Below are 70,713 nucleotides of genomic sequence, written 5' to 3'. Positions count from 1 at the left end.
TCTCCCACAGTATTCTTGTCAGCATATTAAAGAAGTATGGGCTGGATGAATGGACTATAAGGTGGGTAGAAAGTTGGCTAGATTGTCGGGCTCAACGGGTAGTGATCAATGGCTACATGTCTAGTTGGCAGCCAGTATCAAGCGGAGTGCCCCAAGGGTCGGTCCTGGGGCCGGTTTTGTTCAATATCTTCATAAATGATCTGGAGGATGGTGTGGATTGCACCCTCAGCAAGTTTGCGGATGATACTAAACTGGGAGGAGTGGTAGATACGCTGGAGGGTAGGGATAGGATACAGAGGGACCTAGACAAATTGGAGGATTGGGCCAAAAGAAATCTGATGAGGTTCAACAAGGACAAGTGCAGAGTCCTGCACTTAGGACGGAAGAATCCAATGCACCGCTACAGACTAGGGACCGAATGGCTCGGCAGCAGTTCTGCAGAAAAGGACCTACAGGTTACAGTGGACAAGAAGCTGGATATGAGTCAACAGTGTGCCGTTGTTGCCAAGAAGGCCAATGGCATTTTGGGATGTATAAGTAGGGGCATTGCCAGGAGATCGAGGGACGTGATCGTTCCCCTCTATTCGACATTGGTGAGGCCTCATCTGGAGTATTGTGTCCAGTTTGGGGCCCCACACTACAAGAAGGATGTGGAAAAATTGGAGAGAGTCCAGCGGAGGGCAACAAAAATGATTAGGGGACTGGAACACATGACTTATGAGGAGAGACGGAGGGAACTGGGATTGTTTAGTCTGCAGAAGAGAAGAATGAGGGGGGATTTGATTGCTGCTTTCAACTACCTGAAATTGGGTTCCAAAGAGGATGGATCTAGACTGTTCTCAGTGGTAGCTGATGACAGAACAAGGAGTAATGGTCTCAGGTTGCAGTGGGGGAGGTTTAGGTTGGATATTAGGAAAAACTTTTTCACTAGGAGGGTGGTGAAACACTGGAATGCGTTACCTCGGGAGGTGGTGGAATCTCCTTCCTTAGAAGTTTTTAAGGTCAGGCTTGACAAAGCCCTGGCTGGGATGATTTAATTGGGGATCGGTCCTGCTTTGAGCAGGCGGTTGGATTAGATGACCTCCTGACATCCCTTCCAACCCTGATATGCTATGATTCTATGATTCCTGGTTTGTGAGCAGCAGGTCAAGAAGAGCTCTGCCCCTAGTTGGTTCCTCCAGCACTTGCACCAGGAAATTGTCCCCTACACTTTCCAAAAACTTCCTGGACTGTCTGTGCACCGCTGTATTTCTCTCGCAGCAGATATCGGGGTGATTGAAGTCTCCCATGAGAACCAGAGCCTGTGATCTAGTAACTTCCATTAGTTTCTGGAAGAAAGCCTCGTCCACCTCATCCCCTTGGTCTGTTGGTCTATAGCAGACTCCCAGCACGACATCACCCTTGTTGCTCACACTTCTAAACTTAATCCAGAGACTCTCAGGTTTTTCTGCAGTTTCATACTGGAGCACTGAGCAGTCATACTGCTCTTTTACATACAATGCAACTCCCCCACCTTTTCTGCCCTGCCTGTCCTTCCTGAACAGTTTATATCCATCCATGACAGTACTCCAGTCATGTGAGTTATCCCACCAAGTCTCCGTTATTCCAATCACATCATAATTGCTTGAGTGTGCCAGGACTTCCAGTTCTCCCTGCTTGTTTCTCAGGCTTCTTGCATTCGTGTATAGGCACTTAAGATAACTCGCTGTTCATTCTGCTTTCTCAGTATGAGGCAGGAGTCCTCCCCTCTTGCGCTCTCCTGCTCGTGCTTCCTCCTGGTATCCCACTTCCCTACTTACCTCAGGGCTTTGGTCTCCTTGCCCCGGTGAACCTAGTTTAAAGCCCTCCTCACTAGGTTAGCCAACCTTCTTGTGAAGATGCTCTTCCCTCTCTTAGTTAGGTGGAGCCCATCTCTGCCAAGCACTCCTTCTTGGAACACCATCCCATAGTCAAAGAATCCAAAGCCTTCTCTCTGACACCACCTACATAGCCATTCACTGACTTCCATGATTCAATGGTCTCTACCTAGGCCTTTTCCTTCCACAGGGAGGATGGACGAGAACACCACTTGTGCCTCAAACTCCTTTATCCTTCTTCCCAGAGCCACGTAGTCTGCAGTGATCCGCTCAAGGTCATTCTTGGCAGTATCATTGGTGCCCACGTGGAGAAGCAGGAAGGGGTAGCGATCTGAGGGCTTAATGAGTCTCGGCAGTCTCTTCATCACATCGTGAATCCTCACTCCTGGCGAGCAGCACACTTCTCGGTTTTCCTGGTCGGGATGGCAAATAGATGACTCAGTCCCCTTGAGGAGGGAGTCCCCGACCACCACCTCCTGCCTTCTCTTGGGAGCAGTGGTCATGGAACCCCCATCCCTAGGACAGTGCATCTCATGCCTTCCAATTGGTGGAGTCTCCTTCTGCTCCCTTGATGTATCATCAGATGTATCATCTAGTCCACTGTCCACATTAGTACCTGTGGAGAGAACATGAAAATGGTTGCTCACCTGTATCTGCATTTCTGGTACATGGATGCTCCTCTTTCTTCTTCTGGAGGTCACATTGCCAAATTTCTTCACCATCCTTCTGTCCCCCTGCGCAGCCTGCTCTGATTCTTAAGAATGTTGTGCCCATAGAAGCATATCCTGACGTCTGTCCAGGAAATCTTCATTTTCTCTTATGCAACGCAGGGTTGATACTTGTTTCTGCAGACCTTGAACCTTCTCTTCCAATATGGAGACCAGCTTGCACTTTGTGCAGACAAAGTCACTTCTGTCCTGTGGAAAAAAGACAAACATGGCACATCCTTCTGCTGGAAAGGAGCTAGTCTCAGCCCCTCCCCTACTTGAAAATACACTGCTTCCCTGTGTTACAAAGTCACAGGAATACTCACCCACAACAGTGGTTTCTGAGATCCCCCAACCCTTCTTTGGGCTCTCCTCTGGGACACATTTCTCTATGCTCCCTAGAGTCGGGTTTATCTCTGGTTCAGCTGCGACCTGCTGCCAGCTAACAACCTGGACAGTTCTCTCCTTGGCAGGCATTACACCCCCTGTGATGTTGCACTCTATATGATTTTATGAAAATATGCTAATGAGTGTTGTAGCCAGACAGCCAGCCCCCCCACCCCAGACCAGCATTGCTGGGAACACACGGGAGCCAAAACAACAGGGCACTTAACATAAATTCCAGCACAGCCTTTAGAAGCACAGGTGTGCTGCTACAATGTGCCTCTGGGAACATATATTAGGCTCACAGCAGACAGAGAAGCTGTGACAGACATGGCTCTTAGCCCCTACTAAATAGCGTGATGCACACACCCCAACATCCTAGGTGGGAAAATATTTACCCTAATAAAAGGAACGTCCAGTAGTCGAAACTTATTGTTTCTCTCCCTTGCAAGTGTAAACTACTTTTGCGAGAGCTGGCGTCGCCCAGACAGACCAGCCCCAATTTGGCATAAGAAAGGAGAAAGAGAATAAAGGAGTACAGAGGTATAAGTATGGGACCTACAGCACCATGATTTTTGAGTGCTTTTCACTATCTATCTGCTGGTCAGATAAGTGACAGCCTCCCAAGGCTTCTGCAGCTAAGAGGGTCCCTAAGCCTTGTCCCTTATTCGTCTTTCCGCGGAATAGAGTGACCGATCCTGGCTTGGCACCGCTGGAATCGAGAGATGCAAGGAGGGTAAGAAGCACCCACACCTGATCTCCTATCTTTAGTGTACACATATTTTGAAATAGAGCTCTATACTTTGTTTTCTTTCTTTGGGATTGTGGCTTCAGTTTTGTAACTTGTTTGTGTGTGTAACATCTCTACATTTAAATAAGTAGGCACTAGCAATTTTGTAACCACATGATTAGAATCTAGTTTAATAAATTTTGGTAACCATTTGTGCATAAGCCTGACTTGTTTCTCTGGTTTACTGTAAAGCAGCCAACACAATTAAAGAACCTCAGCCGTTTTGGCTATAAAGCCTGGCCATTAGGTGAGAGTACTAAGAGCCTAGCGTTGAGTTGTGCCGCCTCCACGGGGCAAACTCTTGGGGCGCCTGACTGCCCACTGCGAAGGAGCTCTGAGCTCTAGCAGTTAAAGTCACGGGTGTGGAGAGGCTCTTAGTGCTGCCATTGGGGCACCTGTCAGTCAGTGTTGACTGCCCACTGCGAAGGAGCTCTGAGCTCTAGCAGTTAAAGTCACGGGTGTTTAGGACCTTGGGGCATCCGTCAGCCTAGCCCGGGCTGCCCGCCGCGAAGGGACAGTGCGTCCTAGCGGTTAAAGTCACGGATGGTATAAAACGGGCATAGCTGGCACCTCACCAAACATCCTTGGCCATCGGCTAACAAGTGTGAATATGATATATAATATATGGAATATTATTCATGCAAAAGGTCTCTTGTAAGGTATCATTACAAAGCTTATAATCTACTGAGTGTGGTCATCCTAGTTGTAGAAATGTATCACTCTTGTGTCTGAAACTAGAAATACGAAATTTCTGAGGGCCTATTGTAATTATGCAAAGTGTGGGCCATTAATGGTGGTTTGGAATCTTGATGGCTCCCATCAGCCAGGACAATTGACTGTGGATGGCTCTGTTTGCTTGCAGGCCTTCCTGTGAGTCAAGGTGGAAGGAATGAAGGCTTGGGGTCTCACAGGATGTGACCATGTCACCTGGTACTGAAATCCATCTTAAACCTGGTGCTTTTCCATTTAGAACGGGGGTGGGGACCCAGAGAGGGATAAAGAATTCCCGCCTTATGCAAAAGATATATAAGTGGGTGGCCATCATGAGAAATCCCCTAACTACCACCTGAGCTGGAACAAGGGCTGTACCAGGAGAAAGGATTGTGCCCAGACTAGGAAGGCGTCTAGTCTGTGAAAGAAGCTTATTGAAACATCTCTGAGGGTGAGATTTTATCTGTATTCAGTTTTATTACTGTACTAGGCTCAGACTTGCGTGTTTTATTTTATTTTGCTTGGTAATTCATTTTGTTCTGTCTGTTACTACTTGGACCCACTTAAATCCGACTTTTTGTTGTTTAATAAAATCACTTTTTACTTATGGATTAACCCAGAGTACGTATTAATACCGGGGGGGAGGGGGGCAAACAGCTGTGCATATCTCTCTATCAATGTTATAGATGGCAAACAATTTATGAGTTTACCCTGTATAAGCTTTATACAGGGTAAAATGGATTTATTTGGGGTTTGGGCCCCATTGGGAGTTGGGCATCTAAGTGTTAAAGACAGGAACACTACTTAAGTTGCTTTCAGTTAGGTCTGCAACTTTGGGGCATGTGGTTCAGACCCTGGGTCTGTGTTGGAGCACACTGCCATGTCTGGCACAACAAGACAGGATGCTGGAGTCCCAAGCTGGCAGGGAAAGGAGGGGCAGAAGTAGTCTTGGCACATCAGTTGGCAGCCCCAAGGGGGTTACTGTGATCCAACCTGTTACACCCCCATCCCTTCCTGATGTGGTGTTGCTTCCAGCTGCAGTGCAGGAGTTGGTCTCAACCACCCTCCCACCTGGAAGCATGTGGCTTTTCCCTGCTGCAGAAGAATCAAGGAGACTCTCTCCCATTCTCTCAGCAGTTCCTGAGACCTTTCCCTTGGGGGTCCCAGCATAAAACTCCATCCTGCTGCAGGCAAATACTTTAATCTGAGCTACCTGGAAAAAAATCATTACCAAGGAGCAGGTCAAATAGGAGGTGTTCCATTACCCCCCCACTCAAAACACTTTCCAAACCTTCCCACACCACATGGATTTTAGCTAGTGGTATGAAGAATCTGCTTTCACCCACCCCCACAATCTCTGCCATTTGGCCAGGTAGCATACTGGCCTTTGGGACCACATTCTGCTTAACCAGAGAGATCTGGGCCTCTGTATCCCTCTGCCCCAAGTACTCCCTGCCATTAATTTGGACAACCTTAACATGCTCCATAGCTGGGTCTGCAGAGGCTAATCTCACAAAACCAATATGATAGGTTTCAATTGCTTGTGGGGTTTCTGTGTTGAGGACAGCAGAACTAACATGAGCTATTGGTTGCCTGCTTCCTCCTAGCACAGGACATTTATTCCTCAGGTGATCAGTGGAATTACACTGATAGTACTTTTTGGCTCTTCTGCTTTTACAGGAGATTTTGGATGAGGGTTAGCAGTAGAGGGATGTTTTTGGGTAAGAGAATGTTTAGGCTCCCAACCCTCTTCTCTCTTCCCAGGGGCAAAATGGAATCCTCCCTTCCCACCAGTTTTAAACCCCTCTTTCTGTGTCCTGCCCTCAACAGACCCCCGAGTCTGTTCAAAGGTATCAGCTAAAAAAGCCATCTCATCCACAGTCTTTACATCTTTATCCCATAGACACTGCTTTACTTCAGCCTTACATATGCCTAGGAAATGGTCTTGAGCAACAAGATCAAGCATTCCTTCAAAACTTGCCACGTCTTTACCCCTCACCCATTTTCCCAACAAATTTTTTGTTTTGTTTACTTATTCCCCATTACTCATACCAATATCACTCTTAAGATTCCTAAATTTAACTCTATATGTTTCAGGGGTAATCTGAAAACTTCGCAAAACAGTATGTTTAAATTTTCAATAGTCTAAAGAATCTTCAATAGGCATTCCATTGAATACATTCCAAGCTTTACCAGTTAATTTCGCAAGAGGGTAGGAACTCTCTTATCGTCAAGGATTTCATGTATTACACGCAGCCCTTTAAAGGTGGTCAGATATTCAGCAATATCATCCTCCTCAGTGTATGTAACCCTTCTGCCTGTCAGAGTTAGCAGCAACAAGGGCCGGGTTCAGTATCTAGGGATTCCATTCCAATAACACAATGCAAAACCGGCTTGAGCCCCCACCCAGTGACCTGGGACAAATATATACCACCCCCGCTGGGCACCTCCAAGAGGCAATACTTCCCCTCTCACAAGCACATAGTCTGAGTGTAGCAAAAAGCCCTTTAATAACAGAGAGAAACAATGTGGCATTATGTTGGGGAAACACCACCAACAGGATTCATAACACAACCGATGAGCAAAAAACCCACCCCAAGCAAATTGGGACATGTCCTTTCCCTTTGGGTTCTTGAGTCCAGCAACCCAAATCACCCAAAGTCCCAAAAGTCCAACGACCCAAAAGTCTCTGTCCCCGGTCAGGGCAACCCCAGAGTTCAAAAGTTTATCTGCAGAGTTTTACCTCCCAACCTGGGTGGAGATTGGGGCGGGGGAGGAGTAAGGGGCACCTTACGTGGTCCAAAGCTGATGGCCCCACCTCTCCACGGGGCTCCGCTCTGCCAGCCACCCCATGAGCTGCTCTAGGCATCCAACAAACTGCTCTGCTCCACCAGCCGCTCTGCTCTGCGTCCCGCAAACTGATCCACCATATATTTTCAGGCGCCCCCACTACTTAACATAACACTCAGTGATTTCAGCTCTTAGTAAGTTTAGCTGTTTTGTGATTTCAGCTTGTAGTAGGGGAGCCTCAGTGCTGGTGCACCATTAGCCCAAAGTGAATTCAGCTCAGCAGCCTGTAACTAGACTCCTAATGGAATCAAAATTAGCTCTGATATTCTACAGTGGAGAGAGGAGGAAGTGCAACTAGCATGTAAGGCCCCCACCAGGGGACCCATGCCACCAAGTATTAATACCTGTCCCCAGCCTCTCTCCATTCACAGAATTTTGGAACCCATGTTCCTTGCCTAGCGAGTGCTACTTAGTTGATGGCGAGTCCCTCCATCATAACAAAAGGCCAAGTACAGTTCCACTGTCCTTGATTCCCATAATCAGGGTAATAACAATTTATTCTTCCTGCCCCAATAACAGAGACATTGGGGATCCCACAGCAGCCAAAGTGACCACTTGGGCAGCTATGGCCTCATTCTAGGCGGGGTGGGTGTGCCTATGCAAATGAGGTCAGCCCCTGAAGTTCTTTTCCACAACTTGCCACACCTCACCACCAGATGTCAGGGTGGAGCTCATCCTGACTCTGCTTACATGTATGCAGGACATAAGTGTTCCCATTTGTGGATTTTTGGAGTGATGGGATTCATTGGGGTTCGGGGGTTCTGGTTCTGCTTCTCTAGCAGGTCCAGCTGGTGTGTTCTCTCTTTCTTCTCTCTCTTTCTCTTTTTCTTCCATAATTCTTCTGTGTGCAGCCTCCTCTTCTTTGAGCCTCCATTCTGCCTGCCACATTTGAAATTCACGGTCCTTTTCCTTCTCTGTCACTTCCAGTCTGGCCAGCTCTAGTTTTGTAGCTGCCTCACTTTTAGTCATTTTTTTGCTTTCTTGTGCTTATTTCCCTCACCCGAAATAAACAAACAGAAAATAACAAAACTGTGATCTCCTCCTGACTGTTCTTAGCCACTGCACTTAAGAATCACTTAAAACCACAAATATCAGTGCTTAAAATGTGAACTTCATTTGGAGTAACAAGCTGCACATACACCCTGCTCACTGCGCCACTATGATGTTCCCCTGATGTTATCTGGACCGGTGATCTGCTAGGTCACTCCAATCCTTGACTCTGGGAACCAGGTTTACCCTGCTCTGCTGGGAGAACATCCACTCCTGGGATGTTCACGCCCAGCCTCTAGCATGTAAGCTGCTCCTGGGATTGTGCAACCGAATGACACCAGACAATATCTCGGCCCACAAACACAACCCTAGGAACCTCTGTCTTGCAGTGTCCAGTTATGCCCACTGGATGCTTCAGGCTTATATTGGTTCGTTAATTTAACAAAGAAATTGATATACACCAGGCTTGTTATCCAAAGGGGAGTCTCTGACACGCTTCAAACCAAAGACACTGCTTCAGGTAGAATAAACAAACAAAATTATTAACTATAGAAGATAAATTTTAAGTGATTATAATTCAAGCACAAAAGTCAGATTTGGTCAAATGAAATAAGAGTAAAACACATTCTAAACTGATCTTAACATTTTCAGTGCCCTTACAAACTTAGATACTTCTAACCACAGGCTGGCTGGTTGCCCTTCAGCCACCAGTCACTTGGTGGTGATGTCTGTAGATGGACATGAGAGAGAGGAAGTGCATGTCAAGCGTCTCTCCCTTTTATCATGTTCTTATTACCCTCTTGACTTTCCCCCCCGCCTTCATGGTCAGGTGAGCAATACCTCATTGTAGTCTCAAACTGACCAAGAGAATGGGGGTGACTCACTCGAGAGTCCAACAGATTCTTTGTTGCTGCCTAGGCCTGTGTCCTTTCTTCCTGTGAGGCTGGGCTGGGTTTGTCCCATACATGCCCTAATGAGCTGTGAACTGCCCCTCTGTTCCTTAAGAGTTTTGATTGTTTGAAGCCATGAGGACACATTTTCAGGCTCATAACTATATACATGAAATTACAACCAATAACATTACTATAACACCAATGCTAAGTGCATCATGGTCCTTCCAAAGACACCCAAAATGACAAAATTTCCATTGCATAGCACACAATCATATTATAAGAATGAACATGGGGGTGTAGGGTTACCCCAAAAAACAGAGTGTCACACCTACCTCTAGACCAACAAACCTCCCTCACAAGGAACACACTCGGTGTGCCTTAGAATTTTGGCAGAAAGAACAGGCCATTCTAGCCAGAAAACTTGTAAAGTATTGTGCCGAACTTCACCTTTCCAAGGTCATCTCCATCGTCTCTCGCACCCCTGGAGCACCAAACCAACTTCACACCCTGTCATAAATATAAAGGGAAGGGTAAACCCCTTTAAAATCCCTCCTGGCCAGAGGAAAAATCCTCTCACCTGTAAATGGTTAAGAAGCTAAAGGTAACCTCGCTGGCACCTGACCAAAATGACCCATGAGGAGACAAGATACTTTCAAAAGCTGGGAGGACGGAGAAAAACAAAGGGTCTGTGTCTGTCTGTATGATGCTTTTGCCGGGGACAGAACAGGAATGGAGTCTTAGAACTTAGTAAGTAATCTAGCTAGGTATGTGTTAGATTATGATTTCTTTAAATGGCTGAGGAAATAGCTGTGCTGAATAGAATGAATATTCCTGTCTGTGTGTCTTTTTTGTAACTTAAGGTTTTGCCTAGAGGGATTCTCTATGTTTTGAATCTAATTACCCTGTAAGGTATTCACCATCCTCATTTTACAGAGGTGATTCTTTTCTTTTTACTTCTATTAAAAGTCTTCTTGTAAGGAAACTGAATGCTTTTTCATTGTTCTCAGATCCAAGGATTTGGGTCTGTGGTCACCTATGCAAATTGGTGAGGATTTTTAACCAAACCTTCCCCAGGAAGTGGGGTGCAAGGGTTGGGAGGATTTTGGGGGGAAAGACGTGTCCAAACTCCGTTTTTTCAGGAACCCAGATAAAGTTTGGTGGTGGCAGTGGAAATCCAAAGGCAAAGGGTAAAATAATTTGTACCTTGGGGAAGTTTTAACCTAAGCTGGTAAAAGTAAGCTTAGGAGGTTTTCATGCAGGTCCCCACATCTGTACCCTAGAGTTCAGAGTGGGGAAGGAACCTTGACACACCCTAATGCAGCTCTCACGCCGCACTATTTGGGAGAAAAACCCAGGCAAAAGTAGGGAAAACAAACAAAGGGACAGCAGCAAATGCACCCTTTGGAGAGGGATTGTCAGGTACTTGACCCCAGGACCTCTCACACCCTAAGCGTCACCCGGACTCCCAACAGCCAACAAACCATGCTTTGGAGCAAAAGTGAACATCATTTCTCGTAATTTTGCCAAAAACCAAAAACAACCCAACGCAACCCCCACAACAACAGGCACCTGAAAAAGTACTGCACCTGACTTCATCTTTCCAAGGTCTTCTCCACACTGTCTCCCACCCGAGGTGAGAATGATATACCTTGACCAACAAATCCAATTTAGACCTTAATGCAGCTCTCCCTCCACAGGATGTTGGAGAAAAACACAGGCAAAAAACCTAAAAAGTCAGCTGCAACCATTGCCTTGGCAAGGGCTTGGACGAAACTTGAAGCGGGGATCTCTTGCACCCAAAAGGAGACTTGTGCCCTCGTCCAACAAATTCTTTTGGAACTCTAAGGATAGCTGCATTCCACAGGAGTTTCCAAAACCAAACAACCAGCCACACACCCAGGCAGAAGGGGCCTGCGAATAGGAAGGTACAGCAGCAAACACACCCATGGGGCGGGCTAGTCTGGGAGTTGCAGCAGGGCCCTCGGGCACCTGAAGCGAGAATCAGACCCCCTAGACCAACAAGCCACATTTGGCCATTGCTGCAGGCCTCAGAATTTTGGGCCAAAAGCCAACAGCCAAATCTAGTTGTAAAATTTAACCATGTGGAAATGGCACTCCTAGAGTGCCACAGTACCCTAGGCAACAGTCTGTGTTGTGTGTGCAGTTGGCTCCCACTAGGCAGAATCCAGTGCCTGCGTCTTCGCTTCCCACGGAGGGATACTTTGAGCCCTCGATGACAATAAGGGGAAGACTGGGTAGATGAAAACCAAAAGGAAAGCTGCAAGAGTTCTCCTTTCTGGCTGATCTGGGTGCACCCTTCTTGACTTGGGGGGCTGACCCTGACAGGTGGATGGATGGGGTCCAGGTACCCCCAGATCCTGCTGCTCTTTTCTGGCTGAGCTGGATGCTCCATTCTGGCCTTCGGGGTTGGGGCATGTGTGTGCCTCTGCCTGGTGGACGGATCGGCCCCAGGGACCTCTCAGCCTCCACCTCCAGAGGCCGCCCCTTAAGCCTCGCCCCTTCCTGGGGGTACCAACAAGAAAGCCTTACCACCCTCCACTACAGCTCGACTATTAAGCCTTCCTATGTGGCTTGTGCTGGGGAGCTTTACCCCCGTGGGGTACATTTGGGGGGACACCCCGGCCGGAAAGAATTCCAGCCACCAGGACAACCCAGGACCTCTCACACCCTAAGTGACACTCAGACTCCCAACAGTCAACAAACCATGCTTTGGAGCAAAAGAGAACATCATTTCTCGCAATTTTGCCAAAAACAAAAAACAACCCAACCCAACCCCCACAAAAACAGGTACCTGAAAAAGACACCTGACTTCATCTTTCAAAGGTCTTCTGCATGCTCTCCCCAACCCCTGTGTGTGGGGGGGTTGAGGTAGGTTGTATGTACCAGCCCCTATAGCCGCCATTAGCAGCTGCCGCTCTCTCTGCTCTGTCTTCAGAGCTGGGCAGCCAGAGAGCAGTGGCTGCTTTGATCTTTTAAATTGGAGGAGTGGGCATGGGGGGCTAAGGCAAATTTTGGCATGGCTACAGCCCCAACAACTCCACTCCCAGTGCCACCCTTGTGTGCAGGGCTGGTGGAAGGAGGTTTCACGCCCTAGGTGAAACTTCCACCTTGTGCCGCCCCCTGCCCCTGTGGCAGCTCCCCGCCCCCCCTCCACCCTGAGGCGCCCCCCCGGGGCAGCTCCCCACCGCCGCTGCCTCCCCCTGGGCCCAGGGAGCCCCTCCGAGGCAGCTCCCCGCCCCAGCTCACCTCTACTCCGCCTGCTCCCTGAGCACGCCGCCGCTTCTCCCGCCTCTCAGGCGTGCGGCGCCAATCAGCTGTTTGGCACACAAGCCTGAAAGGGAGAGAAGCAGAGCAGGGCGGTGCTCAGGGGAGGAGGCGGAGCAGAGGTGAGCTGGGGCGGGGAGCGGGTCCCCTGTGCGCCGCCCCCCTCACCCCCGTTACTTGCTGCAGGCGGCCCTCCCCGCGCCCCCCCTGCCCCAGCTTACCTCTGCTCCATTGCCTTCCCCAACCACTTGGCGCCCTAGGCTACTGCCTAGTTCGCCTAGTGGTTGCACCGGCCCTGCTTGTGTGTTCTTTCAGTGTGCTGTCCAGCTCTGCTCAGATAGCTTGTTCAGCAGACCTCGATAGGATTACTCAGTGTTGCTAAGTTCTGAAGGCTGTAACGTCGTTGCCTTCATAACGCTGCTCAGGCTGCCTGGTGCTTCTGCCCTTGGTTATTATTAATAGCAGATAAGGGAGCCTGCTCATTCAGCAGTCTTCGATGTTACTCGTCAAGAACAACCACAGGCCTGGTTCAGTGACAAAGGCACTGGGCCAGGTTTTTTGCCCTCTAGGCACAGTCCCAGCGTCCTGGCTCTGCGGTTACAGGTACACTGACACACGAGTGCCTAGTATCCAGGAACAGCTCAGTCAGTGGCTGAACAAAGAATTAAGGCAAAGTGCCTCGAAATTTATAGACTGAAACAAACAACTAGAACACACAACTTATGCCCCTCCTTACATGTGTCATGACAGCTGTCCGTTTCCTTGCCTTCTTCCTGATATCTTAGACAAAACATCCCTATCCATTGTTTGTCAAACCATCCTCTCTTGTACTAGACTGGGATGTATCTGTCCTATCTCGGATATATCTATGTAAATCTCTAGTGCCTGGTACAGCAGCAGCAACTTTGCCAAGTTTATGTACAGGGCAGTGAACTTGTGAGCATCTGCTTTAATACATGGCCTGACTTGGGTTCACAGCCTCTGGTTCAGGCCTGAGATCTTGCTCCAGGCCCACTTCTCCAGGCTTTTTCTCTACTACACCCCCATCTGTAGCAATTACTCAGGGCAGTAATTCTCCTCCCAAACTGAGGAACGCTTTCATTATTTAGCAATTAGAGACAGAACAAATCTGTGACTGTAGAGAGTTTATAGTGGAAAAATCTAAGAATGACACAAATTGGCTAAGTACACAGGAAAAAAGCAATACCTGTATTTGAAAGGTTTCATATCAAGTGAATATTTAAAGAAAAAACACAATCTTTATGCAGAGATTATAGTAGTAATCCAGCGAGAAAATTATCAGCATCTCAGGGGGACTGCAGTAAAATGCAACAAGTGAAGAAAAGGGGAAATCTGTGCAGCAATAATTGATGATTGGCGAGAAAGGGGGCAAGATTGGAGGGTAGAATATCTGCATATTAAATAATCATATGGTGGAGCAGGAAAACTGGAGGGGATCTATATCAACCTTACCCTCAAAATATTACAGTAAAAGCCTATTTTTAAGGGTGCAAAGTTGAGCAATCTCAGTTAGGCATTGTCAGAATCAAGGATGTCTAGGCCCTGTTAATTCAGCCCCCTTGTGTCTGTGCCTTGCTATATAATCTTTAATGAGAGGATCACACACTGCAGTGCTCATTAACACAGGACCTGTCCCATCTGTCTTGAGGGCCCTGTCTTGCTGCTTTCTCCCCCACAGGACCTGTGTCTGCTAAAATGCAAATCGTTTAGTTCCAGCCCCCTCTGGTGCAATTGATGGGGTCGCTTCAACCCTGGTTAGCTTGATGGGTCTGTGTAAGCGAGATGTAAATACATTCTCATGGTCTTTCAAAGTCCTATGGCAGTAACTGCGGGGGAAGGTGGGGAGGGAAATTACTTTCCTTTGTCTAGGGTGGGATGCCCTGAGAAACGTGTCCCCAGCTGCTCCGACCTCTAGGCAGCCTCTCTAGGACCCAGAAGATCCAACACCCCCTTGCCCTTGATGAAATTAGGGACTCTCTGCACCAATCCCCAGTCTCCATAGAAACAACTCTTCTCCCCCCTCCCCGACACCTGGACGTCTCCTTTCTGCTCACTGACATGGTGGCTTCTATGCAGGACGCTCCCTTAATGCTGAAAGAGGCTGCCTGTGCCCATGGGATGTGGGTCCGCCAGGAGGCAGGGTCTGGGGCAGGGGGCTGCCGTGCAATCCCTTGATCGCTAGGACCCAGGAGCAGCTGGGATGCGGCTCTGGGAGCCATCGCTGAGGTCACTCAGTCCAGCAGCAGGAAGTGAATCGCTCTCGCTGCAGTGACTAGGGTGCTGTGGGGAGCCCGCGCTCCTTGCAAGATCCCCGAGCCCCGGCGGCTGCTACTGGGGACCCCGGGGCCCTGGCGGCACCCGGGAGAGGGGAATTCCAGCAGTAACATTCCCGCTGCTCCCCAGGAGCCTCTCCCGGTGCAGAGACCCCAGCCTGGCCAGGACCCCCCATCCCGGCTGCTCCCGGGGAGGGCACCGCTTGGAGGGAAGGTAAGAGAGACCTGCCCATCCCCAGGGAGCGGTGCCCCCCGGTGCCATCCTGGCTGCAGGGGGAGGGTTTGGCCCCAGGCTGCTCCCAGCGGAGCTGGCTGCGATTCCCTGGTAGAGGTGAACAGGGATGGGGCATGGGAGCAGGAGGGGGGCTGAAGAGGGATGTGTGAGGGGAGTGCGGGAGGGACCATGGGGATGTGGGGCTGCTGAAGGGAAGCTGAGGGAATACGCAGGAATCAGGGGGCAGGGGGAGGATTCTGGGGCTCAGAGGAACAGAGCTGGAACAGAGGGAAACTCTGTGGGGAGAAAGAAGGAAAGGGGGGGCTGTGGAGAGGCTGGAGGGCGACTATGAGAGCAAGTGGAGACTGGCTGGGGAAGGGAGAGCCAGAGGGTAGGAGAAAGGAGCGGGATGGTGAGAGATACAATGGCAGCTCCCCCAGTCCATGGGGTAGGGGGAGGGCTGCCCTGCCCTGCCCAGCCCAGCAGCTGGTGGGGAATCTGTTAAACAAGCAGTGGGGGGTGGAGAGGGGATTTACCCCTAAGGGCTCAGTATTTACAAGGGAAATTCGCTCCCCACACATGCACATATAAACCCTGCTCCCAATTTATTCTTGGATCTTTTTAAGACAATCTCATTATTTGGGGATCTGATTCCTGCATGTTAAATGCTTGGAGTTGACAGGACTCAACAGCGTCCTGCTCTGATTTCTGTGCAGGATTTTGGCGACAGCAGGCAAGGAATCCAACTGGTATTTATTTGGGGTTGGTTCAGATTCAGTTCCATTCAATATATTTGGGTTCATTTCTGGTTCTAGCCACCCAAAGAAACAAAAATAAAACTTCAGTTACCTGTTTAAATCTTATTTCAATCTTAGTGGGGGTAAATTAAAAAAAGAGAGCTGCAACTTAAAATGGAAACTGTTTTGATTTTTGGCTATTTATTTATTTTTTAACTTTAACTTTTTACATGAATTTTCCTGAATTTTTTTGTTGTCAAATAAACACAATTTTTTTAATGAACAATTTGGCTGAACAACCTAAAATAATATCTTTCAACATTTGCTTTGCCATATTGGACCTCTGCAGTGAAAGGATACGTTTGAGGCCTGGAAATTTTCTTTCAACACTCACTCGTGTTGCTGTAACTGCCAGTATATTTTTTGCTAGTTGATTCAGCTTGGGCAAGACATTTTTTGGATGTTCCCAGTAGTTTGTTCTTACTGAGAAATGGCTCATCTGCGAATGAATCAAGAATTGGCCCAATCCTTTTCTGGGCTTTCCTTCGTCCAGATATCACTTCCTTTTTAGAGATTTCAGAAGCTTTCAGAAGAAGTTCCAATGCATCTTCCGATTTCAGACATGTCTGACAGATTCTATGACATCATTACTTCTGACGGAAGCATTTCCATCTTCTTCCATGTTCTGGTGTAATGAAATTTTGCCTTGACTTTGTCATCCTCTGATAGTGGGGGGAGGGTGTCGGAGGGTGGTGGAGGTGGGCATCAGACAGTGCCGGAGGGGTGGGCGGGGGTTTGGGAGTGGGCCCTGCAGCTGGCTTCAGTGAGGAAGGGAGTTTGGAGCATGAACCCTGCTTCAAGTGGGAGGGAGGAGCTGCCCCAGGGGGTGGAGATGGTGGGAGGAGGCCTGTCTAAGGGGAGAAGGTTGGGGAGCCATTACCTTTGCCCTTGGGCTTGAAGAGATATTATGAACTTCAGGGCCCAGGGAGCATCCCCACTCTTCTCTCCCCAGGGGAGCATCTCAGAGGTGGTTCCTCTACCTCTGGGCCTCCCTTCTGCCTCCCATGGTGTGCAGGAAGCTCCCAAGCTTCTCCTCTCCCTTTCTGTGCTTCTGGGCTGGCCCTCTTCTCTTCTCATTCTCTTCTCACTATCCTGGGGCAGGCCATTCTGGGAGCCATCATCGGCCCATTGGCTAGTTAGTTTCGTCTCTTAAAATTAAAATGAGAAATTCAGATCACTGAATTTTTTTTATATTGAGCTTAAAATTATGCTGAATCTTTATTTTAACTGGTCCCCTCTCCCCCACCCACTTTTTTTTAAGTTCAATTCAGTCAGTAAATAAAAATTATGGTTCAGTTCTGGTTCCAATACAAAATTCCAGTTTGAACTGGTTCTCTGGTTCCAGTGTGAGTCCAGATGGGCAAATGCGATTAGCATCGGTCTGACTGTCCCTGGGGGGCTGCAGGGGCAGCACAGGAAGGCTCTGTCATTTGCACCCCCCACTAGAGGGCTCTGATAATTCCTAAGGCAGAGGAGGCCGGTGTCAATCTCTGTGCTCTGTTTAGTAGAGCCCTAGAGCTAGCTGGGCTTCCTGGGGCAGATGCTGCTGCCTCCATTGTAATCTGGGAGCAAGGTCTGTGCTGGGATAGACCATCATTAAAGCCCCTGTGTGCCCAGCCAAGGGGGGACTTTCTCCTGTGGCTGAAACCAGCCCCTAGGGCAGCCCCGGTTTCTGCTGGAGACTCCAGGTGATGAGAGAGACCTGGGGTAAAGTGCTGGGGATGGACAGGAAAGTGACTCTGCACAAATGGCCCCTCCTCGCCCCATCTCTTCTCCCAACTGTCTGCGAGTCCCAGATCTGCTGCCCTTGATACATCCTGTCACACACCTGCTAGCCCTGGCAGTAGCTATTAGAGAGAAAACTCACAGGAATGGCAGGACAGAAACCAGTGCTTCCATGCAGAAGGGAAAGGGAAGAGACTGGAAGGGGCAGCAAGAGCAATAAGGGGGGGGGAAGGTTCCCGGCTCCCAGCCCTGCCCAGCTCCATTTCGTGCTGCACCCCAGGGCAGATTGACTTTAATTAGAAGAAGGTGAGGAGCAGAGAGAGGAAAAGCCAGTTCCTGCCTCTACCTAGTCCCCGCACTGCTGGGGGAATGTGCTGCCTTGGGGACAGTGTCAGGGGGGATCACTGAAGTAGCTCCTTTGATTCTGCTCTTTTCCACTGCTTGGCTCAGAGACTCTGTTACTGGGAGTGTTTAAAAGTATCTTCTGGGTTTAGTCCCCATGGAAGGGGTCAGGCCTGTGTTGTAATAATGTCACTGAGGGTTTGCCCTGCATCACAGAGTCTAGCCTGTCTGTCTGCAGGGAAAGAGTCTGGGGGGAATTGGGGTGTGAAATGGACTAACGCTATTCAGAAAATTCCCCTTCTCACCCTGACAGGCTGCAGAATAAGGACAACGTGTTGCTCCATATCATCCCATTTTCCTAGGGGACAGGGAAGGGAAATGGCTATGGTGGAGCCAGCTCAGGTACAGGATTTTTGGGGGAGCTGCTGGGGAGGGTTGTTGTGGAGAGGGAGGGACAGGAAATGCATAGGGTGAGGCAGGGAGGGGGACAGGGTGTGCTAAAGCTGCTTGGACATGCTCAGCCTAGGGCCTGATTTATGAACAGGCCAGTGGGGGAGGGAGTGAACATTTCCCCATTTCTGAAACAGGAAACAACTCCCTGGACAGGGCTGGGAAAACAGACCCCTAGGCAGAGACTGTGGTGAAATACAAAGGGAGGGTGCTGGGATTCCTGTCCCTGTTCCCTGCACGGAGCTCTGCTTCCCACATCAGCCTGTAGGCAGCAGGTGTGTGGTAAATGAGAAGACCCTGCCGTCCTCCCTCTTCTGGGAGGGACAAGGAGCTCTCGCCTTCTCTCTGTTCCCTGGAGCCTCCTGGCCACTCTGAGCAGGGTGAGGGTGGGATTCTGCTCCTCTGGCCCTCCCAGAGCTGTCCTATTTGTGTGCTGTTTCCCACATGAATAGTGGGATTGTGGCTGGGGCAGCAGGTACTGAGTGGGAAGCACCTGTTGTTTCAGATGCCGGTGACCTTTGAGGATGTGGCTGTGTATTTCACGGAGGGGCAGGGGGCTCTGCTGGACCCCGGTCAGAGAGCCCTCTACAGGGACGTCATGCAGGAGAATTATGAGACTGTGACCTTGCTGGGTAAGGATTCCTGTCCCCTCAGTTATTTGAAGCCCTGGGGCCAGCATTTCTGCACCTGGTCAGGTTCTTCCCTAGTCAGTTACATTAGAGGGGACTGGGTCTCATAGTCCACAGCTCCAGTGTAAGAGAGCCATTCACCTCCATACCCCCTCCAATGGGATAGGGGAGTCATGGACCTAATGGACATGCTAATTTATCCCCATCCCTCCAGCTTTCACAGGGGCAGGAGCAGTGTATTATCCTATCTGCATTAATTCTCACTCATACACAGGATCTCTGTTCACCTCCCTTCTTGGAAATAGCTCCATGTGTGGGGAGGGCACTGGCCTCTGGAGGTTTAGACATATCCAGGGGTTTAACACCAGAGCTGTTTGTGCCTCAGCAAGTTCCCTAGAGCACACAGATCCTGAAAACTCCTAATGAGGGTGTGACAACTCCCCTTCCCCCAGACATTGACCTCTCCCAACGGGGCTCAGAGACCATGTTCCCATCCATTCAGATCCCACAACCCCCCAGCAATTCATGGGGTCAGTTTAAACTCAAGATGTATCCTTTGTGACAAATACTCCACCAATCATCAGTGCACTCTGATTATGCCTGATTTCACCCCCTGAGCAGGACTTCCCATTCCCAAACCTGACCTGATCGCCCGTCTGGAAGCAGGGGAAGAGCCGTGGGTCCCAGATCTTCAGGCCTCCAAAGAAACGAAGCTCTCAAGAGGCACCCACGGAGGTGAGGAGTCAGTGACACTGACACAGAAACTATCTTGCAAAAGAAGAAAAAACCTAAAAATCCCAAAAATCTGGTGTGAGCACCCTCAGTTCTGTCTCATCCCACCCAGGTTAGGCAGTGGTCAGCAGGTGTCATTCATCATGGCAGATAACGCTCATGGCTACCCACCCACCCTGTTAGCTGTCAGGATTTTTCTCCGTGACTTCACTTCCCTGTCAGTGTTTGGATGGGATGTGGAGGCATAATCCAAATTCTTAGTCTTCCAACAGCTATTACATTATGTTTTCCCTCTTTGCTATTTCCCTTTCTGTATTTTCTACCAGCCCAGGCAATGACTTCTGCCTGGATTCTCTCTCTCCCCCAGCAGGTGATGAGACAATGAGTGAGAATGAGGAGGGGAATCCACAACAGGAATGTCCTGAGCCAGTGGAACTGCAAGGGAGCACAGTTAGAAAAGCAGATGGGAATTTTTTCCAATGCTTGGAACAGAGAAAACCCTGGAGTAATTGGTGCAGGTCAGAAAGGAAGCTGGGAAATTGCCAAAGGAAGCAAGTGGATGAATCCATTGAAAGTGGGAGAGGAGGCAAGGATTCCAAGGAAAGCAAAGCCCAGCTGACAAATCACAAAGGAAAGAAACCCTATAAATGCTTGGACTGTGGTAAAAGCTTCAGTGGGAGCTCAAATCTTATTAACCATGGGAGACTGCACACAGGAGAGAGACCCTATAAATGCCTTGAGTGTGGGAAAAGCTTCAGTAATGTCTCAGGCCTTATTTGCCATAGCAGAATCCACACGGGAGAGAGACCATATAAATGCCTTCAGTGTGGGAAGAGTTTCACTGTATCCTCAGCCCTTATCATTCATCAGAGAACCCACACGGGAGAGAAACCCTATAAATGTCTTGAGTGTGGAAAAAGTTTCCGTGCACGATCAGCCCTTATTGTACATCAGAGAACCCACACAGGAGAGAAACCCTATAAATGCTTGGACTGTGGGAAAAGTTTCAGTCAGAGCTCACATCTCATTAGCCATGCAAAAATCCACATGAGAGAGAGGCTGTGTAAATGCCTTGAGTGTGGAAAAAGTTTTATTGCACCGTCAGCCCTTATTACACATCAGAGAATCCACATGGGAGAGAAACCGTATAAATGCTTGGACTGTGGTGCAAGCTTCAGTCGGAGCTCAAATCTTGTTACCCATCGGAGACTGCACACAGGAGAGAGACCATATAAATGTCTTGAGTGTGGGAAAACTTTCAGTGCACCATCAGCCCTTATTGTCCACCAGAGAACCCACACAGGAGAGAAACCCTATAATTGCTTGGACTGTGGTAAAAGCTTCAGTCAGAGTTCACATCTTATTAGCCATGGAAGAATCCACATGGGAGAGAGGCCATATAAATGCCTCGAGTGTGGAAAAAGTTTTATTGCAGCATCAGCCCTTATTGTACATCAGAGAACCCACACAGGAGAGAGACCCTATAAATGCTTGGACTGTGGTAAAAGCTTCAGTTGGAGCTCAAATCTTATTGCCCATGAGAGACTGCACACGGGAGAGAGACCCTATAAATGTTTGGACTGTGGGAAGAGCTTCAGTCAGCACGCAAGCCATATTAAGCATGGGAGAATCCACAAGGGAAAGAAACTGTGAAAATGCCTCCACTGTGAGAAAAGTTTTAGTCAGAACTGACACCTAAGTAGACATCAGACAATTCAGACAAAAGAGAAACTCCATAAATGATTGGATGATGGGAAAAGCTTCAATCCCAGGTCATACCTTCCTAAATGTCGGAGAATTCACATGGGACAAAATCTACAAATTCCTCAGCTATGGAAAAAGTTCGATTTGAAGATCAAACCTTGCTTCACATCTAACAATCTACGCAAGAGAGAGAACCCATAAATACTTGGATTGTGGGAAAAGCTTCAATAACTGCAGGGAAAGATTCAGTCTGAGCTCATGCATTATTCCCAATTGGATAATTCACAAAAGAAAGAGCTTGAATGTGGGGGTAACTTCATTTGGTGCTCACACAGCATCCAGCATCAGCAAATCCACACAGGGAAGAGGCTTCTCAGATGTCCTTAGCATGGAAAATGCTTCAGTTTGAGCTAACACCACAATGGACACCAGAGACTCCTCCACACAGGAGAGAAATTCTCTCAGTGCCATACCTAGGGCTAGCCAAAGTAGAAACTTCACTTAGTAATTTCCATGCACAGCAGTGGCATTTGGCTCCCAGGTATCCATCTGCCCATGTCTGGGGGCAGATTCCAGCAGCAGCTGATCCTGAGCTGAACAAGGACACTGGCTTTTCCTGGTCTAAGCAAAGCCCAGGAAGAGGAGGAGAAGTCCCAGTCAGCCCCTCCTTCCTGCTGCAGCCCTGGCTGCTGAAGTTCTGGGCCTTCCTGCCTCCTGCTAACCTGCTGGGGGAAGGGAGAGAGAAACTCCTCCAGAAGCTCCCTCTGCCTGGATGAAGTTCCACCCTTGCCTTGCCTTTCCAGGCATGGTTTCTCTTCCATGGAGACTAGGAGAAAGATACTTGGGCCAGGCCCCACATTCACTGTGGACAGCTGTCCCCACCCTGCATCTTCCAGCAATATTCCTGGGCTGGGCTCCCCCACTTACCTGGAGCTGGTCCCTGCAGGGTGAGTGTCCCTGGGGCTGGCAACACTTCCCCTCTCGAAATCCCTAAGGTGCTGGGATCCCGGGGGATCAAATATGAAGGGACCAGGAGGAATGGGTTTTGGGGAGGAATCTGAGGAATAGAGTGGTTGGGTCTGGTGGATGTGGGAAGCAGAGGGTGCTGGGGAAATAAAATGTTAGGGATCATGGGATTAGAGCGGAGAGTATGGGAAAGAGAGGTGCTGCCTCTTATCAATGATGTGCTCAGCCCCTTTTCGCTGGGCAGGGAGCAGGTCCTCAAGGAATCCATTCTGAAGCACTTTGAGGAGAGGAAAGTGATCAGGAACTGTCAGCAAGGATTCACCAAGGGCAAGTCGTGCCTGACTAACCTAATTGCCTTCTATGATAAGATAACTGGCTCTGTGGATGAGGGGAAAGCAGTGGACATGTTATTTCTTGACTTTAGCAAAGCTTTTGATACAGTCTCCCACAGTATTCTTGCCAGCAAGTTAAAGAAGTATGGGCTGGATGAATGGACTATAAGGTGGATAGAAAGCTGGCTAGATTGTCAGGCTCAATGGGTAGTGATCAATGTCCATGTCTAGTTGACAGCCAGTATCAAGCGGAGTGCCCCAAGGGTCGGTCCTGGGGCCGGTTTTGTTCAATATCTTCATTAATGATCTGGAGGATGGTGTGGATTGCACCCTCAGCAAGTTTGCGGATGACACTAAACTGGGAGGAGAGGTAGATACGCTGGAGGGTAGAGATAGGATACAGAGGGGTCCTAGACAAATTGGAGGATTGGGCCAAAAGAAATCTGATGACGTTCAACAAGGACAAGTGCAGAGTTCTGCACTTAGGACAGAAGAATCCCATGCACCGCCTCAGACTAGGGACTGAGTGGCTAGGCAGCAGTTCTGCAGAAAAGGACCTAGGGGTTACAGTGGACGAGAAGCTGGATATGAGTCAACATTATGCCCTCTTTGCCAAGAAGGCTAATGGCATTTTGGGCTGTATAAGTAGGAGCATTGCCAGCAGATCGAGGGACATGATCATTGTCCTCTATTTGGCATTGGTGAGGCCTCATCTGGAGTACTTTGTCCATTTGGGCCCCACACTACAAGAAGGATGTGGAAAAATTGGAAAGAGTCCAGCGGAGGGCAACAAAAAAGATTAGCAAAAAGAAAAGGAGTACTTGTGGCACCTTAGAGACTAACCAATTTATTTGAGCATAAGCTTTCGTGAGCTACAGCTCACGAAAGCTTATGCTCAAATAAATTGGTTAGTCTCTAAGGTGCCACAAGTACTCCTTTTCTTTTTGCTAATCTTTTTTGTTGCCCTCCGCTGGACTAACACGGCTGTTACTCTGAAAAAAGATTAGGGGGCTGGAGCACATGACTTATGAGGAAAGGCTGAGGAAACTGGGATTATTTAGTCTGCAGAAGAGAAGAATGAGGGGGGATTTGATAGCTGCTTTCAACTACCTGAAAGGGGGTTCCAAAGAGGATGGATTTAGACTGTTCTCAGTGGTAGCAGATGACAGAACAAGAAGTAATGGTCTCAAGTTGCAGTGGGGGAGGTTTAGGTTGGATATTAGGAAAAACTTTTTCACTAGGAGGGTGGTGAAGCACTGGAGTGGGTTATTTAGGGAGGTGGTGGAATCTCCTTCCTGATATTCTATGAGTCTGTGAATTCAAATGAACCCCAAAACTCTGTTTGAGCTTTCTGAGCTTAAATCACTATTTCCGTCTCTTGGTAAAGTGGCTTCTGGGCTTTTGCCAGCCAAGTCCAGAACATTTATAGATGGGCAGATTTTGGATTTGGTTTGTTTTTGTTTCTTTTTTCCTTTTGTGGCATTAGAAGAATGTTAAAACTTTTGAAAATGACACAATCAAGTAATGAGGGGGTGCTGAGTAAAGCCGGTTTAGGCAGTTCAGAAGCAAATGGATAAATTTGCTTTTTCTTCTTTTTGGAGTTATGATTTTGTGGGATTTCACTTTCTGAACCTGAAAGTGTTTTGTAGCTCACCTCGTAGTGTTGGTTTTCCTTTCTTCCTCAAGGCTGTTTGGTCACATACTTTGATATTAGTTTAGTTTGACAGGATGTAGTACAAGTTTATTGGGGACTTTATGAGACAAATTATAATTTGCCAGAAGAGTCCTTTTTAATTTTATTTTAACCTTTCTTTATCCTTTGTCATGAGATCTTTGTGTTGTTTGAACAATGAAAATTATCAATATCTCTGAGCACAAATACCTAGCTTGAGTGCTAGATTCTCACTCCGAGAGGCCAAGACTGATAGGACATGGAGTTACTGCCTGACCCCTTCAGAGATATGAGATACAGTCAAGAGGGTGAGAGGATGGGGAGAGAGAACTGGAAAACTGCAAACTTGTCTACTGAGAGCCAGACAGCTGAGGCTGAGAACTGTGAACTTGTTGCACCAATGCCAGAGAGAGACAAATATTGCCCTATGAGTGCTGGGTGAAGCCATCCCTGAAATCTAAAGGGGTACAAATGATACCCCTAGAGGAATGATGAGGCGAGGGGGCAGTGTCTCCCGATTACTGAGAGGATGAGCTTTGGCAGAGACAAGTAGGAAGCTAGGGAAGCCAACACACCTAGTCCAGCCTTGAAGCCAGGCTGATTTCACACTGAGGGCTTTGTTAAGGTAAAACAGATATCCAAAGTATATAGATACCTGAATATTTGGACATATGTAAATGAATATATGTTATGATTACTAATAAATGAATGTTACATTGTATGACAGGGTTTATATACTGAGAAATATATGCCTCAACACCTTACTCCTTAAAATGATTATTTGGTTGTACCACAGCAGTGTTGATTGCTATTTCCATCCCCTTCTTCACTCGACGCTGTAGCTTAGCTTTCTTGGTTTGATGTACCATGTAATAGCCCATTCCTATGAGAACAACAACTGTTAGGGCCTGGATTCCCATTAGGATTACGCTAAGGGTTCAGACCACTGGCTGTAAAGTCACATCCTCTGGAATTGCCCACCAGGGTGTTTCCACCTCTCTTTGTACATTTTCTGTTTCACTCATTTGCTGCTGGATCAGTTGAGTTATTGGTATTAGGGATTCTTTGGTTCTTGCCACCAAATCATATGTTTCACTGTGGGGAACAATTCAATCAGTAAGTCTTGTAAGCATTCATGTGGAATGGTTGTTTCAGTGACAGCATTGCCTTTGCTTGTTAACCAGAAGGCATGGGCTCCTATTTGAATGGTGCTGGTAGCAGGCACGCAGAACCCAGCATCACTTGTAGGGCAAATGTTGCCAGCTATGGGAAAATTATGATAACCTATAGCAGAGGCCATGTCCTGAATTCATACTACCTCATTAACCAGTCCGTTTTGTACCAGTTGAGCACAGCCTTTTCTGGTGTTATTAATTATCAAGTGTAGTATAGCATTCACACAGCCACTATCCATTATGTTTTATGCAACAAGCCTGATTAATTTCCGAGCCAGTTTCAGTTACTAGGTGCATGGTGGGGTAATGCTGTACATATGTCTTGTTTACAATCATCCCCACACTATTTGCGTAATATACCTTAACTGGCTCTTGCAACCATCTAGGGACTGCCATCATGAGATATACACTTTTGCCGTCCTTGTGGTCCAGTCTTGGGACTCTATCAAATTTAGGAAATTGTAGAAAGATAGGCACAATATGATTGATGCCTTGTTTTATTTGTTTTAAGATGGCTGTAGGGTTTAATATCTCTGGCCAGTTCTGAAGTTGCAACTGCAACAAACTTTGCTGTACTATCTTGATTACTCTATTGCCATAGGCCGTGCAAGCAACTGCCAATGAAACATCATTATTTTGTATGCTGTTGATGAGGGACAGAATGGTAGTATTCAGGTGGCTAAACCCTTGAGCAATCAAATGCATATTATCAATAGTGATTGCATGCTGGTCCAGTAATTAACTGCTAATATCTCTTCCTGTCTTAACTGCTTTGCCTATTCCATTCACAATGGTGTTTATTTTTAAATTAAGATTTTCAATATCTGCAGAGTTCCATATGGACATGCCAAGGCTGGAGCATCCCAATGCTATTCCTAATAAATCCCTCCTGTCTCTATCATGTAGGGCGATTTGGGAGCCCTTCCAAAATTGTAATTGCATCTCCAGTTCCAAATTAAACCAATCCTTATAGTGTTTGGGGCACTGCCTTAGCATGGTCATACAGGCAAAATTGAGTTTTAGTGGCACATAGCTCCATCCTACATTCTCTACCATATACTCTACAGTAGGGTGTAGGTGAGGTAGGCCATGGTTGTACAATGGGACACTCACTCCTTGGGGTAGTGTCAGTATGTGGAGGAGTGGAAGGAGGTGGCGTTGGGGCTGTTGTTGGACAGGCATCTTCACATACTTGTACATGGCAGATGCATTTACTGGTGCTCGGGGTCGTGGACCAAGTTCCCTTGTATGTTCCTGTATCTTTTAATTGAATGTTACGAATGTGAATAGATGCACTCCACTTACCCTGCAAGTCAGTAAACTCCACCCTACTTGTCCAATCTCCTTATGCTTTTACACTTGCATTTATGTAACTAATTACCACGTCTACTGCTCGAAACCAGTCCAAGTATACTGTGTTGGTCTCGCGCTTGTGTGCTTGGACAACACATACCAGAGTCAGATCCTCCCCTACCACTCCTGTGAAATATTGCTCCACTACGTGCTTTGGTGCCACTAGAACACACTCCATTTCCGGAATGGCTCGTTTCCTTTCCTTGCTTTGAGTATGTTCATGTTCACTTGGTGTGTTACTGTTAGGAGTGTTAATGGAATATGTGTGAGGAAGTGCAGTAAGAACAATAGCCTGATCACAATTAACAACAATATCAACCTTCCAACAGCATGCATATTCTCCCTGTGTCTCTTTACTCAAAATCAGTTCCTTTTCAATCCGTCGTCGGGCATTATCGACCTCTTGGACAGGAACATGTTGAGCAACACTACGGTCTCCAACAGTCCGTCCCCAAGCCAACATAATCGCAAAGGGTGACACCCTGAGGATGTGTTTATTTGTCGCTTTCCTTCAGTTTCACACACTAATTTCAAAACCGTTCCAATAGGGTGCTCCTGACTTGCTGCATCCCATCCAGTGGAGCTATTAACTGTTTCTGTCCAAAGAGTTCTGGTCACCGAATGTGTTTGGTTGATCTTTTTGACATCGACCAATCCCTTTGCTCCTTGAGCCACTACCAGCACACCCAACAGGGTCCGTATCCAGGTTGGCAACCTAAAAATATATAAAACAACACTCGCCTCTCTCTCATGGGTAAATGTGTATAATTTTTTTTTTTAAAGCAGCAGGAATATTAATAGCAGTGGTAATATCAGACTGTTATGATTATAAGACCGAATTGGTGTAACTTCCTTTCAGCCATTTCCATTTCTTACTTGACTGCTCCACAGGAGTATAATCCCGGTTCAGTAATTCCAGAATAATTTGATCATTTAGGGGATTTAGGAACAGGAATCTCGTTTTCAAGGGAACGGTGGGTGTGTTATCAATCCATGAGATTCCTGGTCCCAACATCCATAAAGGCTGTTTTCCTGCTTGGTCCAGCATCCATACAGAAGTGTCTTTATCATTCCAGCAGATGGTGATCATATTACCAATACCCCCAAGTAAATTGTCCTTTTGCGCTCAATTGTTTGACAGGGTAAGGTCTGGACACTTCAAATCTTTTTAATTGACCCCAAGCAATATACAGTAATAAGCGGGGTGCCGATGGAACTCGAAGGTTAAAGCTTGTAAAACTTCCAATATTCTGGAAGGTTTCCATTATGCTTACCTTGATCACTTATCCTGTGTATCTGTCTGTAGAAAAGCACAAACATGTCATATACAGTTTAACCCCCTTGTATTCCTTTCATTGCATGGCATGTTTCCACCGAGGCTGGTCCTTTATTTCAACCAAGTACAGAGAGGGCCCTAATTTATCTAAAATTGGCCAAGGACCTGACCATTCACCTTCAGGAAATTTTTTCTTGGGAGCCAGTTCAATTTTAACCATAACATGGTTTCCAGTTTGCCATTGTTTGATATCATTGTTTTCATCAAACGCCTGGTTCATTTTTTGCTGCTCTGCAGCCTGCTGTGCTGCAGCTGCTCCTTGAACGGTGCCCAACCACTATTTAAAGCTATTCATCCAGCTGGTGGCTGCCAATGCTGTAATTGTTTCCCAATCTGGGGGAGACAGCAAGTTTTCCCAGCCGGGTATAGGTCTCCCAAAAGGTATTTCATAGGACGGCTTTGGATCCTCATTAGAACCCATGGAAGTACCAGATCCTCATTTGTTCCCAGTTCATTACACACTTTAGGCAGTTAAGAGTTTTAAGAGATTTATTCATCCTTTCCACCTGTCCCCCAGTTTGACGATGGTAGGGGATGTGTAACGGTAGGGGAGTACCTGCCCAGGTACCCATACTTTGGTATATCTGTCCAATAAATGCAGGACCATTGTCAGAATCAATGCTGTGTGGCAGCCCCCATCGAGGAAAAAAAATTGTTATGAACACGTTTGCGGAGACCCAGCTGTTTTTTTTCTAGTAGGGAATGCTTCTACCCATTTGCTAAAACTATCCACAATTACAAACAAAAATCTGCTTCCCCTAGGAGTAGTAGGCAAGGGTCCCACAAAATCAACCTGTAAATATTGGAGGGGGCCTTTTAACGCTTGGTGCATTAACTCTCCATGTCTTTTCCTTCTAGCAGGGTCTTGCTTAGCACACGTTAAACAACTGTGACTATGCAGGTTTAAATCAATCTTTCATTCCAGGCCACCATCCCAGTTTGTTTTTCCAATGCCTCTTCCTGTTTTGGGTGACCTCCCACAATTGAACCATGCACCCATCCTAAAAGGAGGTACTGCGTCTGCTGAGGAAGTACCAGGACCCATTCATTTTCTGGTTTTGCCAGAATTAGGTCTCCCTCTTTTCTCAATGGGACACTCTGCCACTGTGAAGGGCATTCTATTATCCATTTCTGTATTGAGTCATCTTTTGCCTGCAGGTCCTGTAAAAACTGAAGCTCTTTCGGGTTGTTTCCCTCACCTTGTTTTTGCTTTGCCTGTGCCCAGGTGGTTACTGCCACGGATGTAGGCTCCCCCAGTGTTCCAGTGAGGGCTGCTTCCTTAGCCAGTTTATCTGCTAGTTCATTTCCCTTTTTCAATGGACCTGTTCTCTTATGGGCTTTTATTTTAACCATCCAGATCCTCTGATACCGCCCTGCCAATTGCTCTATTTGCTGCCATAAGGTCTTGTGTTTGATTTCAGATTTGTCAGTTCCTGTAAAACCTACACTATTCCATCATGGTAGGTAGATGGTGGTTCCCTTGTAACCATAATCTGAATCCGTTCCTATTATTAGCTCTGTTTGCTTGTCCTTCGTTCTAGCTAGAACTTCTAAGACCGCTGATGCTTCTGCAGACTGTGTTCCCCCTTTGCTCAATTTGTACTGGAAGAAGTTAACTCTTTGCAGGTTTTCAGTTAAACAAACCCCTGCAAAGCCAGTGACTCGTTTTCCTTCGGTGTAATACAAGCTACCATCCACAAACCAAATGGTTTTTCCAATCACCTGTTCAATTGGGGTTGCTTTAAAGACAGCATGCACTTTAGATTCCTGTTGGGGTTCACAAACATGTTCTTGCCTGTTTATAGTCAATCCCCATACAGATATTTAAGGTTCTTTTAGTGGGACTAATTGAACATTCTCAGACATTAGAGCAAAGACCCATTGAATGGCCTTATCTACTCTCGCATGTCCTTTAGGCAGATTTTCCTGACTGAGTAATTTTCCCAGTGCATGGTGACTCTTTACAATCACCTTGCTTGCTCCGATAATTGCCTGAGCTTTTTGTCCTGTCCAGTAGGCAGCGAGTGCAGTTTGCTCACAAATTCCCAGTTTGTTTTCTGGACCTGTTAATGCTCTGCTATAACAAGCAACGGGTCTCTCCCCAGCACCAGTATCCTGTGTAACCATACTAACAATACAGAAATTCTTAGCACTAGGGTACAATACAAAGGGGAATTCGTTGTTAGGGGCGGACAAGGTAGGTGCCTCCATTAACCTTTTTTTCAGGCTCTCCCATGCATTAGTTTCCTCCTCTGTCCAGGTCCACTGTGTTCTTTTAAGTACCTCATACAGGGGACCTGCCTTCTCTGCGTACGCATCATAAAGTCTCTGCAGAAGTTAGTGAGCCCTAAAAAAGATTGCAAAGATTTAGTATCTACCAGCATAGGGAGGTTAACAATACACTTCACCCTTTCCTTATCCACAGACCTTCCCCCTGTACTGAGTTGAATTCCAAGATATTGCACTTCTCTCTGTTTAATCTGGGATTTAAAGGTTAAGTTTCAAGCCCTACGGTTGGCAGCTAGTCAGCAACAGCCGCATTAATGCTTCGTGTTCCTGCTCTGTTTTACTGACTATTAAAATATCATCTACATACTGGACTATTCTTCCCATTTGTAACAGCCCCTCCTTCTCTAGCATATTTCTCACTACAGTATGGAACATTGTGGGGGCGTCACAGTACTCCACAGGCAAAACATTCCAGCTGTGTTGCATACCCTGGAATACAAAAGATGTTCTGTCCTGAGACTCTGGGTTTAAAGGTAAACTCCAAAAGCCGGTTGCCACGTCGAGTACTGAGAACCACTTAATGTCAGCGGTTACTACCTAAATCAATTCTGGGTAAGCAGGCACTACTGGTGCTCCCCGTTTGGCAGTTTGTTTAACCCCCGATAGTCAATAGTTAATGTCCATGTTCCATCAGGTTTTTTAACTGGCCAGATTTGTGCCTCATTAGGCGCTGAACACCTTCTAATTAATTTTTGTTTTTCCAGTTCTTCTATAACTTGCCTTAAAGATTCTTTTGCTTCCTGAGGTATCAGGTATTGTTTTATGTATGGGGGTATGTCTCCTTCTAATGTAACGGAGATTTGCATTTTTCCCGTATCTAGGGAGTACGCCTGCCCACACAGTTTGAACCTCAGCCCACCAACCTTCCCAGCCTTCTGGCACAAGAGGTGGCCATTTAGGCTTTATTGCTTTCACCATCTGAGTAGCAAGTCCCATGGGGATCAGGTTAGCGTCATTTGTACCTTGTGCTACAGTGAGAGTTTGTCTGATACACATATTTGGGAAGTCCAGGATTGATCCCAATTGTTTGATAGTTTCTGCCCCAATTAGATATTCTCTCCCTGCAATAGCACACTTCTCCTGAATGGTATGTATGAGTCTACGAGTGTGTACACCAAACTGGAGAGGGAGGGTTTTGACATCATATGTTTGTTTAGTTCCTGATATGCCCTGGATCTGTACAGAACCCACGACTGGATATACATTAAATTCATCTTTTACTATAGGAATTCCAGCCCCCATGTCCAATAGAAAATCTGCAAGCCGAACCCTGACTCTGATGCTTAAGTAGGGGCATCCTCAGACATCTATTGTCATGGGTTGCTGAAAAATGCATTCTGAGTTGCAGCGGGGCTGTCCTATGCTACTGAATTAGTAGCTATTGGATCATTCCGTCCCCATGCCAAGAAGTCACCTTAGCCACCTTCATCACTGCCTTTTCTTCCTCCGTTTGAGACTCCTTGCCAATCATACATGCCTGTAGCTGTGCCCACAGCTTCTCCTTCTCTCCTTTAAGGTCTAAGTTCTCCTGTTTCAGAGCGATACTCAGTCACTCTCTCTATTTATTCCTCGACTTCTGTTCATTCCACGACCTCTCCAATTCTGGCCAGGGCCACGGAGAAAGTATCCAGGACCCTCTGTTTTCCACTGTCCTAACTGTGTTAGCAACTCATGGACAGGAGTTCCTTCATGCTGTTTAACTGCAATCTCTACTTTTTCAATCCATTCATTCCAAGGCAGCGCCTCCAAAACAAGTTGCTTCAAATCCTCAAGATTAGTAACCCCCACTGTTAACCTAGTATATGTTTGTATTCTGTCAGCCAGCTTGGCCGGAGCTTCCCTTGGCATTCTTGTAATTCCTTTAAGTGCAGCTAATTCACTGGATAGCTTAAAATGCTTTTGAGCCAAACGTTTAACCATTTGTGTAACATCATCATCAAAACCAAGAGTATGACAATTCAATGGTCCCAAAAGGGTTTGTACCAGAATTGGTTCTTGTAACATGTCCATTCCCACCACCTTTAACAACTGTGAGCATTTATGTAGCCATGCCATAAACTCATTAAAATTCTCAGAAGGCGGGGGGCCAACAGCTCCAGTTAACGCAGTTAGTTCATTAATTTTTAAAGCATTGAGCCTGGCTGTTAAGCCGCTAGCCCGAGGTGGGCAAGGTGTAAATGTACACTTGGGTGCCTGATTCATTTCCCTTTCTGCATAATTGCCACTGTAACCCCCAAATATTTGGAGAATCATAATCACAATTCCTCCAAACACTTGTGCAGCAAACTAATTAATTTTCATTTGCTGTTCTTGTGTTCACAATGGTTCAGTCATCTAACCAGGATGGAATTTTTCAATGTGCCTGAGGCCTTCTCCACACATGGTTTGTGCACTGATTTAGTGAAACTGGGGCAACTCTGTTATGGGGTCATTCTTAAATTGGCTCAAGAAGAGTTCAAAAACTTATATGAGTGTTCACCCAAGCAAGTGGCATCGATTAACTAAATAGTTGATCAGTGCAACTTTTGTGTGTAGACGAGGGTAAAATGAATCTCTTTATGGGTCCGGACCAAAGTGAATTAAGGACCACAAGTCCCATTGAAAGTCAGTAGAAACAACATCACATGACTTAGGTGACATTTCACACAGGTAATGAACAATGAGTTGGTTCAATGACAAGCTCAACGTTCAAAAACCAGTCGGAGAACACTTCAATCTCTTTGGTCACTCGATTACAGACCTAAAAGTGGCAATTCTTCAACAAAAAAACTTCGAAAACAGACTCCAATTGACAAGCTCACAAACAAGCCACAGAACAAAATTTGCCACATTCAAAAAAATCATTAAGATGAAGTTAAGGTTGCAGGAACATACTGTGTCAGTTGACTGAGTGAAAGTTTCCTCTAAAAAATGTTGGAAGTTTGTGTGTGTGTGTGTGTGTGTGTGGATGTGTACATGCTAGAATATCAGGAGAGTCAGAGTTAACATTAATTTACATGAAATCCAAAACTAATCTGAATACTCACAATTAAGGGACTCAAGATGCCTTAATTGTGACACCCCGTAAAGATACCAGTCTCTCATCTTCTGTGTTTGTATGTGGATTATGAAATATTCACCACAGAGATTTCAGTTCTTTTCTGCCTATGTTTTGTTTTCAGAGTAGCAGCAGTGTTAGTCTGTATCCATAAAAAGAAAAGGAGTACTTGTGGCACCTTAGAGACTAACAAATTTATTGGAGCATAAGCTTTCATGAGCTACAGCTCACTTCATCGGATGCATGCAGTGGAAAATATAGTGGGGAGATTTTATATACCCAGAGAACAGGAAACAATGGGTGTTACCATACAGAATGTAACAAGAGTGATCAGGAAAGCTGAGCTATTACCAGCAGGAGAGCGGGGGGAAAAAGCCTTTTGTAGTGATAATCAAGGTGGGCCATTTCCAGCAGTTGACAAGAACAGTAGGAGGGGAAATAAACATGGGGAAATAGTTTTACTTTGTGTAATGACACATTCACTCCCAGTCTTTATTCAAGCCTAAGTTAATTGTATCCAGTTTGCAAATTAATTCCAGTTCAGCAGTCTCTTGTTGGAGTCTGTTTTTGAAGTTTTTTTGTTGAAGAATTGCCACTTTTAGGTCTGTAATCGAGTGACCAAAGAGATTAAAGTGTTCTCCAACTGGTTTTTGAACGTTATAATTCTTGATGTCTGATTTGTGTCCATTTATTCTTTTACGTAGAGACTGTCCAGTTTGGCCAATGTACATGGCAGAGGGGCATTGCTGGCACATGATGGCATATATCATATTGGTAGATGCACAGGTGAATGAGCCTCTGATAGTGTGGCTGATGTGATTAGGCCCTATGATGGTGTCCCCTGAATAGATATGTGGACACAGTTGGCAATGGGCTTTGTTGGAAGGATAGGTTCCTGGGTTAGTGTTTTTGTTGTGTGGTGTGTGGTTGCTGGTGAGTATTTGCCTCAGGTTGGGGGGCTGTCTGTAAGCAAGGACTGGCCTGTCTCCCAAGATCTGTGAGAGTGATGGGTCATCCTTCGGGATAGGTTGTAGATCCTTGATGATGCATTGGAGAGGTTTTAGTTGGGGGCTGAAGGTGATGGCTAGTGGCGTTCTCTTATTTTCTTTGTTGGGCCTGTCCTGTAGTAGATGACTTCTGGGTACTCTTCTGGCTCTGTCAATCTGTTTCTTCACTTTAGCAGGTGTGTATTGTAGTTGTAAGAATGCTTGATAGAGATCTTGTAGGTGTTTGTCTCTGTCTGAGGGGTTGGAGCAAATGCGGTTGTATCGTAGGGCTTGGCTGTAGACAATGGATCATGTGGCGTGGTCCGGATGCAAGCTGGAGGCATGTAGGTAGGAATAGCGGTCAGTAGGTTTCTGGTATAGGGTGGTGTTTATGTGACCATCGCTTATTAGCACCGTAGCGTCCAGGAAGTGGATCTCTTGTGTGGACTGGTCCAGGCTGAGGTTGATGGTGGGATGGAAATTGTTGAAACTGTGGTGGAATTCCTTAAGGGCTTCTTTTCCATAGGTCCAGATGATGAAGATGTCATTAATGTAGCGCAAGTAGAGTAGGGGCATTAGGGGATGAGAGCTGAGGAAGTGTTGTTTTAAGTCAGCCATAAAAATGTTGGCATACTGTGGGGCCATGCGGGTACCCATAGCAGTGCCGCTGATTTGAAGGTATACATTGTCCCCAAATGTGAAATAGTTATGGGTGAGGACAAAGTTCAGCCACCAGGTTTGCCGTGACATTATCGGGGATACTCTTCCTGACGGCTTGTAGTCCATCTTTGTGTGGAATGTTGGTGTAGAGGGCTTCTACATCCATAGTGGCCAGGATGGTGTTTTCAGGAAGATCACCGAAGGATTGTAGTTTCCTCAGGAAGTCAGTGGTGTGTTGAAGATAGCTGGGAGTGCTTGTAGCGTAGGGCCTGAGGAGGGAGTCTACATAGCCATACAATCCTGTTGTCAGGGTGCCAATGCGTGAGATGATGGAGTGTCCAGGATTTCCAGGTTTATGGATCTTGGGTAGCAGATAGAAGACCCCTGGTCAAGGTTCTAGGGGTGTGTCTGTGCAGATTTGTTCTTGTGCTTTTTCAGGGAGTTTCTTGAGCAAATGCTGTAGTTTCTTTTGGTAACCCTCGGTGGGATCAGAGGGTACTAGTGATGGTGAGTTCAGTGTGGGATTTGGATGGTAACTGACCTGCTATATAAACAGCTGATTCCTTTTCTTGATTGAGAACAGTGTTCCTGATGCAACAGGGCAAGTTTTGGTTTGAATGTTTTTTTCACAATCATAGCAGTTTTTGTTTTAAAGAGATTCTTATCCCCTTGGAATTTTGTTTCAGAGAGTGATGGTAAATGTCACCCATTGAGGTCTTTCCACAGAACCTCAGGCTCTGGGTACCAACCAGCTGATCGACAAACCAGCTGGATCCCTCCATCCTGGTGACCCTCAACAGAGATGAGAGGAGCAGAGCCCAGACCTAGGGGGAAAATTCATGAAGGTGTTAATTCCATGAATTAATTTATAAAGCAGAAGGGATGAGGGACAGTTTGTGGATCCCTTACTCACATTAGAAAACACTAATTCATGTGGGTAGTCAGTGGAAGGGATAAATGAATACTGGAATGTCTGAAATTCCAATACTCATGGATACACAAAATGTAAAAAAATATTTAAAATAATTTCACTGAGTCAGTGGGAAATATTGTCCTATCAACACAGGAGCAATTGAGTGCCGAGCACCTTTGGAGACCTGACCACTTCATTTATATACCTGAATAGGATCTGAACTTTTTCAAAATCTGATCATTAGTGCACTGGATAGAAATAGCTATTTTAAAAAAAATCTACTTGGTGTCATGGTTACAGTGTCAAAGCAGCCGCGGAGAAATGCTCAGTCGTGTCTAAGAGTGGTAAATACATCATTTCCCCTCCCCATCACCACCATTATACAGTCTCAACAAATAAGAAGGCTGCATTTGATTTTGATTATACCCCTAAGTAACAACTAACAGTGAACCAATCAGCAAGCCATAAAAGTCTGGCAGTCCCACCATAGTCACACATCCTAGAAATGACTGCAGAGCAATTGGAAGGCCATCTGTGTCCAGAAGTTCTTTCCCTCTTAACTAAGGACCCCTTTTGAAGTCAATCAAGAATTTCTTTTGGGCAAGAAAGTGCCTTGACCAGCCTGAAAATGTTTTTAATAACATGTTGGGAAAGAGCACTGTGTTGTTGTAAAATAATTCACAAGCAGAGAGCCAAAATTAGAGTAACAGAAAAAAAATAAAGCCTGCAGCCCACACAAAGATAAAATTGACACAAGGAACTGACCTGCTACCCGCAGTTCCAATACAGTTTCTTCATAAAAAGTATCATCTTGAACAAAACGGCAATATTGTCCTTCATCAGAGTGTCTGATATTGAGAATCCTCAAGGGAACATTTCCATCTGTGAGTCCAGCTTTCAAAAGTTCTGTCCTTCCCTGATATTCTAGCATTTGCCTTTCATACTGATCCTTCCCATCATGGTACAGGTGCACAAAGGATAAAAACTGAGATCGGAACCATCTCACCTTCATGTTTACAGCACTCATCCTGGGGGATAGGTGACAGGGTAACACAGTTTCCTGACCCAGGATGGCAGTGACAGGGTCATGGGGTCCAATCACTGTGAACTTTGCTGGCAAATGCACCAGGATAACAACAACAACTTGCTAGGTGTATAGTTGAGACAAGCTTACTATTGAACAACTCATTTTTCTAAGTGCTCTCAAATTGACATGCTTACTGACATTGCCATGAAATTTGCTTGGCCTCAACAGGAATAAGGGAAGGGTCTGTGGGCCATATTTGATGTTCTTTCACCAAGGTGCTCCTGAGATACAGGCTTATTGCTCTAGCCAATAGTTTGACTATTATGGTTCAATACTTTACACGATCAAGAGACCAAATAACCAAACTTAACCAGACTTATTGCCTAAAGACAAAACGGTACACCACGAAAAGGAGACATACATACTCTCCTTCCAGGAAGCAAGTCTTATCTTTCAGTGTGCTCACCTTACACAGAAGATGTGCTTCAAAAATACACCCCCAAACCCACTTATATTTATATCATGTTGCTTACAAGTGAAAAAGCACTTTATACATCACCTAAGATCCAACCCACCAGTTCCTTAACTTGCTGTTCTGTACCTTCCTTATCTCTGTTTTGAACACCACATTCCAAAACAGGTGGGTGTAGAGGTACATCCCAACCAGTGCTAGGACACACCATTCATGTATCTTGGCTTTGACTGGCTTCCTATTTTCTATTCTGAATGCTAACTTCAGCTTTGCAAAATTTTGTGGGATATTTGACATTGATGAACAGAATTGTGGGAAGAGCATAATACATGCAGTTATCTTCCCAATACTTTATACATACATATATATAATGTATATTAAAGGACTACTGTGCACATAATACCTAATAATATGGTGTATACTACACCTAACATATATGTATTCGCTAACAGGAGCAATAAAAAAAGTCACATGACACCTCTATATTCTGGTTCTTATTATGTTTTTGTGCACATGTGAGTCTCAAACTATGGCTCTGATCTTTTTTACATTGAAACCTACTAAGTAAATTTATTATTTATTATTATTATTTTATTAAACTCTTCAATAAGTGTCCAGGCAATGCTTTGAGGATCCTTGACAATCTTTTAAAAATACTTGCATAAAGAAACAGACCTGGGCACTGTCCCAGGAGCAAATAAAATAACCCAGCAGCAGCAACACAATCAGAGCAAACAATGAATACTGAAGGTGCTGATCTTGCTGTATGGTTACATTTACACACTGGGAGTAGTTCCATTGTCTTTGTCTCTGTGCTGGAAATGGCCCAACTTGATGATCACTTTAGATAAGCTATTACCAGCAGGAGAGTGGGGTGGGAGGAGGTATTGTTTCATGGTCTCTGTGCATATAATGTCTTCTGCAGTTTCCACAGTATGCATCCGATGAAGTGAGCTGTAGCTCACGAAAGCTCATGCTCAAATAAATTGGTTAGTCTCTAAGGTGCCACAAGTACTCCTTTTCTCTTCACAATGTGTATGATAATCAAGGTGGGCCATTTCCTGCACAAATCCAGGTTCTCTCACCCCCTCACCCCCCTCCAAAAACCACACACACAAACTCACTCTCCTGCTGGTAATAGCCTATCCAAAGTGACCACTCTCCTTACAACGTGCATGAAAATCAAGGTGGGACACTTCCAGCACAAATACAGGTTTTCTCACCCCCCCACCCCCATACACACACAAACTCACTCTCCTGCTGATAATAGCTCATCCAAAGTAACCACTCTCCCTCCCTGCTGCGTCACATCGTCACATCTCTCCCCCCTTCGAGACTGAACTGAGCGGGGTCACTCTGACCAGTGACCTGGGGAAGTTCAGGGCCCCCTCTCCGGGACAGCGCATCGGCTATCAGGTTGGCACTTCCCTTCACGTGGACCACGTCCATGTCATAATCCTGCAGGAGCAGGCTCCATCTCAGGAGTTTGGCGTTGGCTCCTTTCATCTGGTGCAGCCAGGTCAGGGGAGAGTGGTCGGTGTAGACGGTGAAGTGTCGCCCGAAGAGATAGGGCTCTAGTTTCTTGAGGGCCCACACCATAGCCAGGCACTCCTTCTCGATGGCCGCATAGTGCTGCTCCCGGGGTAGCAACTTCTTGCTCAGGTACACGATGGGGTGTCTCTCCCCCTTTTCATCCTCCTGCATTAACACCGCCCCCAGGCCCGTGTCTGAGGCGTCGGTGAACACCACAAAGGGCTTGTCAAAGTCTGGGTTTGTCAGAACTGGGCCACTGACCAGAGCCTCCTTCAGCGCCCGGAAAGCCTCCTGGCACTGCTCGGTCCAGACCACCTTGTCTGGCTTCCCCTTCTTGCATAGCTCAGTGATGGGGGTGGCGATGGTGCTAAAGTGGGGCACAAATCTTCGGTAGTATCCTGCCATCCCAATAAAGGCTTGGACCTGCTTTTTGGTGTGGGGAGCGGGCCAGTCTCTGATCACCTCCATCTTGGCTGGTTCCGGCTTTAGGCGGCCGCTCCCCACCCGATGGCCCAGGTAGGATACTTCAGCCATCCCCACCTTGCACTTCTCCGCTTTTACAGTCAGCCCAGCCCCCTGGAGTCGGTCCAGCACTTGTCTAACCTGGGACACGTGGTCCTCCCAGGTCTGGCTAAAGACACAGATGTCATCAATATACGCCAAGGCAAAACTCTCCATCCCCCTCAGGAGCTGGTCCACTAGGTGCTGGAAGGTGGCCGGCGCTCCCTTGAGGCCAAAAGGCAGGGTCAGGAACTCATAGAGCCCCAGAGGGGTGATAAAGGCCGATTTCAGCCGGGCATCTGCATCCAGCGGCACTTGCCAGTAGCCCTTTGTAAGGTCCATGAGTGGTAAGGTACTGAGCTCCTCCCAGCTTGTCTAGGAGCTCGTCAGGCCTGGGCATGGGGTAGGCATCAGATACAGTGATGGCATTGAGCTTCCGATAGTCCACACAGAACCGGACCGACCCATCCTTTTTGGGGACCAGCACCACCGGCGAGGCCCAAGGGCTGGCCGATGGCTGGATCACCCCCAAAGCCAGCATGTCCCAGACCTCTCTTTCCAGGTCCTGAGCAGTTTTCCCTGTGACTCGGAAGGGGGAGCATCGTATCGGCGGGTGCGACCCTGTCTGCACCCGGTGGACAGTCAGATTAGTGCGTCCAGGCTGGTTGGAAAACAGCTGTCGGTACAGATGCAGCACCCCCCTGACCTCAGCTTGCTGGGCAGGGGTTAGCTGATCCGAGAGGGGAATTGTTTCCAGGGGGGAACCAGCTCTGGTCCCAGGGAATAGATCTACTAAAGGGTCCTCTCCCTGCTCCTCCCACTGTCTACGCATGGCCAACACCACATTCCCCCTGGCATAATATGGCTTCATCATATTCACATGGTACACCCGGCGGTGGTGCGCCCGGTTCGACAGCTCCACCACATAGTTTACCTCATTGAGCTGCTTGATGACCTTGAAAGGGCCCTCCCAGGCGGCCTGTAGTTTGTTCTTTCTCACGGGGATGAGAACCATCACCTGATCCCCGGTGGCGTAGGCCTGGGCCCGCACCGTGCGGTCATACCAGACCTTCTGCTTCCTCTGGGCTCTGGCCAGATTCTCCCTGGCCAGGCCCATGAGTTCAGCCAGTCTCTCTCGGAAGATCAGGACATACTCCACCACTGACTCTCCATCGGGAGTGGCCTTCCCCTCCCATTCGTCTCTCATGAGGTCCAGGGGGCCCCTCACCCTCCTTCCATATAACAGTTTGAAAGGCGAAAATCCGGTAGACTCCTGGGGCACCTCCCTGTACGCGAACAGCAGGTGAGGTAAGTACTTGTCCCAATCCTGGTTCATAAAGGTTTTCAGCATCATCTTTAGCGTCCCATTGAACCTCTCCACCAGCCCATTGGACTGGGGGTGATACGCTGAGGCCCAGTCGTGCCGGACCCCACATTTCTCCCACAAGCACCGGAGCAGGGCCGACATGAAGTTGGAGCCTTGGTCTGTCAAGACTTCCTTGGGGAACCCCACTCGGCTGAAAACGGTCAGGAGCGCATCTGCCACGGTGTCTGCTTCAATGGAAGCTAAGGGCACTGCCTCGGGGTAGCGGGTGGCAAAATCTACCACCACCAGAATGTATTTCTTCCCCGACCGGGTCGTCTTGCTGAGAGGCCCCACGATGTCCCTGGCCACCTTCTGGAAAGGCTCCTCTATGATGGGCAAAGGTCTCAAAGCCACTTTCCCCTTGTCCCGGGCCTTCCCCACCCTCTGACAGGGGTCACAGGATCGGCAATACTGCCGTACGGTGTTAAAGACCCCGGGCCAGTAAAAGTTCTGTGGCAACCTCTGCCGGGTGCGCCGGATTCCCTGGTGCCCTGCGAGGGGGATGTCATGGGCCAGGTACAGGAGCTTGTGGCGATACTTCTGGGGGACCACCAGCTGTCTCCTGATCCCACAGGACTCTACTTCCCTTCTGAGAGCCCATTCTCGGTACAGGAACCCCTTCTCCCACAGGAACCTCTCCTGGAAGCCTCTCCTCATGGTCCATACCACACTGAGGTCAGCCAGGTCCCTGAGCTTCCGCAAGGAGGGATCTTTCCTCAACTCGGCCTGGAACTCAGCGGCTGGGGAAGGGATGGGGCCCGGTTCCCCCTCAGTGGCCAGGTCTGAGGCCTCCGCCTCTCTGAGCCGTGCCCCTCGGCGCTCCCTCCCCACCAGGGTAGGGTCCTGCGCCTCCGGTGTGGTACCCTCCCCAAGGTCAGGGCGCAGTGCCCCTCACCAGCTCTGGCTACGGGTCACAACCAGGGCAGTCTGGGGCTTGCTTGGCCAGTCCTCTAGGTCTCCCCCCATCAAAACTTCAGTGGGCAAATGGTGGTGTACCCCCACATCCTTGGGGCCCTCCTTGGCCCTCCATTTCAGGTGTACCCTTGCTACGGGCACCTTAAATGGGGTCCCGCCCACCCCAGTATCCATTGACCTTCCTCCCATCCACCTCCAGGGGAACAAGTCACTCTCTCCGGAGGGACAGCCCCGCGCCCACCCTGTAAACCGAGCACCCTGAGTCCAGAGCCTCCAGCCCTCTGGCGGAGCTGGCCTGGGGTACTCTTCCCTCCTGAGCAGATGGTAAACTGGTAGCCCCCCTTTCCTGGGTCGTCTGCCCCTCGTCCAGCTGAGTCCCTACCCAGTTAACCCTGGGTAGGTTGGGTCTGCTCAGCTTGTCCCTGAGCCCGGGGCACTGGGTCCGTACGTGGCCTCTCTGGCCACAGTGATAGCAGCTCAGGTCACGTTGGTCCCCTCAAGCGGGTCGGAGGGGCCCGACGCCAGGCGTTCCCCTTGGGAGGGGGTTCTCCCTATTTCCCTGCTGGGAGGCCCCATGGTGACTCTCTCTCTGCATCGGGGGGGGGGGGGGGGGCCTGTTCTTTTGGGACTCCTCCCGGCTACCCCCTGACCGACTGTGCTGCCCTGCGTGCTGGGGGTTCTCGAGCTTTTTGTCCACCAGCCACAGCCTCAGGTCGGAAGGGCATTGTTCATACAGTTGCTCCAGTACGATCAGGTCAAGCAGGTCCTCTTTAGCTTGGGCCCCAGCTGTCCACTTGCGGGCATACCCCTGCATCCGGTTGACCAGTTGTAGGTAGGTGACCTCAGGCGTTTTACGCTGACTCCGGAACCTTCTCCGGTACATCTCGGGGGTCAGCCCAAACTCACGGAGCAGGGCCTGTTTGAACAGTTCATAGTCCCCTGCCTCCGCCCCTATCATTCGGCTGTACACCTCCACGGCTTTGGGGTCCAGTAAAGGGGTGAGGAACTGGAGCCTGTCCGCAGGGTCAACCCTGTGCATCTCACAGGCATTCTCAAAGGCCGTCAGGAAGCTATCTATGTCCTCCCCCTCCTTCCGCTGGGCCAGGAAGCACTTATCAAAGCTCCTTGCAGTCTTGGGTCCCCCCTCACTCACCGCAGCCGGGGCCCCACTGCTCCTCAGCCTGGCCAGCTCCAGTTCTTGCTGTCTTTGTTTCTCCTTCTCCTGACGTTCCCTCTCCTTCTCCTCCTGCTCATGTTGACGTTGTTTCTCCTTCTCCTCCTGCTCATGTTGACGTTGTTTCTCCTCATGTTGACGTTGTTTTTCATGATCCTCCAGCTCCCTCAGTTTCATCTCCCTCCGCTCCAGGGATGGGGAGCTCTGCCGGGAGGATCCCCTGCTGGCTGCTGGGGTCAGGGTGCCCTCGGTATTCTCCGGGCTTCCCTCAACCCCTCCCCCAGGCATAGGAAGGAAGGGTCTCAGGATGTCCTGGGCAGCAGTCTGACCCCTCCCAGCCCGGTCAGGCCCCAGGGCCCACGCTGCGTCGGCTGGGCGGCTTCCCTCAGGGACAGGGATCGGGTCATCCAAGCAATCCCTCTCCTCCAACTGGGCAATCAGCTGTTCCTTGGTGGACCTCCCAATGCGCAGCCCCCTCTGCCTGCACAGCTCCACCAGGTCACTCTTAAGGCGTTTAGCATACATCTCCCTGCTGGCCACTCGCAGGCCGGGCAGCTGTCCACGGTTTCCAGGAAAAGCCCCTCGTGTGCCAGTCCTTGTTGAGGTTACCACCTCTTTGCCAGGGTCGAGCTGCAGACTCCTCCGCCCCTGGGACCACTCGCTGCAATCCCCCGGGGAACCCTGTTACTGCAAAAGTCCTTCTCTCTGGTCACACACTCCCAGGGGTTAACCGCCCCCGAAACCGTCTCTCTCTGAATCTTCAGCACGCCTGGTCCCCATCAATTCCCCTTCGTTTTACTGTTCCCCAGTCACTTACTGCAGGAAGCGCCGTTCACGGGGTGCAGTAGATCCCACCTCTGCCACCAGTTGTCACGGAGTGTGGGGGAGTCCAGGCCCTGCACCCCTCTTCCTGGGATTCAATGAGACTCTCAGCCAGCCAGTAAAACAGAAGGTTTATTGGACAACAGGAACACAGTCCAAAACAGAGCTTGTGGGGACACCCAGGACCCCTCAGTCAAGTCCTTCTGGGGGAGCAGGGAGCTTAGACCCCAGCCCTGGGGTTCCCTGCGTTCCTCCACCCAGCCCCAAACTGAAACTAAACCCACCCAGCAGGCTCCCTTCGGCAGCCTGTCTTCACATTCCTGGGCAGAGGTGTTACCTCCCCCTCCCCCTCCTGGCTCAGGTGACAGGCTCTCAGGTCTCCCATCCCCAGGGCACATTCCCCTGTCAACACTCCCCCCTCCCTGCTGCATCACATTGTCACACCCCCCTTCCCCACTTTCCCGTTCTCCGTTGGGGCCCTGTGTCCCCCTTCCCCCCCTTTCCCAGGCTGGGGGGGCCCTCTGTCCCCCTTCCCCCCTTTCCTGAGCTGGGGGGGGCCCTCTGTCCCCCTTCCCGCCCTTTCCCGGGCTGGGGGGGCCCTTCTGTCCCCCTTCCCCCCCTTTCCGGGCTGGGGGGGGTTCCTCTGTCCCCCCTCTCCCTTCCCCCCGTTTCCCAGGCTGGCGGGTCCCTCTGTTCCCCCTTTCCCATCCCCCCTCTTTCCCGGGCTGGGGGGGGTCCCTCTGTCCCCCCTCTCCCTTCCCCCCCTTTCCCGGGCTGGGGGGGGTCCTCTGTCCCCCCTCTCCCTTCCCCCCCTTTCCCGGGCTGGGGGGGCCCTCTGTCCCCCATCCCCCCTTTCCCGGGCTGGGGGGGTCCCTCTGTCCCCCCTTTCCCTTCCCCCGCTTTCCCGGGCTGCGGGGGGGTCCCTCTGTCCCCCCTCTCCCTTCCCCCCCTTTCCCGGGCTGGGGGGGTCCCTCTGTACCCCTTCCCCCCTTTCCTGGGCTGGGGGGGCCCTCTGTGCCCCCTCTCCCTTCTCCCCCTTTCCCGGGCTGGGGGGAACCCTCTGTCCCCCCTCTCCCTTCCCCCCCTTTCCTGGGCTGGGGGGGTCCCTCTGTCCCCCTTCCCCCCCTTTCCTGGGCTGGGGGGGGTCCCTCTGTCCCCCTTCCCCTCTTTCCCGGGCTGGGGGGGCCCTCTGTGCCCCCTCTCCCTTCTCCCCCTTTCCCGGGCTGGGGGGGCCCTCTGTCCCCCTTCCCCCCCTTTCCCGGGCTGGGGGGGCCCTCTGTCCCCCCTCTCCTTTCCCCCCTGTCCAGGGTGGGGTGGCCCTCTGTCCCCCCTCTCCTTTCCCCCCTGTCCAGGGTGGGGGGGCGCTCTGTCTCCCCTCTCCCTTCCCCCCTTTCCCGGGCTGGGGGGGGCCCTCTGTCTCCCTTCCCCACCTTTTCCAGGCTGGGAGGGGGCCCTCTGTCCCTCTTTTCCCGGGCTGGAGGGGGGCCCTCTGTCCCCCTTCCCCGGGCTGGGGGGGGCCCTCTGTCCTCCCTCCCCCTTTCCCCCTTTCCCGGGCTGGGGGGGGGCCCTCTGTCCCCCCTCTCCCTTCCCCCTTTTTCTGGGCTGGGGGGTGGCCCCCTGTCTCCCCTCTCCCTTCCCCCATTTCCCGGGCTGGGGGTTGGGTCCTGTGTCCATCTTCCCCCTTTCTCCCGTTTCCCGGGCTGAGGGGGGGCCCTGTGTCCCAGTTCCCCCCATTTCCGCCTTTCACGGGCTGGGGGGGGGCCCTGTGTCCCCCTTCCCCCCCTTCCCCACTTTCCCGTTCTCGGTTGGGGCCCTCTGTGCCCCTTCCCCCCTTTCCCGGGCTGGAGGGGCCCTCTGTCCCCCCTTTCCCTTCCCCCCCTTTCCCGGGCTGCGGGGGGGGTCCCTCTGTCCCCCCTCTCCCTTCCCTCCCTTTCCCGGGCTGGGGGGTCCCTGTGTCCCCTTCCCCCCCTTTCCCAGCCTGGGGGGGTCCCTCTGTACCCCTTCCCCCCTTTCCCGGGCTGGGGGGGCCCTGTGTGCCCCCTCTCCCTTCCCCCCTTTCCCGGGCTGGGGGGGCCCTCTGTCCCCTCTCTCCCTTCCCCCCCTTTCCCGGACTGGGGGGGGCCCTCTGTCCCCCTTCCCCCCCTTTCCCAGACTGGGGGGACCCTCTGTCCCCCTTCCCCCCCTTTCCCGGGCTGGGGGGGCCCTCTGTCCCCCCTCTCCCTTCCCCCCGTCCAGGGTGGGGGGGGCGCTCTGTCCCCCCTCTCCCTTCTCCCCTTTCCCGGGCTGGGGGGGGGGCCCTCTGTCTCCCTTCCCCACCTTTTCCAGGCTGGGAGGGGGCCCTCTGTCCCTCTTTTCCCGGGCTGGAGGGGGGCCCTCTGTCCCCCTTCCCCGGGCTGGGGGGGGCCCTCTGTCCCCCCTCCCCCTTCCCCCCTTTCCCGGGCTGGGGGGCCCTCTGTCCCCCTTCCCACCCTTTCCCGGGCTGTGGGGGGCCTTCTGTCCCCCTTCCCCTCCTTTCCCGGGCTGGGGGGGTCCGTCTGTTCTCCCTCTCCCTTCCCCCCCTTTTCCTGGGCTGGGGGGGTCCCTCTGTCCCTCCTCTCCCTTCCCCCCCTTTCTCGGGCTGGGGGGGGCCTTCTGTCCCCCCTCTCCCTTCCCCCCCTTTCCCGGGCTGGGGGGGGGTCCCTCTGTCCCCCTTCCCCCCCTTTCCCGGGCTGGGGGGGGGCTCTCTGTCCCCCTTCCACCCCTTTCCCGGGCTGGGGGAGGGCCTCTGTCTCTCTTCCCCCACTTTCCTGGCTGTGGGGGGCCCTCTGTGCCCCCTCTCCCTTCCCCCACTTTCTCAAGCTGGGGGGAGCCCTGTGTCTCCCCTCTCCCTTCCCTCTGTTCCCAGGCTGGGGGGGTCCTCTGTCCCCCATCCCCCTTTTCCCGGGCTGGGGGGGGCCCTCTGTCCCCCTTCCCCTCTTCCCCGGGTTGGTGGGGGCCCTCTGTCCCCCATCTCCCTTCCCCCCTCTCCCGGGCTGGGGGGGGCCCTCTGTCCCCCTTCCCCCCTTTCCCGGGCTGGGGGGGGCCCTCTGTCCCCCATCTCCCTTCCCCCCTTTCCCGGGCTGGTGGGGGGGCCCTCTGTCCCCCTTCTCCCTTTTCCCGGGCTGGGGTGGGGGTCCTCTGTTCCCCCTCTCCCTTCCCCCCTTTCCTGAGCTGGCGGGGGGGCCCTCTGTTCCCCCTTCCGCCTCCCCCTTTCCTGGGCTCCATGACAGTACAATTGTGCTCGCAGTCGCCCTCGCAACCATGTTCTTAGTTCTCATCATTGTCCTGGCAGGTGAGTTCTTACCCTTCCCTTCCCCCTCTCTGCACATCCCATTCCCCCTGAAGCCACCACAGTCAGTCTCTCCTCCTGGCCTGTCTGGCTTCTGCCCCTGGGACAGAGGATTCCTGGGGGATGTTCCGCCAAGACCCTCCTCCTGCTCCCTCCCAGACCCCTGCACCTGGGCACTCTCTGTGTCGGGACTGAAATTAGCTCCCCCCAGCCCATCTCTGAGCACTCTGGGTCCAAGTCACTGTTACCGGGCCCCAGGTACGGTCACTGATACCCGTGCAGAGTGGGGGTGCAGGGCAGCAATGAGCTGGGCCCTCTGCCTGCAGCGTGTCGCCCTGAGGTGCCAGCCTGGCCTTCCTGCATCCCCGGGTCGTGCTCAGTGCTGGGCAGGTGCTGGCGTGTCACTGAAATGAGCCGTGGAACGCAGTACCGACACCTCCCTTAACGCAGTGTGAAACCCACCCATTGGTGACCTTGGCAGGGCAGGGTCTCGTCGCGCTGTTGACGTCCCCGCCTGCACAGACAGCGTGTGCGAGCGCAGATGGCAGCTGTTTGTGGTGTCCGTGAACCTGGCTGGCTGCGCTGGACAGGCCGGGCAGCGGGCGTTCAGTCTCCTGAAGGGAAGGGAGTTTGTTCCCGTCTTCATCTCAACCTGCCTCTCCAGGGAAGCAAAGCGCAGAGCAGGGGGAGGGGGCAGCAGTCCAGGCTAGCAGAACTCTTTGGGGTACTAGACCTGGCAAATCATGTTGAAGTTAATCTCCTACCCATTAATTATTGCCCCCCTGCTGGCTCCCTGGTAACTGTCCCCTCCCTCTGCGGCTCTCTGCCCACCCCGTGTTGTAACCCTGAGCTTGGGCCCAGCTCTCTGTCCTGGGCTTCATGGCATGAGTGGTTTGTCAGCTGCATCCCTGTTGAATGTAAACCCAAGAGAGGGAGAGCAGAGTCAGATAACCCCCCTGTGGGGCTGGATTCCCAGCATCCTCCTGGCTCCCTCACGGCCTTTCAGTACCCACCCTGGTTCGAGGGGTCTCAGAAGCCTGGGGCGCAGGGGCTAATCTCCCCATGTTCTCCTCGTTGGCGGGTGGCGGGTCTCCCTCACACCACGTGTCGCTGTCTCATTCTCAGTGTGGAGACCTCAGCTTCCGTCAGCTGATCTGCGCTCCCTTGCTGGCCCCGCGTGCCCAGACGGCTGAATCGGATACCGAGGGAAATGCTACTATTTCTCTGAGGTCGAAAGGAACTGGACCTACAGCCTGACGAACTGCTCTGTGCTCAGCGCCTCCCTGGCTGAGATCAACAGTGAGCAGGAAATGGTGAGAGATGCTCGAATTGCAACGTTCTGGTCTTGGCTCAGCAGCTGCTGCAGGAGAACCTGGGTTCGAGGAGCAGCTCTGAGTAAATGAGCTTCCAGTTGCTGAATGCCAGGCCTGGCTGGCTGGCTCGGAGCACCTCTAGTGTCCGTGTCTGACTGCAGGGATCACTCGCTGTCAGCCCTCTGAAAAGGAGACCGCCCCTCTCTCGGGCTAGGCTGGCTTGAGTGTCTTCTGGGTGGCATGGGGCCAAAGGGGTACTGAGATCCCAGAAAGAAAAGGAGTACTTGTGGCACCTTAGAGACTAACCAATTTATTTGAGCATGAGCTTTCGTGAGCTACAGCTCACTTCATCGGATGCATGAGTGGATGAGATCCCAGATTGACTTGAAGAGCCAGTGCTCTTGGGTAGCCAGATGAGGATGGGGGGGCTCCTCTTAGCCCTGGCCCCTTCTGGCTGAGGATTTGGTGGCTCTTCTCTCATCCCTGGCCCTTCCCAGCATCCCTTATTGAGATCAGCTGGGCTCTTTCCTTCCCCTTCCCCTGTGATGGGCAGGGGAGCTCAGCTGTTCTCTAAGGCGAGGCGAGGTTTGGGATGGGAAAGTTAATACTGAATTACCCAGAGCTGGGCAAGAGGGAGGTGAAAATCCCCAGCCGTTCCCTGAAAACAGAGCCCTTCAGTGTATACCTGTGAGTCTCTAGTGCACAGAGCCTGTGCTCTGACCCCACCTCTCCCTCTGCTGTTTTTAGGCTTTCCTGCTGCGCTATAAAGGCAAATTTGACCACTGGATTGGCCTCCGGAGGGACCCTGGGCAGCTCTGGAAATGGGCCAATGGCACCAAATTCAACAACCTGTAAGTCCTCTGTGAATTCCCTGGGCTTTGGGTCCCTGGCGTCTGAGATAGCGAGTTCAGCCGACGCACCGTCAGTGCTATGTACTCTGTGTATTAGTGATGGATGGAAGCAAGTGTTGTCTGCTGGGAGACTGGCCAAAGCTTTCAGATCTGTCTGGCTTTAGTGGGGCCATCTGCGTTAAAGATGCCTGATAGTCACAAATGCTGAGTGCCTGGGGCTGCCATGAGAAGTGGGGTACAGTAGAGATGGCCCAGACGACATACCAAGAGGGATTTCAGTGGGATCTGGGTGTGATCAAATAACAAAACCCCAGTTGAGCCGATAGCAGGGTTTGACCCTGGACCATCAGCACTGAAAGAACGGCAGAGTAGGTCACGCTGGCGGGGGAGTGGCACTACATTTCCAGGAAAGCATAGAGTAAAGTACAGTAAAAATCTTAAACGAACCCAACTGTATCCTAGCATCTCTAAGAACAGGAATTCCACACTTGAAGAATAAGAATCTAGCAGCAGGAGTATACTACTGACCAGGATGGTGACTGTGTGAAATTTACAGAGATTAGAGAGGCTATAAAAGCAGAAAACCGAATAATAATGGGGGTTTTCAACTATCCCCATATTGTCTGGGAACATGTCCCCTCTGGATGGGATGCAGAGAAGTGATTTTTAGACACCATCAATGACGGCTTGTTGGAGCAGCTAATCCTGGCACTCACAAGGGAAGGGGCAATTCTTGATTTAGGCCTAAGCGGAGCACAGGGGCCGGTCCAAGTGGGGAATGTAGCTGAACTGCTCGGTAATAGTGACCATAATGTAATTAAATTTAACATCCTTGTGTGGGGGGGGAAATGCCAGGTGGTTAGAGGCAAAAAACAAGCATCCTTTAAAAAACGTTAGGAAAGGGATAGAGAAAAAGGCATAAAATATCATCATGCCACTGTATAAATCCATGGTACCCCCACACCTGGAACACTGTGTGCAGATCTGGTTACCCCATCTCAAAAAGGATCTAAGAGAATTGGAAATGGTACAGAGGCAGGCAACGAAAATGATTAGAGATATGGAACAGCTTCCATATGAGGGGAGACGATTAAGGGGGGGATATAAGAGGTCTATAAAATCATGAGTGGGGTCGAGAAAGTGAAGAGGGAAGTTTTGTTTACTCCTTCACATAATGCAAGAACTGGCAGTCACACAATTAAATGAAAAAAGAAAAGGAGGACTTGTGGCACCTTAGAGACTAGCCAATTTAGTTGAGAATCAGCTTTCGTGAACTACAGCTCACTTCATCGGATGCATTCAGTGGAAAATAACAGTGAGTAAATGTATATACACACAGAACATGAAAAAATGGGTGTTCAACATGCATACTGTAGGGAGTGTGATCACTTAAGATGAGCTATTACCAGCAGAGGAGTGGGGTGGGGGGAGAGAGAGAAAACCTTTTGAAGTGATAATCAAGGTGAGCCATTTCCAGTACATTTCCAGGAGTTAACATGAGTGTCTGAGGAAGAGTGGGGGAGCGGGGGGAGAAATAAACAAGGGGAAATAGTTTTAAACACCCATTTTTTCCACTGAATGCATCCGATGAAGTGAGCTGTAGCTCACGAAAGCTTATGCTCAACTAAATTGGCTAGTCTCTAAGGTGCCACAAGTCCTCCTTTTCTCTTTGCGAATACAGACTAACATGGCTGCTACTCTAAAACCTGCCACAATTAAATGAATAGGCAGCAGGTTTGAAACAAACAAAAGGAAGTATTTCTTCACACAACACACAGTCAACCTGTGGAGCTTGTTGCCAGGGGATGTTGTGAAGGCCAATAGTATAACTCTGTTCAAACAAGAAGTAGACAAGTTCACAGAGGATAGCTCGACCAGTTCCTATCAGCCAGGATGGTCAGGGATGCAACCCCATGCTCTGAGTGTCCATATACATCTGACTGCCAGAAGCTGGGTGTGAATGGGATGGATCACTCGATACTGACCCTGTTCTGTTCATTCCCTCGGAAGCACCTACCGCTGGCCAGTATCGCAGGACAGGACACTGGGCTAGATGGGCCGTTGGTCTGACCCAGTGTGACCAGTCTTAGGTACTTACAGCTGAATGGTGTTTTTAAAAAAGCCCTTTGCGATTGATGGGAAGCTGGAAAATGTGCCCAGAGAAGGCTTAGAAAACAAGTCAGTTGATGACCTGTTTGATCCCAGTCAGATATTTTCACATATTCCAGCAAGGATGCCCTGATGTAGGCAGCAGTCTGTCTTTGTGATTGGATCATGAGCCCATCTGTTAGCAGGCCTGTTTGGGGTCTGTCCACACCGCAGCTGGCACCATGCCATTGCAGAGAAACTAAATGAATTCTTTGCAGCAGTCTTCATGGCTGAGCGTGTGAGGGAGATTCCCAAACCTGAGCCATCCTTTTTAGGTGACAAATCTGAGGAACTGTCCCAGATTGAGGTGTCATTAGAGGAGGTTTTGGAACAAATTGAGAAACTAAACAGTAACAAGTCACCAGGACCAGGAACTCAAATGTGAAACTGCAGGACTATTAACTGTAGTCTGTAACCTATCATTTAAATCCGCTTCTGTACCCGATGACTGGAGGATAGCTAATGTGACGCCAATTTACGCGAACTGGGTAAACAGGCATCTCAGTGGGGTGTTAACCCTGAAATCTGCCACCCTGTGGGCGCCCACCCCAGCAGAAGGCTCTGGGTGCATCATTGCCATCCCATCAGAGCTCTTCTGGGGTGATGCGGGTGGGGGAGCCACCCACAGCCATCTGCTCAGGTGGCTTTGGGCTGGGCTCCCCTTCTCTGGGACAGATCTCACCCCGAGCCAGAGGCTGGTGGCCTGAGGGCAGGGAGATCCCGGCCTGCCCAAAGAGTGGTGCTGGGCCTCCTCCCAGCCCAGCTCATGACTACTGTGAGTAGCCAGGATGGGACCATGGGGGAGGATTTGCCTGTGGGCCTGGATCCCACCCTGTTCCCAGGTGGGAAGCGCTGGCCTCCAGCTCTCACGGGAAGCTCTGTGTGAGTGGCTGGGGTCACACCATGGCCGCTGGGTTTGTGCTGCTGGCATTTCACTCCAGCCGCCCCCTGGAATGCAGCCTGTCCTGACAGGCCTCTGGCCTGAGAGCTGATGTAAACTGTCCAGGGAGCCCTGGACCCAGCTCTTCTGTGCGGCGTTACTGCTGCTCCTCGCCACGCTGAGAGTCACCTGGAACCTGCGCCTGGGGCAGTTTGGGTGGGTTGGGCCTGCAGGGGCCCATCCAGACCCAGCTGGGTGTGTGGTGGGGGGGAGAGTAGGACCTGGGTTAATACCCACCCGGCATAAATGGTCCATGGAGGTCAGTTGATCTTCGAACCTTTCCTGGCCTTGCTGCCCCACTGCCCCCTTTCTAGCTGGGGCCTGTGGCAGATGCAGGAAGGGGAATCGTGAGGGGCTGTGAGTGCAGCAGCTCCCTGCACTGTGCGAGAGCGTCTCTCCCTGCCTGTGACTGATGGGAAATGTCCAGCTCCTACCTGACACCAGCTCCCTGGCTTCTCTCTTGCAGGTTTCCGATCGGAGGAGCAGGAGACTGCGCGTATCTGAACGGTGTGAGTGTGGTCAGCAGCTTGCGATGCGCCAGTGAGAGACCCTGGATCTGCACCAAACCAGATGCATTTACACAGGCACAGGAGGCTGCTGTGGAAGGGGGCTGGTAACAAGAGTATTATAGAATCTAGCCCTGAAAAAGCCTGACTGTGATTTCTTGTGATCATCACATCTGAGCAATTCCGGAATATCGGGGAATGCTCTGCGCATCACTGGGCAGAGCACTGTGGACTCAGGTGAAAACCAGAGATGCTATTTGCACATCTTGTCCCCCCACCCGCGCCGTCTCTTTTTCCGCCAGTGGAACGGCTCAAATCCAGCCTTTCCAACCTCCCTCAGCTGGACCAGGAACTCTGCCTAACTGAGCCAAGGCACCAGCCTCAGCTTTCTCTGCCCTGACATTCCCCCACAGAAGCTTTTCACTACAGAAAATTATCTATGGAATCTTTGAAAAATATTCATCATTCCCATTCGGTGGTCTGGAATAGAGCTGAGGGGGGATGTTCTACATTCCCGCGCGCGCCCCCCCCCAGGAACTTTTTAACAACGTTTTTTTATGGGTCAGTTTTTGGGGTCTTTTGGAAACGCAATTGATTTTGAAGTTTACAGGTTTACACCTCCAGTTCCTTTTTTTTTGTTGTTGTTGCCAGATATTGCTTTGGATAAAAGCAAGAACGTTTTAAACTGGTTTTAATTTTCCATTTTTAGTTTTAAGAGCGCTGCACCTGCCAAGGGAGTAGACCCCCTGTTACACTCCTCGTGGGACACCTAGGGCCTGCAACGTACGAGTAAGAGGAGAAATGTCTGTTCTCTCCCTTCCTGGAGCCCAGTGGGTTTGAAAAGGGCAGGGAGGGGATCGGTGTGACACGGACAGACCAGGTGCCAGGTCATGCCAAAGTCCCCATGTCTCAAGGGGACCCTGAGAAATACACAGCTGGGATCAGGCTGGCTCACCTGTGTGTTAAGATAGGTATTAGCGTTATAAGACTGTGTTCAGCCTTTATTGAATGCTTGTTAGTAGCTGCAGCATTAATCTCATTTCTTCTGACCTCTGTATCCCACATTGTAAGGTAATATTAGAGCATTTGTTTTGGCAGCCTCTGTGACTGTGTAAATCACCAGACAGGCGAGTGAATTAAGGCATTAAGGAGTGTGAAGTGCTGATCTCCAGCAGCTCAGAGCACAGGGGAGGAGGTGGGATACAAGAAGGAACTGACTCTAGCTTGTTGATGCTGGGGGGCAAGGTTTTCTAGGCATAAGCAAGAGTTCCCCAGCTGCTTAGCCTGGGTTAGCCCTAAAGGACACAGAGTTTATAATGGACCAGTGATATACAGACTGCAGCTCAGTAGCTGCAAGTCACTCTTTAATGTGTCTCCTGCCGCTCTTTGTAGCACATGATATTATAACACTGTGATTTCATTGTTAACCAGTCAGGATGCTTTTACTATGTTATTAGCCACTAAGTTATCTGCTGCAAGCATTTATATAAAAACCTAAATATTTCCCCTGCCCTTCTGTTTAAATATGAGTAGTGCTATCGTAAATGAAACAATGAATTCACGCTACTGTGGCTCTTTTGGTTAAGGTTGATCACTAATTTCGCTCCTGAACGACTGAGCTCGGAGCATCACTGCTATAGATGCTTCTGTTACCTTTTGAAACTTTGTAGCTTAGTTTGTGTATGTATGTTCACCTGCTTTAGCCTTGTAAATAAATCTTATTTCCTTTTTAATAAAGTGTCATATAATAAGACTGGCTACATGCGCTGTCTTTGGTGTGATGTCTAAGGTGCAGTTCACCTGAGGGTCCTGGACCTGTGGGACTGGGAGTAACCTGAATACTGTTGTGATTCTGAGTGTAAGAGACCATCTGTCTCTCAAAGGCAGGCTCACCTGGGTTGCGAGACAGTTCGGAGTACCCAAGGGGACTGCATGGCTAGGCTGTTACGATGCCGGAGGAGATTACCCTGCATGTTTGGTTGCTGAAATCTATGTCTAGAATTCTCAGCCAGTTTGGATTTGTGCCCTGGTTCCCAGCAGTCTGCCCTGAGGTTGGCGCGCACTCTCTCAAGACACTGCAGACAGCACTACTGCACGGCCTTGGCTTCAGTTCCCTCCTTCCAGGAGAGAGGAGCTGAGCCTGCCCAGAGATGCAGTTTGGGGGAAAGATGTATGTGACCCAGGGACCCCTTGGTGCCAAGTGGCAGGCAGCACAGAAGGTTTTACAGGAATCCCCTGGGTCTGATCTTTACCTGAGTAGTTTTAAACCTTTCCAGATGACGGTACCTCTTTCAGGACCAGTGTAAACAAGTCACTATCTGAAATTTCAGTTTGTACTGACTTCGCTAGTGCTTTTTATGTAGCCTGTTTTAAAACTAGGTAAATATCTGGATGAGTTGATGTATCCCCTGGAAGACCTCTGCATATCGCCAGGAGTACATGTACCCCTGGTGGAGAACCAGTGGTCTACATAATAGTTCACCAAAGTGGGCATGCGAGGTCTGTATCAAGAGCCAGTAGCCCAATGGTCACCCTAATCGGAGCAAGACCTCTGTACAGATACTATGTAAGGAGCTGTGTCTCTAGACTGACAATGATGCCCATAAGGTCTTGGAGTCAAGGCAGGTCACGGGAGGTGATGTACCCCAGATGCTCCTTTCAGACAGGAGGCAACTGAGGTTATTGTGTGCCTGATGTTGGATGTCTCTTTGCGCACTGAGACAGGTGCAAAATTAGATTGCAAAATCCACAAAAAAGGGAAATCTACAGGAAGAAACTAACAGCAGGGGGCTGTGTGTGTGTCCATCTGTGATGTTTAAGCATAAAGACAAAGGATTTGTCTGATCTCTCTCGGTGTGCAGAGACCTACTGGATCCTTCCCCTCAGAGACAAACTGACCGTACGCATGTCTCATGAAAGAAGGGTCCGAGCCTGCCTGGCTGTGAAGTGCTGCAAGGATTTCGGGTGAGCTGTACTTGGTTAGACAGGAGAATACCTTGTTAGTTCGGTCTAGGCTCTAGAACGCATGTTATGACTTTGTTATATGTAACCATTTGTTTCCAACACTTCCACTTGACTCTTGGCTTTGTTGAACTGAGGCGTGATTTCGCTGTGAGCCTATGGCAGCGCTGTGTGTTAAGTGGAGCAGTGATCTGAGCTGGACCTGGTAAGCTGGGGCCAAGGATGTTACTGTTCCTTTGGAAACAGTGAATCTGTGAATCCTGTCAGTGCCCAGGGGACCAGGGACTGGACGCTCCAGACAGATGCTCAGAGGGCTTGAGGGCAGAGTGGGCCTATTGCTACCCTGCAGTGACGGCAGGCCCAGCAGCGAGTGCGTGTGGCCAGTGGAGTTGGGGAGCTGACCCCTGGCAGGCACAGACAAGGCTCCCTCAGGCAAAGGGCAGGTGGTGGCGAGGGGCCTCCCAGCCCCGGGTACCCGGGTACATTGCAGGGTATTAACTTACTGCAGGTTTGGGGCAGTTAAAAATTACACCCCAAGGCCCCAGCCCAGTGAGGAGGACCGAGGAGAGGAACTGTGACTGCGAGGGGCACCTGAGTCCCAGCACCGCCCAGAGTTCTGCTCTGCCTAAAGCCACAGTCCCGCCCCGTGAGTAGGGCTATACCAAATTCATGACCATGAAAAATGCATCACAGACACTGAAATCTGGTCTCCCCTGTGAAATCTGGCTGGGGGAGGAGGGGATATGTCACAGTACTGCCACCCTTACGTCTACGCTGCCTTCAGTGCTGGGCGGCCAGAGAGCAGCAGCTGCTGGTCTGGTGCCCAGCTCTGAAGGCAGCACTGCTGCCAGCAACAGTGCAGAAGTGAGGGTGGCATGGGGGGGGGGAGGGGGAAGGGCCAACCTTATGGGTGGGTGATGCGGGCAACTGCCCAGAGGACGGTGGTCAGGAGGAAACCCCGCCAACCGCCAGCTCCAGGCCCTTTTAACCTCTGAGTGCTGGACCCTGGAACGGGGGAGGGGCAGGGCTGGGAGTGTCCTGGGCAGGGGCTCCTACCGTGTGCCAGGCTCTAGCTGCAAGTTCGGGCTGGGCTGGGGAGGAACAGGACCTCGTCCCCTGCATGGGCTGCTCCCAGGGCCAGATCAGAGCCACCGCCAGGAACCTCCCCCAGCAGCAGAAAGCTCCGTGGCTGCCGGCCGGGAGCCCAGCTCTGAAGGTAGCACCACTGCCAGGAGCAGTGCCGAAGTAAGGGGAGCAATACTGTGACACCCCTCCCCCAATAGCCTTGAGACCCCCCCCCCCCTTGACCCTCTTTTGGGATGGGATCCACCCAGTTACAACAGGGTGACATTTCAGATTGAAATAGCTAAAACTGTGAAATTTAAAAGACTTTTAAAAATCTCATGACCATGAAATTTACCAAACTGGATGGGTGAATTTGGTAGGGCCCTACCCAGGAGACTAAACAGGGGGGTACTTCACATTACAGATACACAAATGTGAATCCTCAGTTGCACTGTTTATATCACGGCCGCTTCTTTCCGGCAGATCCATTTGAGCTCCGCGGCACACGTCTCAGACAGAACCTGGCTGCCTTTTATCCACCCGCTGCTGTTCCGAGCAGCAGAGCCTGAGAAGCTGCAGAGTGAGAGAGAGTTCGTGTCACTGTGGGTCCCTGTAACAAGGAAAGGCCCAGGGGTGAGTCTTTCCTCCCCCTCCGCCTAATGGGAAGCTGGGCTCTGGTGTTGTCCTTCATCTCTAACTTTCCTGCAGAGCGTCAGTCGAGAAGACGTCCCAGGCTGTGAGGTGAGTTAGGGCAGTGGCTCTCAACCTTTCCAGACTACTGCACCCCTTTCAGGAGTCTGATTTGTCTTGCGTACCCCAAGTTTCACCTGACTTAAAAACGACTTGCTTAGAAAATCAGACCTAAAAATACAAATATTGCCACAGCCACAATTGCTGAAAAATTGCTGACTCTCATTTGTACCACACAATTATAAAATAAATCCATTGGAAATAAGTATTGTACTTACATGTCAGGGTGTAGCGTATAGAATAGTGTAAACAAGTCAGTGTCTGTCTGAAATTTTAGTTTGCACTGACTTCGCTAGTGCTTTTTATGTAGCCCGTTGTAAAACTAGGCCAATATCTAGATGAGTTGACCTACTCCTCGGAAGACCTCTGTGTACCCCAGGGGTACGTGTACCCCTGCTTGAGAACGACAGAGTTAGGGGGTCTGGAGCAAGGACTATACGAGGCTGAATCCCATGGGGTGGGCAACCTGGTACTTGTTCATTGGAAGCGCTACCTTGATCTCCTGCATCTCAGCTTTCCTTTAAAAATGAAGTCTGATGGGTGAGAGGAAACCTGCACCGTGCGACCTGCGTAACGGGAGAGCTGCAGGGAGCTGAGTACTTGTCCAGATGAATGGTTAGGGCTGGATTCACAAAGGGACTTAAGAGGCTAATGGCCACTTCAGGCACCTCTCTCTCTTGGAGTGGGAAGTTCCTTGGAGAATTCCACTGGGTGGGAGACTCAGCTGTGAAGGGAGGGGGCGGGCAGGAGCATCTCATAAACCCAAGATTGGAATAACTGAAGTAATGTTCCTTTTACACGGAGCCTCAGCTCTTTGGAACCTCTGCAAACGCTTTAGCCACGTGTTTAACTCCATCCGTAGGAGTAGCCTTGGATCGCAGTGGGAGGGCTCAGGTGCGTAAGTGTTTGCAGGGTGGGCGCTCAGGGCAGTCCCTGACACCAGGGCAAAGCGGATGTGAAGTGCCACTGTCTGGATTTGGGAGCCCGCCTGCACACCGAACTCAGTAGGCGCTGGGTGCATGACTGCAAGGCGCTGGGCCGGGGAAAATCAGCCCCGGGTGGTTATTTCGAGTAGAAAACCAGCGCCACTTCTGGGGTATTTCAGCTTCTAATGCCCTTTCCCTTCTGCAGCTGGATTTCAACGTATGATAAAATCCCTCTTGATGCCAAGTCAGTGCCATAAATCACTGGACTGGGTGCAGGAATCAGTAGGCGATGTTCTCTGGCCTGGGTTATGCCAGGGCTCAGACTAAATTATTGTTCCCAAAACTTTTAAAAGCTGAGCCCCCTCCTCAAGGCAAAGAAACCAATCGTGCCCCTCACCTGTCAGCAATGTGTTAGCGACCCCACCCCCCCATTTTCATGTACTCGTCTTCAAACCCCACCCTTCCCACCATGGCTAGCCCTTCCCCACGCTTCAGGAGGCACTGGAGTAGATGATCATAATCTTTCCCTCTAACCTTAAGACCTGAGGGACCCCATCCTGGAGCATCTTAAAAATCCCCGTTCCCAGACTCTGGAACAGGGGCTGCTTTGCCGGGCTCACCTTTCTCCCTCCGTCAGGTTGGCCGATGGGGATAATGAGCCTGGAGATCTCATTCCCGCTGCTCTGAGTGCTGCCCATGTGCACATGACCCAACTCAGCTCTTACTGTATCCCAGGAACGTCTTCATCTTCTGGGATCCTCATGGCAGCAGTGGGATGATTTAACAGAGTCCCTTAGTAATGGGGCCTTTCTCTTTCTTTTGTTTCAGAGCCAGCGTCCTGGAATCATCTCATGGTGCGTGGAGTGGTGGGGGTGGTGGGGGTGCTGGTCTCACTATACCTATGTGGGTTTTGAAAAGGTAGAGGGAAAGTGTTTGCCTACCCGCGACTCGTCTTCAGCAAGCTGCTGACTCATCCCTCCCGGCAGCCTGGAAATCTGCAGGATTCACAGGAATCTGAGCTCCCCGCAGTGTGTGACAGGGACGGGGACTAGGCCCAGGGAATTAGAAACAGGAATTGAGACCCAGCCCTGGAGAATGGTGAAGGAGACCTGCTCATGGAGGACAGACGCTTCACCCAGGAACCCAGAGGAAGGGATCCATTAGGTGGGGACACGGGTGTGGCCCAGGAAACTGGAGTAGCATTGCCAATCCTCCAGGATGACTGGGAGTCTGCAGGAATTAAAGATTAATTTTTAATTAAAGATTATGTCATGTGATAAAATCTTCAGGAATGCGTCCAATTAAAATTGGCAACCCTAAACTGGAGTGGGGGGGAGGGACCCATTAAATGGAGACAGACTTGGGCTGGGGAACCAGCTAGAAGAGCTGATCCCTCTTACGATGCCCCTCAATGGTGGGGACTAGACTGGGCGAAACTTTTCATCTAAACCTATTTTAGATTCAGCAGTTTGCGAATTCATATCCAGTCTGCTGAATTGTTCACGTCCAGCCCCTCCCCCCGTTCTTAAAAAGTCGAAGCATTTCGTTTAGACACTTTCCAAACAAACCATTTTGATTTTTCAGTTTAAAACAATTTTTTGTTTAAAAATGTCCTTCAGTTTTATTTTAAAAATTCAAAACGTTACAACCCTTGAAATGTTCCTGGGTCTTTTTGTTTTTTTTTAAAAAAAGCTTTTTGGTTCATCAAAAATTTGGAAAAATGTTTTGTTCAACCTGAAACCAGTTTTTTTCCATCTTTTTTTTTGGAATTGCCAGTGACCAGAAAATTCTGTTTGCGCAGCTCCAGGGGCGGGTGAGGATTTTAGCGGTTATATTGTGGGTCTCTGAGTCTCCTTGTTGCTCAAAGTTTTCTTACTGTAACAAATTTATTTGAGACGAAGGCAGGATGGGCAAAAGCTTCCTACAAGTGGAGGGGGGGGGGCTGCTGGCACCCAAACTGTGGCCTAGCCCCTGTGCCATCCCTTCTCCTTGACGTCTGGCCCCCTCAAACCGCCCCTTTCCGAGGCCCCCCCGCCGCCTTTCTCCCTGAGCCCCCACTTCATGCCCCCCCTTCCCCCTCCGCCCCGCTCCCTTCTCTCCCTCTTCATCCAGTCGCTCACAGTTATGGCCAGTAAAAAGTGGTGGGCCCTGGTCCCCCCTGTTCCGGCACCCCTGGCTGAGAGTGGGAGAGGAGGAAGAACTCCTTTCAAATATAACTCCCCCCCCACACACCTCAAAAAAGCACAATTTGCCAGCAACAGCAAAACATGCACCTCACCAACCCGGGCCAGTCCCGCTGTGCTGTGTGTGACATTCCCGTCCTGGGGCGGTTTATGTCTCTGAGAATGTGAACCCCGCAGGCCTGGGTGTTTCTCTGCGTCATGTGACCTCAGGGCTCCTGACGAGAGCCGTTGTTTGTAAATGTTTCAGTAGCAGACATACTTATCATTCATGGACAGACAGACATTTATTCATAATTAGAACTGGTCAAAAATAGCGGGGGTGGAGAGGGTCATGAAAATTGAAGAAGAAACCACTTCCCCCCCCCCGCCATATTCTTCAAACTTATTTGCAAATGTTTTTAATGATCAAATTTTTGTTTAGTTTCGGTGGGAAAAACTCCACGTTCTCTCTCAAGTGGGCAGAGAAATCCAAAATGTTTTTTTTAAAAAGGGAACTTTTTTCAAATGATCAATGTAATCCAAAGTGGCATTTCTAGTTCAAAGGTTGCATTGTGAGTGTAAAACCATTTGGAACCAGCTCTATTACTGTATAACAGGATGAGTTTATTTGTCATGCTGCATTGTTTGGGCCAAGTTCCAAGTGGTATTTCAGTTTTTGCACAGCTCTTCTCTTCTTGCGTCTGCACCGCTCATAAGCTGTGGCCTTAATCTCGGCCCTGGAAACCCTTACGTGCATGTTTCACTTTAATGACTGCTGTGAATAATTCCATTTCAATGGGACAACTCTGAGGTCGGGTTTACATTACAGCCCTATATCGGTGTAACTACGTCATTTATTTAGTTTTCTTTCTTTTATATATGAAAGTTATTGAGAGGTTAAAGCAGGTAAAATACATGAACAGGTTCGAACAGTCCAAGTTTGTCAGTGCAAAGTGACAGCAGAGATGTGGGATCTGCTAGTTTTCCAGAAGTCTCTCAGGGTTACCCAGGATAACTTTGGGGATCTCTGTCTTGCATCTGGAATGTTCCCTGAAAGTGTCCAAACAGCTCAGAGATACAGAACCATTCCCTGGATCCATTCTTATAGCTGTCTTCCCCGGAAAGCAGTCTGGCAAGTGGTCCTGTCAGCTCTTTGCTAAGTTATCTGCCAAAACACTAGAGTTTTCAGGTGCCGAAGTAGCCCTTTGAATCATGGTGAAATTATCCTCCCTGTCACCACCAAAATTTGAAATGGTGCCCCTGAGTGCACGGTACCCTACCGTGTTCCCCCATAGGAGCTGCATTAACAGGCAACTCTGCAAGTTCTCTGCATGCCTCTGCAAGTGACCCCCATGCCTCTCCATTTCCTTGGCCACATGTATCCTGTCCCCATGCTGGCGGCTAATCCAGAAAAAGAGGGAAAGAGCTCACCACTGCCACCACCTGAGGGATGTGTTGGGGTGAGATCAGCTGGTCAAAGGAGGCAATAGGGACAGAATGTGAGACTTGAAGCTCCTAGAGTGACCTCTGACCTTTCCAGATCTGCCCTTCAATCAGACACAGCGATTGTAAAGTTGAATGTGATCGTAACTAGACCCATTTTAAACCCTTCACCACATAAGACAAAGCCCGTAGGATTCATCATTAATAATTTATTTCTCCTCCCCTGGCTCCCTGCAGCCACCTTGGAGCTTTCCCTCGTCTCTCCCAGGCTGGGCTCACTTGATTGCAGGAGCTCAGCGGAGGGTCCAGCTTTGCTCTTTCGCTTCCATTCTTCACGTCTTTGGGTGGCTGCATTTGCAACTGAGCAGCCTGATGGAAACACTGAGTCCTCTGTCTCGGCAGGCAGGCCCAGCCGCGAAAGCCAAAGACTCCCTGAGAACAGGGGGAGGTTCGCCTGAATTCTCAGGAATGGAGGCTGGGCCCATAGAGTAGGGTTACCATATTTGAACTTTCAAAAAAGAGGACACTCCGGGGGGGTGGGGGGGGAGGAGTTGTAACCCTGCCCCCTATCTACTCCTTCCCACTTCCTGCCCCCTGACTGCCCCCCACAGACCTGCCAAACCATACAACCCCCGCTACTCCTTGTCCCCTGATCGCCTCCTCCCAGGACCCTGCTCTCTATCTAAGCCTCCCTTCTCCCTGTCTCCAACTGCCCCCTCCTTTGACCTCCCCAACCTAACTGCCCCCCTCGAACTTCCCCCCTACCTGTTCCCTGACTGCCCCGCCCCCTATCCGCACCCCCGCCCCCTGACAGACCCCCGGGTCTCCCACACCTATCCAACCACTCCCTGTCCTCTGACTGCCCTCGCAGAACCCCTGACCCATCTAACCCCCCCTGATCCCTGCCCCTGACATTGCCCCCAAACCTCTGCCCCATCCAACCCCCCCTGCTCCCTGTCCCTTGTCTCCCCCTACCCCTCTCCATATGCCCACCCCCTGACAGGCTCCCCCCAGAACCCCTGACCCATCCAACCCCTCCTGCTCCCTGTCCCCTGACTGCCCCTTGGGACCCCATGCCCCTTCTCCAGCCCCCCATACCCTGCTGCTCAGAGCAGTGTGTCTGGGGTGCGGAGCCAGACACAGTGCCGCGCTCCCCCGCAGAGCGTGCAGCTCCCCCCCAACCACCCCCAGAGTGCTGCATTGGGAGGGAAATCCCGGCCCTTTGGAGAGTTTTACAAATTCCTCCCGGAGGGCGATTTAAAACCCAAAAAGCCGGACATGGCCGGGAAAATCCGGACGCATGGTAACCCGACCGCAGGGACTCCAGGATCTGCAGCAGCTTCCACCTCTATGGTGAATCCTCCGACTCATCACCAACCAGCTCTTCCCCATTCTGCCAGCCGGCCCCACGGTCTGACCGTGCAGGAGAACAGAAACCCTTTGGGACAGCAGGAGAGTCTCCTCAATGCCGCACTCTTTGCATGGCTTCCCGCGGTCACCGGGAAACACGACTACCCTGCCCCAGCAGTCTCTCAAGGAGCTGCCGGCGCAGTCACTGGGCACCCACTCGTAATGGTCTCGGGCAGTGGCATTGCAGAGGGAGCTGAGCAGACCGTCCCTTCTGTGACTTCCTGAATTGCTGCCAGGATAGATTCTCTTCTGCGCTAGGGAGAGTCCCCGAGGAAAAGCAGCTGTGGTAGGGGAGGGGGCAAGACAAGCACTCCCCCTGTGCCCTTGACTAGCAGGCAAGCAGGACTCTGGGAGCAAAGGGATCGGTGTGTCTTGCTGGGAGAGCAGAGCTGGAGAGCAGAAAAGGGCATTGGAGGAAATGCAGAAAAGTCAGTGTCATGGCCGGGTCATGGGCAGCCAGACCTAGTGGTCAGAGGCAGAGTCCACACTCACGAGACAGGAGTCGAGAGTCAGCTGGGTCAGGACACTGGAAGAGCAGAAGCAAAAGACCAAATTGTGTCCAGCACCTCAAGTCAGATGAGTCACCCCGAGTCCGCATGCCAGGAAATCAAGCCTGGGGAGTGGGAGCAGGAACAGCCAACACACGGTCCAGAGCCGGGGAGCAGCTCGGGTGTTCAGACAGCTTCTTCTTCCTGCTGCTGGTTTAAGGAGGTCCCGGGGGCCGATTAGCTGCTCTGGGACTCTGCCAATAGGAGCCTCAAACTGGGTCTGCACTTCGTCAGTCCTAGATAAGCAGTTTTTCGTAGGCTTCCAGGTGGCGTGCTGGAGGGTGGCTGCTCCCAGGAACCCTGCAGACCCGGGTTAATGACCCATGGGTCATGACAGTGAGTGATCTCTCCCCGCTCAAACCTCCTGCACGAAACAGTCTCCAGGGTCCCAGCCGCATCCTCTGAGAATAAAAAAACACAGTCACGATGACAAATAGGCTATGGAACAGGAGCCCCCTCTTTCTTGCAACAGCCCCAAGTGCCCGGAAGAGTGGATGGTTCTTACCTCCAGGAGATGCCTGGGATCTTCCATCTAAGCCTCAATGGGACCCTTGTTTCTTGGTCTGACAGGATGAGATCATCTGTCCCCACTGCTCCCTGCGCTGGGCTGGCTGCAGCACACATTTGTGTAAGAGGCTGGGCCAGAGAGATGTTACAGTCAGGGTCCAGGCAGCCCAGAAGGAGAACAGAGGGTCTGAAACCAGAAGACGAAGCAATCAAATCAGCGGATTCGACAGAGAAGTTTTGTACCCTACAGGGACATCAAAGAAGGTCTGTTAGAAAAGCTGAGATGTTAGTCTGGAAACTGCTAAGGCAAAGATTGTGACTTGTTAAGATTCAGTTTAAGTCACTACAAAGTGTGTTGTGTTTTGTTTCTGTTTGAAATTTGTCTCTTTCTCTTGCTTAGTTTCACTTAAATCTCTTCTTTGTTACTGTGCTTCCCAAAGCACCTCAGCGTTTTGTGTTCGAGTGAAGTGTGAGTCTCCAGCCTACCCAACAGGCTGAGCTGTGCCCTGTCTCTCTGAAGGTAGCGAATAATTTCTGAGCGGTGCTGGGCCCAGAGTCCAAGGGCAGTTCACCAGGCATCTCCTGTGAAGCCCAAAGAGACCAAAGGAGCAGGAGAGATTCAGGCCCCACTGACCCATGGGAACTTCCCACAGAAGAGGCTACACAGGGCTCCAGACACAGCCAGCAGGATCCCTCCCACAAGCTGGGCCATGTCCTTCCCCTCCCAGCCCCACAGCTTCCTCTCCACCCCAGCCTCATGGAACCCCTCCCACCTCCCTGCTCTCCCCACCCACTCTCCAATACCAGGCTGTTTCCAGAATGGAAGCAGGTGTGTACCAGAGTTCACTCACCGCTAGATGCTGGCCAGCCCTCGTGTCACCGCTTTCTAGCTGGGCTAGCAACCCCGCTGATACTCACTCTTGCAGTTTGTTGGCTGGGAACTCAGCCCTCCAACCAAGTGACTGGCCTTTACTCCACTCCTTCCTGGGTCGTGCTCCTTCCAAACAAAGTCCAAAAATGTCTTGAACAGAAACAAGGCCTTCCACCCTCGTGGGGAGTTCTCTCTCAGCCTGATTTCAGCTCGGCCTGCCCTTCTTGGGTTTCTAGGGTCTTCTATGTCCCCTTCCTTAGGGACGGTGAGAGAAGCCGGTCCTACCCTGGACTCCAGGGTTTGGCCCAAGGCCGTCGACTGAACAGCTCGCTCTGCTTCTGTACTTTTGCTGCTGTTTCCTCTTGTTTCCTCTCAGTTGGGGCTCACTTGGTCATCAATTTGGCCTAGCCCCAGGCTAGGCAGCCATAGGCCAAGCCACCCTCTTAGATACCCTCCTCCTTCAAATCCGGTCCAGCCCAGCTGACAGGTTTGCTGTGGGGATGATGAAACCCCATTGCTGATCAGAAGGAGGTCAGAGTCTGTTCTCTAGGAGCTGAAGGTCCGTTTGTCCTGCTGCGGGAAGTGGAGCTGGAGAGCGGAGATGTTAGGTGAAAGAGACTGCATGATGGAGTTGGAGACTGAGGGATGGGAGCCTCCTCCCACAAACGCTTCCAGGAGAACAGGTTTGAGGAGTTCTCTGGGGAGTCTCTTGCTAGGAAAAGAACAAGGGTGGCACATTGATGGAGATGTCTCTGTCCCAGGGATGGGGGAAGCTCCCAGCCAGGCTATGCAGCAGAGATCCCATTCCCCCAAGAAACCCATATGCCCAAAGAAGTCAATGACTCTTATCTCCATGAGGGAGCGGGGTCTTCCCTCTCAGCCTCTTTGAGAACTACCACTGCTTGGTTTCCTCGGACCAGGGACCTGCCCCCACTGCTCCCTGAGGTGGTTCAGCGTCTGACTGCACCCATCTGGGAGGCTGGCACACACCCCAGGGCCTAGAAGACACGGGGGGAGGAGGCTCCTCTTCATCTCAGACTCGCAGAGTCCAGAGAAGGGCCAAAGGAAGAATAAAGGGCAGGAGATGAAGCTAGCCCTGAACCTCTGTCCCATCCTCACCTCCTCAAATGTGGAGCTTCCTGAGCTTCAGTTGGGCAGACAGTCTGTAGCCCTGACCCCAAGGTCCTTCTGCGCCACATGGGGCAGGAAGATCTCTACCTGGGAGCATGGAGAATGGGATGGGGGTGAGATCAAGAAAAGAGGGGAGGGATATGGGTGTGAGGGAAAGAGCTCCTGCCCCAGATGAAGGAATTTGGGGGGCCGAGGGAAGAACCCGGCTCCACAGAGAGGGGAGAGAATTTCTGTGAGTGCCAGGGGCCTCCATTTCCTCTTCCACTAGCCCCCCATTTACAGTGAGACAGAGCAGTACCTGCAGCAGGGAGTGGGACTTGCTGAACAGGGAGGGGAACCTTTGAGAGCATCAGATGAGCCACAGCCCTTGCAGCACCTCGGGCATCTGGTGCAAGTGCCTGATGATGTGAAGCTGGCACATGACCTTGGCTGTGACATCCTCGTGCTGCAGGGGAACGAGAACATGTCAGAGACGGAGACACTCCCCAGGAATCAGGGAGGATGAAGGGCACCTGGAATCAGCACCATCATTTCCACCCAGCAGCTGCTCATGTCTGAGTGGTGGATTCACCCTCCTGACCCCCAGGATGGAGGCTTGCTGTCCTCTCTAGTGACCTCCAGTGCCAACCCCCCTCCTTGTCGGCTGAACCTCTGCCACCTCCCCATCCGTGACCCTGACAGCTGTTCCACCTCCAACCCACCTGGGGACACCGCTCAAGTTCCTAGAACCCTCTCCTCCACCCCTACCTCCATCCCCACCCAGGTAGGGAAGGGAGGGGGCTCTAGCAGGGTGGCGGGGGGCAGGAGGGATTCTGGCAGCAGTGAAGTGGGATGGGGAGAGGTTGAGACCTTTCCCCAAGTCACCCCAGTGACAAAAGCTGAAGCCACAGGATGGCAGCCCTGGTGAACGGGGCAGGTCAGCAGCCCCGGCTGACTGAATCCTCCCAATCACTCTAGAGCGGGTCCAGCCCTGCCAGCAGCAAGACCCAGCTTCCCACGCCCATGTGCCTCAGCCCTTCCTGCTCAGTCGCCATCACCTGTCAGTCCTTGGCCTCCCAGGCTGCCAGGGAAGGGAGCAACTCTCGATGGTGGCTCAGGTGACATGGACACTAGGCTATGGGGAAATGGGTGCAGCTCTGTGGGGCAGGAAAGGTTCCCAGAGGGCACTTAGGGGACTCTCCTGTCCTTCCCAGGAGTGATAGCAGAGCACCACATCCTAAGAAGAGAAGTCCATGAAGTCCAGAAGTCCCCACTAGGCTCCTTGCCACCAGGCCAGCCAATGGCGATAGGATGGGAATGAGGCCCCGGCCCCCACCTCAAGCTCCTGAGTCGATTGCAGCTGCTTACCGTGACCCCCATCAGTTGCTGGGCTTCCCCCAGGAGGGAGTAGACGAGCACCAGCCCAGCCTGGCTGACACGCAGCAGGGGGTCGTGAATGGCCAGCACTGCAGTCTGCAGGAAGGATCTTTTCTGCCCGATGGAGAAGAATTTTCCAAAGACCTAAAACCAAGAGGACACGAGGCTTGAGCAGATTGCCCACAGCCAGCCTCCAAGTCCCGGCGGTACAATGGCCTCTAGTGCCCCAAAGGGCGGGGAAGAGAGCTGCTGTGGCCAAGGCACTTCATTCCCCAGGAGGCTTTCAGGCTCCCAGGGCTCAGGGAAGCCCCTTTATTAAAAGGTCGCAGATGCTTAGGGACCAAAGCCTCCAGTGGCTCTTTCAGGAGGGCAATTTATGGCAGGGGCCAGGATGGGCTGGAAATGGATCTCTAATGTGTGTGAGCAGGCCCACTCTGCTGTGCAGGGCACAGAGACCACAGGGGACCCTGTGTTGCTTCCAGCAGAGAGATCTCCTGCACCTCAGTGGCTAGAGGAGTGTGTGTGTGTTGTGGGGGGCGAGGGGGTTGGAGCTGACAGACCAAAGTTCTCTTCCCCGCAGCTTAGTGATTTCTCTCGTCACTGGGAATGGCCTCTGCAGCTCCTTGGTTTCTTCACAGGGAATCCAACCTGCAGCCTGACAAGGACATGGAGACTCATGGCCCAGTCCCCATCCCAGACACTCCTCGGGGACTTTTCTTCTGCTGCATCAATTCAGCTTGTGGGAGGCGAGACATGCTCACACAGTCTCTCTCACGGGGCGTCTGTGGAGCAGCGTTCTGTCGATGCCCTTCTCGATCCAGGAGCCACTCCAAGGCCTCCGCTATGATGTTGTGGAAATCACCCATTTCACCTTTGACTCCAGTCTGGGGGCACTGTGTTACGGTGTGTTCGAAGGTTTGGATATTCTCACCACAGTTGTGAGACGGGGGCGGGGGGGTGTCTTTGATTTTCTACTTGTGCAGCAAGTAGCCGCAACTTGGCTCAGTGACAATGTGCTTCTTTGGAACAGTGGCTGAGGTCCAGATACTCTGCCATTCCCTGGCCGGGTCTGGAGACATGAGGGGGGCGCATGTGGTCCATACTGGCTCTGGAGCTCACTGTGTCCCCTACCCAGTTCCCAGGTTGGGGCGTTCTGCTTCCTGACCGGCAATGGAATTGGGCAAAGCCCACCTCCTTTCTCTGCTTCTACAGGGTGCAGGGAATTAAACAAGGGTCTGATCAAGCAATCGTGACTGACTGACTCAGGGCTCTCCTCTCAGACACTTGGCGATCAGCCAGGAGGTCAAGGAGTACAGAGACACCCAGAGCCATAATCCTATATTAACTCACCCACCCGGGGATCCTCCTTATGCCACTTAGCAATGCAGCCATGTAAGACACTCAAATCACGGCAACTAGCGAGGTTCCAATGTGGGACCTTTCGCACCAGCCTGTCCCACTGGTTGCTGGATGAGGAACTCTGAGCTGGAAATAAGGAGTGGGCTCTTTTCCTGTCTCCAGGAGGCATCCGCTGCAGGGAACGCAGCCAGCCACACTCCCTGAGCTGTCTCATGCCCTGGCACAGTGCCCTTACCTCCCCCACTCTGGCTGTATTCTTGTAGCCCAAGAGCCTTCTGTCCTGGTGCCAGTCATAGCACCAGAGATCTTCCGCGTCATGTATGGTCAGGCCTGGAAGAGAGAGAGAGAGATACTTTTCTCATTCTGGTTGCAGTTTCTGTGTCCTTCCAATCCCATTGGTGGCTGCACAGTGGAGTGGAGAAGAACAGAGGCAGAGAGAGACTTGTCCTCCAGCTGGGGTCAGTCTGAGAGAAATGGTCTGGGGTCCCATTATCCACCTGTGGTCACTCATAGTCCCCTATTGGGTTCCGTGTCCCAGCTGGATTCCTTACCCCTCTGTTGGAGCAGCAGTTGGTAGAGCCGGTAAGTCCCCTCCCTGGCCTGCCGGCTGATGTCCTTGTCTGGATCGCTGACAAATAGAGCCAGCTGGGCCACATGGTGACCCATCCTAGGGAACTCAGCTGAGATCTAATGGAAGGGAGAGGAGAGGGGACTCCATCAGCACTTTCCTCTCAGCTCCCCTGGGCCAGAGGGCTCCTTCCCCTTAGCCCCTCTGCAGGAGATGCTGGGGGAGAGGAGCTTGAGATCGACCCTTCATTTGCTCTGCTGCCAAGGGAGCCCGGAGCTGCTTTGGGATGCCAAGCAGGGGCTGGAGCATGGTCCCCTTAAAGGCCCAGGGACAACACTAAACCAGGACAAGAAGAACTTGACTCAAGCCTAGCTCAGTCCCTGCTCTCACTCTGCCTCCCCATGAAGAACCCTCCTAAGCCACAGCCCCGGCAGCAGCAGCAGATTCTGCAGCCCGCTGGAGCCAGCCCGCCTCCGCCTGGAGCCAGCAAGCTGGGCTTGGAGCTCACTTACGTCAAACTCAGGGAGGGTGACTGTGTATCTCAGCAGGGCTGTGCTGCTCCTGATAGCCCTGGCTCGCTCCTGCGACACCCTGGACACGACCCACAAGTTGACATGCTGTGGGGAAAGGAGGCAGGTCAGACTCAGTGGCCAGGTGCACCTGCTTTGCAAATGAGCCCCACGCCCCCAGCCCCAGGGGCCTGAGACAT

General features: G+C 50.7%; 1 protein-coding gene and 1 long non-coding RNA gene across 2 annotated transcripts; both read left to right on the top strand.

Annotated features, from left to right (window-relative positions):
* The first annotated feature begins 14,545 nt into the window (after window positions 1-14,545).
* LOC141998764 (uncharacterized) lies at window positions 14,546-54,681 on the top strand. The gene is made up of 4 exons (XR_012641910.1): window positions 14,546-14,974; window positions 48,315-48,502; window positions 49,250-49,353; window positions 52,908-54,681. It is a non-coding gene; the product is annotated as an uncharacterized LOC141998764 (long non-coding RNA).
* On the top strand, window positions 16,325-21,599 carry LOC141998708 (uncharacterized). Its single transcript, XM_074971672.1, has 5 exons — window positions 16,325-16,401; window positions 18,152-18,240; window positions 18,794-18,920; window positions 19,539-19,652; window positions 20,017-21,599. The coding sequence occupies exons 1-5, from the start codon at window positions 16,350-16,352 to the stop codon at window positions 21,300-21,302; spliced, it is 1,668 nt and encodes a 555-aa protein (XP_074827773.1). The 5' UTR covers window positions 16,325-16,349; the 3' UTR covers window positions 21,303-21,599.
* Window positions 54,682-70,713: the final 16,032 nt, after the last annotated feature.

The sequence above is a fragment of the Natator depressus genome, chromosome 14, assembly GCF_965152275.1.
Source record: "Natator depressus isolate rNatDep1 chromosome 14, rNatDep2.hap1, whole genome shotgun sequence".
In the NCBI taxonomy this organism is placed as follows: Eukaryota; Metazoa; Chordata; order Testudines; family Cheloniidae; genus Natator; species Natator depressus.
This window is presented reverse-complemented; position numbering and strand designations above follow the sequence as displayed.

What these genes read in the sequence shown, in the direction of transcription:
- LOC141998708 (XM_074971672.1), top strand. Translation starts at nt 16,350, where the DNA reads ATGACATCATTACTTCTGACGGAAGCATTTCCATCTTCTTCCATGTTC. An exon ending in ATCTTCTTCCATGTTCTGGT is followed by an intron (nt 16,402 to 18,151) that starts GTAATGAAATTT and finishes TCACCCTGACAG; the next exon opens with GCTGCAGAATAAGGACAACG. An exon ending in TGAGACTGTGACCTTGCTGG is followed by an intron (nt 18,921 to 19,538) that starts GTAAGGATTCCT and finishes CCCCCTGAGCAG; the next exon opens with GACTTCCCATTCCCAAACCT.